Here is a 72,089-nt window from a genome sequence, read left to right on the forward strand (position 1 = left end):
TTTAATTTTAATTGTCAAAAACCACACTATGATCCTGAAGACAAAAAAACAATGCAACAATACAAGTACCAAGTTTGTTGCACAAATATCGCACCGTGCATTTTCTGCTGATACATAATAATTTACAAGTCCCAGGTACAATCTAACCTTTCACATGAAGATCTACATGTATGCTATTCCACTGAAAGCTCCCCCAAGGCATTACAACTGCACTTTAGTTTACAGACCTTGTAAAAATGCAAAGGAGAAGTCAGTACTGTCAATTCATGTATTAGAAATTATTTCAACACAAATATAAGTATTACTAGAAGTGTTAATAAAGAATCCTCAAAGTTTATACCCACTTTCGCTTTACCAAAGTCTGGTAAAGAAAGTGCTTCATATAGCAAGTCTCAAAAACAGAAATATGCAAAACTCAACGAGGCAAAACTGATCTAGAATCAAACATTTCATGTGTTAGGCTTTTGACAAACCTTCATTGGTATACAAGCAGATGTACAAAACAAAGAGCTTGATATAGAGAGAGATATCAAATTGAAAGAAAAGACAGAACAGAAACTACTGAAGAAGCATATTGCACTGATTTGAATACAAATGTTGACCAGTGCATACCCTCAAAATGCTTTTCATTGTTTTCAGTATTTCATGTAAGCTTTCAGCATTCCTGAAAAGTGAACAGTATTAAGTTATAATTCATCTTTATTCATCTTCTAACCAAACAGGAAATGCAAGAAATGATCCATACTGCAAACATGATGCAAAATATTTCATTTTTACAATATTTGAATTTTTTTAATTAATAATCAGTGTTATGAAGGTTACAGCAAAATTGTTCCCTGTTAGCAATACATGTATCATAGATGAGGATTAGTGACTTATTCATTGCAGAGCAGGCACTATTCAACTTCTGTAGTTATTTCACAAAGTGCTGGCATTGGGAATCAAACGGATGACCCAGATTTCCAAATCAAACTCAGCCATGATGCTGTTTGCATGCATTACAGACGAAAGACAAAGAAACCCTACATATGTGTTGTTGCTAAGCATTTTCCACACAATCCTTCAATAGCTAAGGTGGGCTGCTTCTGCTTTATTTTTTTGTACTTATTAAATACAAAACTTTCCACACTTTTACTTTGCACAAAATTGGATTTTGCACTTGCATATTTCCTATTTATTTCTGTACAAAATGAGGAATACATAGGGTGCACATGTCTGCAAATTCAAGTATTTCTAAAAATGTTAAAAGTGAATTCTCAACTTTGGCTTCACTAGGTCTGGCAAAAAAAGGACTTCACATAAGTCTCAATATTATATGTTCATTTTTGTCTCCATTAACTTTGCATTGTCAGAATCATGCAGCATCTTATGATGGATGCAGATGGCAGCACTTTTGATTTAACGTATTTGTTCATGGATGAACCAAACCAACTGTTTGTGCCATTTGAAAGTAGAGATGCTAATATTGACAATGTGGATGAATTCAAAGTCACAAAAGAAAATTTCAATGAAGAAAGCGGCTGAACATGAAATCAGAAATGTCCAGCAATTTCTGTTTGACAATAAATACAAGACACACTGCAATGAAAGTATCATTCCGGATCAATTAAACTCATATTTAGCTGATATATTTATGATTCGCAAAACGTATGGTTTCGAGGATGAGCCATGCTCTTTAGATTTTGTAAGAATCTACAGCATAGAAAGGCACCTTAAGGCAAAGGCGTAACCTACCTCTCTTAGAGACTACCCATTTCAGAAGTCAACTAAAGCACAAAATTCTAAAAAATGCAACTGAAGCTGGTTTTGGAAGGAAAGCATGAGCGTGATGATGAAGCAACTATTTTCAGCTGGTAAAATCGGCTCTTGTATGCCAGCGGCTTTGCAATTTTCCTCGTTCTACTTTTTGGGGAAATGTTTAGATTTAGAGACTGATCCAAGCACAGAAAATTAAAGTTTTGAAATTAATTTTCACAAATTTCACCAGTAGCCAACATCTTCAATATGCTGAGACCGATAGCAAAACCTTTGAAAGTACTGGAAGGGATGACTACAGATTAATAATACCTCAAATTTTTTTCCACTGGAACAGTACTGGAGTGAGATTCAGTTCAGCTTTACCTGCAATATTTGAAACGAACACCCTTGGAAATGATGGATTGTGACGTCCCGCTTTATTTTAACACCAATTCCAATGCAGAAACAAACAGAAGCTTCCCAGATATGGTAATTGTATTTCTAAATATTCAATTATTGTTCATATTTCAAATAAATTATAGAACATTGCAAAATATAAGAAAAGAAAGAATTTTAATAAAGTAAAAGGAAAAATTATTTTAAAGAAATCCTGAACATTAATTGCAGATTGGAGAAAAAAAATTCTATAAAATACGCTTTACTGGACAAAATATCAAAAATTACAGGTATTATCCCAGTCCAATGGGGATTGATAAATAGGATCCAAATGTAAAAATCCAGGTGAGAATCACCAACCACTCAGTAAGGAAGACTACCGAAAGCTGGGGTCCCTCCAACAAAGATCATGCATGTGACTGAGCATACAATAATATCTATAACTAGTAATAATGAGAATAAATCTACTTGCATTTCTGTATCTTAACCTTATCGAAATGGACTTTGTAGCTATTTCTGCTAATACGAATTTCGTAGTTTCCAAATAATTATCACCGTTCAGAAATGTACTGTTAATATATTTGCCTATAACCTGGACTACATTTAAGACCAAAATCGTATTCCAAAGGAGAATTTACTGCACTCCAAAATGAAAAGAATTTGTTGTTTACTAAAAAAACAATGTTTAATCCAACATCTTCGAGAATTTAAATATAAAACACTTTCATATTTTTCCAGCTTAAGATTCCAAACGATAGTGGCAGGACAGAAACAGTTTTGCAGCTTTCTGTCAATGCCAGTTCTCAAGCCACAATTGCTACCAATGTGCTTCCTCACATCGTCTCTGCCACCATGCCCAATGCTAAAATTTATGGCACACTCTGTGCAAAAAGCATGATGTATATCGGTATTTGATGGCTGAATGCACAGAAAATGTTTGGTATATTCCAAAGTAAACGTCACTTTTTGTGCAATAAATTTCTTTTTCCTTGGTGGTGAAAACATTTTAAAGATGCGACACCGAATAGTAATTCAAATCAGTGTTGGCAGCACATGCATGAACAGAAATTCCAGTTATGTCCCGGTTTCTTTAAAAAGCATTTGTAAAACTACTCTTGTATATATAGATTAAAATACACTAAAATACTTGCCATTGGGCCAATCGGTTCTAGTTCTAATAATATCGCGATTAGCAGAGCTTAACCATTTCGGCAATGGCCGATATCACGACTAGCACTTAATGGGAAAATTTAAAATAATTGACAATTGGGGAATTCGTGATTTTTGGGCATGCATCGTGAATCTGTGAATCATACAGAAAGTCGTTAATGTTACGCGAAAATCGCGAGGGTTGGCAGCTATGCTGTAGGCAGTGAGTATACTAGATACTATTGTAGGAAATTTCCTTTAAGATAAATGGTTTTACTATTTACTCAGATAAAGCATATCATACATCTTTTCCCTGATGGAGAACTCCCTGATAGATACCCTGACCCAGTACTCACATGATACACACCTGCAAGAGCCCCCCCAAGAAAAAGGTGGAAAACTATCCAATGTAACAAATGTGTTAAGTTGCAAATTATTTTGGAAAATAAATTGATGCTTAGTATATCAAAGAGAAACTACTAAAATGAGAGAGAGAGAGAGTTCATGAAGCGTGTGCATTTTAGAGTATGAAAATTGTATTCACTATTGCATACAATATACATTGACTATGTGGCTTTATATGTTTGGAGGAGTGTCAGTGGGTGGAAGACAGGAAGGAAATAAAGTTAATAGATTTATATGCATTCTGCTGTGTGTATACAGGTATGTCTATATGCGCACCATTATAACGTGTTCCTTTTTAAGAGGCCTGCAAGGTAGATTAGTTCAGGACATCGTCACCTTTTTTAAAATAAGATTATTACCATTATTCATATTATTACAATAAAGAATACAATCAGAACTTTAGCACTTTATTTGAATCCAATGAAAGCAAAGCCCATGTTTTTTCAGTTCAGAACAAAATGATGAACTACTTCTGGCTGTTGCTGATGCAAGTCAAGAGAATGATGACAGTCTGCAGAAAGATGTCAATCCACTGGAAAATTATAACCTTGGTGCACGTTATTTATTTGTTTGTTTCATTTCTTAAACACACGAAAAGTGAATGCAGAACACAACTTCTCCAAAATACCCTCCATCATCATTTTATCTGGCAAAATCATCTGTATGTGCAGGTCCTGTCTTGCGTATGTGACAAAATCACAAAATTTGCACCAGTGACTAACAACTGGCCTTGCACTTGAAACCAGTGGGAATGATTCCTTTTCAGTACAATTACTCTTCTATTCTTAAGAACTAGTGTGTTCTTCTCATAGACTCTAAGGCATCAGCAATAGACCAGTCCATTATATAAAATGGACACTTCACTTCCAGAACTCCTGACTGCCAACCTTCACATATTTTTCCATCTGGTGATGCACTAAAATTGTTGAAGAATTTCAGCACCAATGAAGGCACCAGCTCGTCTTGTTTTTCTGAATAGGAAACATTCATTCACTATTGCTGATCTCCAACTGAAAAAAAACAGGTTATATTCAACAAGAAAACTTGCAAACAATACTTCAGAATTGGTAGTTTGCAGGACTTGAATGGGTGGCTTCAAGTAGAGCTGAAACCTGCTGTGGGTGCTCTTAATGTTCCCAATTTCTATATGCTTTTTGCTAGCAGTGTGCTTCTGTACATTGTACTGCCACATGCCCACATATATATTATACAGTACATGTATTACAGGTAAATTGTAAGCAAAGATACATACAAGCTCCTGTCAACATTCCCAATTCGCGACCACTAATGTGCGAAAAGCTAAGGTCCTTTGATACTTCATGGCTGAATGCAAGGCCAATTTTTGGTGAACTCCAATCTATATTTTTTGTGGAATACATATCTTTCCCTTGAAGGTGAAATCTTGTGCAGCTTAATTATGAAACAGTATTAATCCAAAAGATGAAATGTCGAACGATTAATGATTATGAAATCGTGGAACGAATAATGATTAGTGGTGTCGGCGCATGTGCAGCAAAATATGAACTTGTGCAAATATATGCGAATCTCTCAATTGCTCAAAAATTCCCACCTTCGAAAAAGCTGTCTTCATTTAGTGTTGGTTTAAAAAATTACAGTTGTTTTGAGTATGTACATGTGCTATTAGAAAAATTGGTTGGGCCACGGTTTTGTTCAAGTACATTTGCAAAACTTTCATTCTAAATATAGATTATATACTTGACAATGCTTGCTACAAGGCAAACTCAGATAACTGGATGAAGTTTTACTAACATCGCGATTAGCAAATACAGGACCTTTATTGGCATCAGTGACCAATGCTTCTATTTTGACTAGCACTTTACAACATTTATTTTATTCCTGATTTAAGCCCACCGAGAATTCGTGCAATTCATGATTTTTTTGCATGCAGCATGAATCCATTAAATCATGATCTCGAGTCATGAAATTCACGATGGTTGGCAGGCCTACAACAACCTATGTGAATTATTCTATTGCAATCACAGCATGGAATGACAACACGGTCATGGTTATTTACAACAATATTGATGATGTAATTGCGAGAAAGGTGAGCGGAGAAAAGATCAATCACATAGCCAAAGGCTGTCCATTTATATAATATGCATATGAACGGAGTAGATATTCAGGACCAGTTGAGAACGCAATATGCTGCTGGATGACCAAGCAAAAAATACACCCTCTACATTATTTGGTTCATCACTGATTGATGTCGAGTTAATGCTTACCTGATCCACAAACAGGTATCAAACAGGCAGGTACGCAGTGTCTGATACACTCATGTTAACTTTATCCTGGAACTTGGAAGAGATCTGACTGGCAGCTTTTCTGGAAGAAAGCAATTAACTGTGGGAAAATGGTGGTTCTAGAGAGACTTGTACTGTTAAATCAGCATGATGCATTTACATGCTAACCTGGGCTTAAAAAAGATGTAAACCCCATTTGCTGAGAAATGTTCATCGTGAAAAGGTTCATGGTTGCTGTGTGTAATATCCACATGTGCTATGCCTGCTACCTTTCAGTACATCATCAGGAATGACCAGATTGTTTCTAACAGACTATAAAATTAGTTTTCTGTTTCCATTTAAAGCAGAAAAATTAGGTTCAACTTTGACCCATCTTTCACTTGTTTAGCGATTTAACTGTTCACTACCTGCAAAGCATTTCAAGTTCAACATAATTTCCTGCCATCTGTTTTAATGCATAACATGATACAGTCCTACCCACTTATAACGACATCATTTATGTCGACAAGCCGTCTATTTTGACAAAAAAGCAAAGTCCTGGTCCCTTGGTCTACTATTATTACCAAAATTGTCATGCTTATGTCAACATCGAGGTAAAAATAAACGTACATGTCAACAGAAGTCCTTGGTCCCAGCCTGAACAAATCCTTTGTTTTCTAATCATTTATGTCAACAAGCTACCAGTTCCGACCCATAGTTTGTTCAACAATAAGTTGATCTCGCCGACAGGCTTTAATTTTGCCCACCTAATCGTTTATGTTGGCAAGCGGCCAGTTCCAACCTGTACTTTATTCAACAATTAGTTGATCTTGCCTCCAGGCTTTAATGTCGCGGTCGGATAAAAAAAAACATGCTTTTGTTTGGTCCTATAAAGTTGGCCTCTCACAGCAACTTAAATAAAAGCAATAAAATCAAGATTCTTGCATTTTCCAAAGTGATAGGTGATTAAAACAAGTTTATTGTGCTTGACAGTTTCCTTTTTAAATTTATTTAGCATGTGTCAATGTATACAATATTATGCCTTCATTAATCATATCAGCCACATCTCTCTTGTTCCTTTTATGTACTTTTCACGATGACTTCTGTAACTAAATACATGTACTGTTTAAACCAACTTGTTGACAGGTTTTCATTTCCCTGTGAGTAGCCCCATCCCCTTGGACGCCTCAATAAGATGGGAACAGGCTGACCAAAATCTAGGCCAATTTAAGTACACGTACTTGAAGCATGCAACCATGTGTTAATGCTGACACTGAATATCATAGTGAATGTTTTTCATATCAGGATGTGACCGATGCAATCTTTTATTGTGGATTACACAAAGGTAACCAAAATGTAATTTGTCAATATACAAGTGTATTTCAAACTGGTTTTGTCTTCATGTACTCAAAATATCCATTATTTGTTTTCTCAAAGTGTAAATTCCACTCACTGACGACAAGTCACCCCTTACTGACAAATTTAACTTATCTTTTTTCAGACACCCCCACACCCAAACACTTATGTTGACATCTGCCTATGGCAACCATATTTCCTCAGGCCCGAGTCTGTCGACAAACGGTTGGACTGTATATGGACTTTGTAAACAGAAGAAAGAGTGAATAGTCTGCATTATATTCCAGTTACTTTAGTTAAAAAATCCTAAAGTGGGCAAATAGTATGCAGCATTACACAATGGCATAAAAAGTTGTCATTAGGATGCACGCCAACAAGTGGTAGAGAATTAAGGATGCTTTACAATATTTTTTTCAACTCACATTTATGGCTTGTTCATCCCAAGGGACTTGGGGGAGTGGGGAGAATAATATTATAATGGAGTTACCCATATCTAATAAAGATTTATTTATTAATAGCATCATTCAAAACATGAAAATATAAGCACAGGTCTAGATCCAAAGCTCGTTTAATCACTAGATAAAATCAAACTGCCAAAATTATTGACTCATCATAAACTTTCCGAATGTTAAAACTATGGATTAGCAACATTTTTACTCAATCAAATGTTTGGCTTTGTCATTCCAGCGTTTGTAATTTTGAACTTGATTTGGTGTTATTCATAGCATTATTTCTACGGAAAACATGACCTAATCACATTGCCCTTATTCTCAATGTAAACTAACATTACGTCAATGTAACTAAACGTTTTACACTATTCTATGCAAATGTCTATAAAAGCTATGCCAATGTTGGTGGTGGTGGTGGCTAAGTTAATTCTTCTCTTCAATTCATGTAGGTATGAACAAAATAAATTAATATTGGCCAGGTCACTCAGATAATGAAGAAATTTACTTGTGCTTTTGCGAAAAATCCCAAGAAAAAAAAAGTTGAAAACTATTTACAATAAAAATTTCTGAAGCAACATGAAAATCTAGTATAACCAGATTACATTTGCATAGACTGAGAAATTTTCTTTCAATTATGCTAACAAACTTTCTGGACAGATCAATGTATGGCAAGAAAAACACATGGACAGGACCGAATGAACAAGCAGTGATAAGAGTAAAAATAACTAGATTCGCATTTGGAAAACAACTGAAAGGTAACAAAAGTAAAATATTACATTAACCAAATGAAAATTTAATCAGGTGATCCAGATACATAAAATAAATGCATGCCAAATTTAAGATGCATTTTTGAGTTTTGAATAAAATTGCTTACAAGGTTTATAAGAGATTGTCACAAGATCACAAGTTTTAATTTTTCTAAAGAAAATTATATATTAGAAAAATTAAAAAGGGGCTGATGCTCTACTGACTGAAAAAACTTTTCAGAAATTTAAAACAAGACAATTTTCAATTTAGCTGAAGTCAGCCATATTTGATGCAAGATCAGCACAATTTTCACTCAAGACAAACTAAATTTGAAAACTTCATCCATGAGAATTTGCGACAAGAATTATAAAATGATTGTGACAAACAGAGGATCTCTGCTTGGGAACCATTTTCGTTTTGGAACATGCAGACAAGTCAGTTTGCTGAAAACCCCATGTTGACATGTAAGTCATGGTGTCCATATTGCATCATCAAGAAGGTCACAGCCATATCGGAGGTCAAAAAGCACCTATTTCATTCAGGACCAACCAGATATGGTTTGTGACCAATATAAAAAGACCTGTATAATGCCAGGAAGGTTTGTGTCCAAGATTTTAGTTTCTGCTCAGCATTCTTTTCAGATGAAGCTGCATACAAGTTTTTCTGCTTACTAATGGCAACACGACTGGATGGCTGAACTGCATCATAAATCTGAAAGACATTCAAGATGTGGCATTTTCTGTCCAATTTTATCAAAGTTTATTAACTTGTGACTTAGAGAAAATGCTTTTCTGCTTTTTTTAGTAACATTATCCATATTTCTGATGCACCATTATATACATGCAGCCCAACTATAAAACTCACTGCATACTTTTGGAAACAACTGAAACCTTAACCACCACCTTTCTTGGCTTTTGTGTTCAATGCCTTCATGGTAGTTATCTCCCTTGCTCCAGTTGTGGAATCTGTTGAGTGTATCACCACAAGCCCTTATCAGTTCTCCGTCCAGTGCTATTTCACAGACAAGGCGGAGTAGTGATAAGGAAACGTGGAAAATCCTTCCAGCTTTCAGACAAGGCGATAATTATTAAAAAAAAAAAAAAAAAAAAAGAAATCCAAGTTTTGCAACATGCAAGAAGGTATTAAAGAGTAAGAGTATAATAATTTCTCCACAACAGATTATTCTGGTATGTGTCCTTGCTCCAATGACCCACTTTACATCTGTGATGCAACAAAATTCCGTCCACGGCACCAACTGAATGCATAAAAAGGTAAATCAAGATGCATTATTACAATTAATGTTGGATTTAACTAAGTGATTTGAGTACAATAGTTGCCACTGAAACAAAATAATTTCATCTGCTGACAAACATCTTGCCGATTTTGAACTGAACACTATTTACAATGATAAGGTGACATCTTCAAGAAATTGTTTTCTAAAGAAAACGTGCAATTATTTCCATGGTAGCATACTGTGTGTAAACAATGTCAACTCAAATATCCAAATAAAATACAGATATGAATGGCTACTTAAGAAAAAAATTCAAATCCCAAATGAAATTTTTTTAAAGCTTTAGCACCAGGATGTGCAGTTACATACTTCACAAAAACTGTTCAAATGTTAACTTTCTTTTTTTTGTTCCATCTTTCCAAACAATTTTAAACTGAAAATCCATCCCTCACAAAGCAGTGAACTTCCAAAAGAAAGCATGGTTTAAGAAACACTTGTGCTACCAGGCAGGTGTGGTTATATAAGTTTCAGCAACTGCTCAATTCCTGCACCAATTGGGATACATTCCCGTATTACTTTCTTGGAGTCTTCCATCTTTTTGTCCAAATACATTGCAATTGTGAACAATGTTATGTCGCATTCTCCATATTGCTGTATAACTCGTGTAAACACTCCAGCAATCCTTTATTTCATTTGGTTCACCCATCTGCTGACAACAGATTCATTCTTTGCCATCTGAAATGGAGAAAATGGAAGCTTAATAAAGTTCCAGACTTGCATACAAATTTCACAATGCAATTACTTCCATAAAGTATAACCATGTTTCATCATATGGTTCAAATTTCATTTATTAACAAAGATGAATAAACAGTTATTAGCTTAACACAGCACAGCTGCTCATCATTAATAAAAAGGAAACGTAATGCATCCTCAATGATACCTCCAGGTTTTGGTCAAAAGCAAATGTATGTACCATTAGCAAAATGGATTATATTTCAAATTTACAACATCATACGATTTTAAAATGTGTGCCAACATAAATATCTTGCAAAAATGGAAGTGAATGCAGATTTTATTTCCTGAACCATTCATTTCATTTAATACAAGCACATTAATTCAGAAATGTATACAATGTGAAAAATGCACAACTGGCTTCTGTACACATGTCCACTCTACCAAAAATGATTTTGAACAAATACTATCATTAATATATTTTATCTAGATTGTGTTTATGTGTGCTGCTCAATAACATCAAAATGTATATGCCGTTACCTTTTAAATTTATGTTCCACACAAAGAGTACTGTGCTCAGTTTTATCAGCCTATAAATTTAATAATCATCAACTTAAAATGATCACTCTGCCATTTGAGATTTTCTCATTCAAAGATGCTCAGTTTAGGTTTATCTGTATATTAGTGAAGTATTTTGCAAATTATCATCCAATGAATAACACATACCATGTGAAAATATTTGATAACGCCACTGGGAATAAAAAATAGTGGGTTTCATGCAAATTTCTAAATGTTTGTGTCAAAACATCAAGTGAACATGCAAAAACCCAAAGATCATATAAGCAAACCCCAATTAATATTTAGTGTCAGTATTTAGAAAAAAAAACTTAAAAGTGTGGAATACACCAACACTCCTTTTCTTAAAGAAACATGGTCCAATTCAAACCAATAGAAAGAAGACTAGATGTGAAAAGACAAATAAAAGAAATGATCGACTGTTCTAATACTGTTTGGTCAAACCACATACCCTCCTGCAAATAGGGCACAACACCACCACTACTGTTACATGTGATCATTTACTAGCGCTCCCCACTTCACCTGCTGCAGATAAAAATAATGAAAAGGCTATACTGCAGTTAATTTTGTGCTTTTACAATTAATTCAAGGCAAACCATGTGCTCCAAAAATCTTACCCATTTGGGTTTATGAACAAATGTGTTGGGGATTAAATTTAATAAAAACTGCTGTAGAAATTTTCAGCTGGTAAAATCCTTCTAGAAATTAAAAAAGTTAAGTGTATAATTAGTGTACATGCTCTGTTGAAATACACCTTTTAATAGACAATTCGTTTAATTTAGAAACTGCAATAAAATATTGATACGATCATAAGGAAAACAAAATGGTCAGATTAGTTGGCCGTCCATCCCAGTTTTTATTTTGACTGCAGACATAGCACTTTTTCCCCTCCACGTAAATTTGTTTAATTTAATTTATTTGTGCATCAAATGAAGCCAGTTTTGCCAGTACTTTAACTTTGTGCTATATAATTGTTTTGATAACAAACCTAATTTTAAAACCAGTACAATAGAAAAAACACATTTGCAAACTAATGCTCATAACATACGATTCAGAACATGTGCTTACGCGTAAAGAGAAACAAAATGCAAATTTATCACTATGCATGAACTTGAAATTTCACCAAATTTGGAAAATATTTAGAATTGCCGTTAATTACAACCATTTTGAATGACAACTATTTGATTGCAACTCTGATTAAGATTAAAAAAATATAGAGCATTAAGCAGCTTGATCTTGACGTCATGGTAACAATGAAACCAGTGTAGATTCAAGACCAGATGCACAACATACGATGATTCTGCATATTTCATGTAACACGTACCAAAGCACAAGATGATGCTACATGTCCAAGCTATTCAGAAATTTCACCCTTTAATTAAATGCCTCGTAATCTCTACATGCTAGATTAGTCACTGTCTTTTTGTAGACTTTAATTCACATTGGTATAACAACCTTATAAATCTCTTGCAAGATTCCAACAGTACCAAAGCAAACGAGTCAATACAGGATGTTGGTCTCTTTGGAGACCTAACACTACACTGAAACGTACTTTTAACAAGAAAATTACTTCTACTTAGATTAACTGGAAATTCATACTATTTATATAAACTGACAGTTTCAATCACAGCCGATACTTTTAATATTATTATTACTTGCATATTTGGATAATGGGTGGTAGGTTCTCTGTTGAGACTAATGGAGGGTTTCATTGCTGCATGCTCAACATTTGATCCCTTTTCTCATGAACTGCAGGTATCAATGAAAATCCACTAGATTATTTCTGCATAAATGTTTGCTCAGTTTATTCCGGACCTGTAAACAAGGAGTGGTCCAATCCTAAACACTTCTGTGCCCGAGGAAGCCAGCTCTGTTGTTAATTCATTACCTGTATTATAAGAGGGAAATTTGCCTCTCCATGTGGCCTGTAATTACTTATTCATTTTTGTACCTGTTTCTATTTATAGCACAGCAACCCAGTGACAATAGTTGTACATAAAAGTAACCATGTACAAATTAACACACCTGTTACCTGATCATATCCACCTAATGTACAAGGTGAAAAATTCAGTCTAGTAAATAAATCCACATCATTCCAGTGGACATTGTTTGCATGTCTGAATTTCTGTAAATATTTAGTCTCCAACAGCAGTGAACAGGACACTTGCATAGTGTTTCTCCAAGTATGATACAGGGGCCTTCAATTTCCTCAAACCAGTTTTTAAAAAGAATAACCTGACGCAGTATCATACTTGAATGCCAGCTTTACTGATTTATACACAATGGGTGCAAGTGAAGGGCAATACTACAGGCATACTACTTGCCTACTCAGTTGGATATAAAAATCTGAATAATGCACTTGCCAGGAAACATTTGAGGTACAGCAAGAAGCGTATTGACTTATGTCTTTTAAACACTCACGTAATTAAATTTCCAAAAGTAAACAAATTATTGAAGCTTTTGTTTTCTATATAAAGTGGTCATCACACAATGGAGATGATTTACTTAGGCATGTGCATTATTTCTGTATTTATTATGTATAATGTTCACTTATACAAGGGAGGGTGAATAAATCCAACTTTGATTTGCTGATTCAGCAAAGACGAAATGGTGAAAATGTTGATTTCAACATTTTAGGAAAAGACAACCAGGTAACCATCAATCCTAATTATCGGTTACCCAGGGACCAGATCAAAGGGAAAGTTCGTGCATGCCCACTTCAAGAAAAGCATAAGCCTAATTTTTACTAATACGAGTTGCACAAAAGCAGTCTGACAAAAAGTAATCTATATTACTTACCATAATTATAGAAAACCATGAAATTTGTTTTTTGCTACTTGCATGATCTGTCGTTAATAAAAATTCTTGTCACAAATTGGCTAAATCTATGGATTGGTACGAGAATACAAAGACAAAACAAAAAAAATAAATTTATACGCAACATTCGTTTTAATTAGTCTGCATCACATGTTTAACTTTAGCTGAAAGGCATAAAGTCCACAAATTCTCATTGCTGCATTACATTACATCAAACTCCTCTTTCAAACTTTGTAAAGCACAATGGATTTATACTTTATCTTGATTCTTCAGTTTAACAAAAAATCACACTCCTATAATGCATTTTATTTGTATAACATCCACAAGTCACATCGATAAAGCCCATTTCACTTTATATTTGGCGCCATGTTTTTCAATATAGACTGGTTGGCTACTTAAGTGTGTATCATAGTAAATTGAATATGTGACAGTTTAAAATTCAAGAAACCTGTTTTCTTGTTAATGTGTCTTGTACAGCTATGACAATAAATAGAAAATATGGAAACTGTTTGACATGCACAGCCAAATGTTCGCACACATCGAAAATATAAAATCAGAAGATGGAGGTCTATGATGGATAAATATTGCTTGAGACAAGCATACAAATTTACTGGTCGTTCTGTGACTTGCAAGTTTTCTAATGTCGCCAGATATAATCTTTGATCTGAATTTTGAAACAAGTTATTTTTTTTCATTAAGTAAATGGGTACCCTATTGCTAATTTCCTCACCCAGAAAATTATGAACTGACCAGTACCACCAGAGTACCCATTATGAACTGACCGGTACCAGAGTACCTATTAACACCTTTCCTACGTACATGGAGTTTACTTGCTCAACAAGGTCATTTTGAAGCCAGTGCTAGACTGTTGGCTAAATGCTGTAATGTAATGATTTTATTTAGGTGGGAAAAGTTCCCTGCATTGCCAAGTAACAATGGGGTGGGTTAGAAAAGACTAAGTAGGAAATGAATATTGTTCTATGCCAAGAACCCTCTAAATTTGCCACCTGATGTGGCATATACAAAATTAGCTTGAGCAATTTGGTGAATTGTTCTTTTATGGTTACCATGTACAATTTTCCACAGCTCAGAGATACCATCTCTGATATATCTTATCCAAGACAAGATTTTTCAGCAACACAGCCTCTGTCCAAATCCCGTTCTTTGCCGACTGTGCCAGATTTCTTACCCGTTCCATAATGCTGTATTAGAGTTTAAAGCTATCTACACCATAATGTCCACTTTAAGACAAAAGATAATTGGAACAAATTAATTTACTTTTCAATTTCATTTCTGATTCTCATTACTTTATATTAACCCTTAGGACAACAAAAAAATTCCAGTTTGCCGACTGGCCATTTCTAATTGTCGACCCTAGCAACTTTTCATCCCATTGTACCCCCCCCCCCAACAACATAATCACATTAAATATGTTATTTTTCACAAAAAACTTGCCTATCATAACTTTAAAAACACTATCTTTTCCTTGACCACATAGAGCAAGATCGCTTTGTGGCACAGGATCCAACATCTTATGGTATAAAACTATACTCACCCACAAGTCAAAATAAAGTGAGAAATGAAATGAAAATCAGACTTAAATTGTATGCATTTTAATTAGATTCTGTATTCTGCCTTTTCTACATTTAATTCTGTACATTAGACTCATTCAACATCACTCCAAAATCACCTGCAATCTCCATTCGCACAGTGACAGCTCCAATAAACTGCCATACTTCCCAACTTAAAAAACTGTCCTATCAACAGGTTTTGTCCAACAAAAATGTTGTACAAGATCAAACACATTGCAAATCAGCCAGGCAGTATGTATTTTAAACACAGATTTGTAAAACTTCATTGATGCAAGGTTCAAGCTACAAAAGAATGATTGTTCCAGTCAAATTTACTTTGACAACCATCTTTGTCAAGCCGATGAACCCAGACATTAGAGACGAAACAATACACGCATCTCCTATCAATGGTTCACTATGCATCCTGTGATATAATACATTATCGATACACAAATGAACTTGGTCTTTCCATCTTCAAAAGGTAGGTGGTGCCATTTCATGTATATTGACATTCTTGGTTTATTTCCAGTATGCAGACTACAAATATATATAGCTACCATATATTTATATGCAAGTCTCACTGATGACAAGATAACAATACTTTCAGACAGACTACCTACTGGTTGCGATTTTTATCCAACATTCTTGTCCATTTCATGGTGGCTCCATGAAACTCCCCTTGTTTTGTACAACATCAATGATTTGAAAACTATTACCAATTTCTGGTCTCCATTACACTTGGAAGACATTACAATGTTATCTTCAAAACAGAAGAAACAATGCAATTTCCTCATGCAATTAAAATCTCATCTAGAACAAATCCAGGCATAAAAATAAGGTTGAATACCAACAGTATATCACATTTCATTTCCTGCAGATGCAAAAGACTGCTGCAGCCACAGGTACTTGTATTTTTGTTAGTGAAGGAAAACTATCGACTACACCCAGTCCTATTCTACAGTTTTCTTTCAACTTGCACAAGGTGACAAACTTGAGCAGTTTGACATCTACCCCATTGCTCATTTATGCTAATTTCATTTATTCCATCAGCACCTTCATTCACTGCTTAAATATCTCTGCATAAAGATGAAAAATTCCAAATTTGTTTCCCATGTACAATTTAAGGAGATGATGACAGGAATTTGTCTAAAGGAAGCCCTATCTCAAAGAAGAAAGGAGGGGAGTCCCGGAGAAAGAAATAGTCACAGGTCAATAATTATGTAAACCTCCACATCTGTCTCTCTCTCTCTCTCCAAGCTTGACTTTCTTATAGCTCTACTGAAATCAATATCTCTAGCTGCATCAGGTTTAATATAGTAATGATTTCTGAGCATCCTTTTCACTAATATTGTTCTGTGCTTCTTTCTGAAGGGGCATACTCATAGCGAGCTTTGTCAGCTTAAATATGTTGGGAAACAGATCTTTGTGACTTATGTTCAATTTTCCAGAGATCACAGATTATCTTTTGGATACATATGCCCCGAAATAGGATTTTTCACTAACAAACTTTCTTTGTTAAATCAGTAGTTTATTGACTACTATGCCAAATTTCTTATCTGTTCCATAATGCTGTATTAGGGAATTTAGTCCATCAATGCTTGTGCAGACAGAGGCATTAAAATAAATATCTCGACTTAATTGCATTTTTTTAACCCTTATTTTATTCAATTTATCTCAACCCTGATATGGATGGATGTATATGGTTTTAAAGCACATGATCCACAGGGCGAATTTGATTAACTGAAAAAAAGAAAATTGCATTTTAATTAGGCATAGTATTCTGCCCTTTGTACTTTTTATTTCGAAATACCACTGAAAGGGTCATGCCATCCAATTTTTGTCCATGTATTTAACACTATTTCGGGCTCAAAATCACTCACTGGTGTCTCCGTTAACACTTTCCCAGCTCCAATAAACTGATATTTTGTAACTTTAACAATTACTCATTATCATCAGCAAGTATTTGCCAAATGAACTTTTCTAGGTAGCCCATACTTTAAAACATGTATCTGCAAGACTTTCTTCATGAATGTTTCAAACACCATAATTATTATACTTGGGCACGATGTTCAAATCAAATTTAGTCATGCTTAGAGAACCCAGATATGGAACATTTGCTACCCGAAAAAAAGATGTTACAAGAATGTTTAAATAAAAATTGTAAACTTCGCCAAGCACATTTTCATATGCAAGACTTTCAATGAATTTGCAGTTCTCATGCTTTACTGTACTCCAAGTGCATACAATTCTTGCAAATTTTGCACGATTCGAGAAATGAACACTGACAGCATCTCCGCTTAAGTACCTGACACATCTAATGACTTTCTCATGAAGTCTCAGTTGCTCTGCCAATACTTCCAGTTTGTCACGCAGAGAATAATCGATTGATTTCTGATTGGTGGTTATTATTTAACATGTAGCAGAACAAATGAGAATAGAATATAACATTTTTTTTTAAAAACCCACCTGAAACATAACTTTCAAATCGAGCAAGAATCCGGATACAATTCAAAGTATCGTATGAAAGTAGTTATTAAATGATGAGTAAAGTACTTCATTATACGCGTTTGGAATGTAAAATATATGCTGAACATACTTCTGGGTTAAGATAATTAGCATGGGGGGGGGGGATTATGAACCATTCTCACTTTAACCTGTATGCAGCGAGTTGATATTACAATTTATCTGCAATAGATTGCTTCATGTCAAATTGAGCTTTGGCAATGTAATTAACGTATTGCATGAAGAGTAAGCAAGAAGCAACACAACTTAGATTTTTCATGTACAATAGAACTTCTTTACAAGGCACATGGCAAACGTACATTGTGATGGGTGCTGCCATATTGGTCTTCTTCCAGTCACTTTGGCGTCTTGACAAATGGTCAAATTACAGAGTCCTTCATTTTAGCGCAATTTAAACATAACGTATAGTACCTGCCATCAGCCAGTGGCATCACTCGGGTTGGTGTCACCCAGTGCAGTAGCTCATGGTGTCACCCCCATGGTCCTCCTTCTGCAACAGACCATACAGAATCCTTAGTAATGTCATTTTGGTGTCACCCGGTGCAGTCCGCACTCCCGCATCACTCTAGCGAAGTTTACTGATGTGCCTGCTTGTCATGTATTTAACTATGATCGGTTATCCGCTTATGAAATCTGACTAGACCGAGCAGTGTGTGTTCTGTAAAATTTGCAATTTTTCATTTTGGTGTCACCCCTCTGAGATGGTGTCACCCAGTGCGGTCTGCACCCCCCCCCCACGCGACGACACTGCCATCAGCTACCTACCATAAATAAACCTTACCTGTATGCATGAATGGGCTACATATTTTACAAGTACGGGAACTATTGTAGCCATCATACGCATTTCCACTAGTGTATGAGACAGCATTTACACAAAGCAAGATTTTGTAATAATAAACGAGACAAATGTTAACAATTACAAGCAGGCAAGACATGCATGCAGCTTGATACTATGTTGGATGTTATGACTGTCAATAAATTGTGAATCTTAAATATATAGCACAACAGTACTTGCGACTGCAGAGACATGAATATATCAATTCTCTCGCAGTGGATTCTATCGTTTCAAATAGGAATGTATAGGGAAGGCATTGTTTGTCAAACTATATGTTCCAAATTCCAAGGACCCAATAACACTAGTCCTACCTGTAAGACCTGACGCTGATATTATGTTGTTGGCGCCAGGGTCTTACAGCCTAACTAAAGGCGCTGTGTAGTGTGTTTTGATGTCGGCTATCATCATTATGAAAGTAAAATTTTCAGGAATATTTCACACAACTGACAAATAAAATAATGACGCCTTTCTACAAAGTAAAGTTATAATGTTTTAGTCAGACTTTACTTACGATGATGCCTTTTCTCTAATAAATTCAAATTCTCACAAAAAAATGGACCCGTTTTCAAGTTTCTTTGGCCTACTTTTCAATTGGCTGGAATGCGATGAAAGCCGAAAATGCCAAAATCGGATAAAGTTTAAACATTATTTTTTAACGAAAAGAATAAAAATATATTATGCCTATTGGAACTGTAAGCAACGGTTCGTTTCGTTCAAGAAACATATCCCAAACATCAACCTACTTGAACTCACTTCGGCATACTTCGACTACTGTCGCATTGCAACAAATTCAAATGTATGTCAACGGAACGTGAAAATGCACCAATCTGCTAGTGTCATATTTTCATTGCACCAGGATAAAGACAGCACAGTAAGTACATTAATTACACATAAATTAGTGGAAAAATGTCGATATAGGCTGCCAAATGTGTGAGATGTTCCTGAAACTTTGATTACTCATGCCGATGTCAATGACATCGGAACACACTATACAAGGCCGTTATTTGCATAGTAAGACAGAGCACCTTAACAAAATCAAAATGTGCTATGTCTTACATGTAGGACTACCAATAACACATGTAACTTGCAAGACATCATATACTACAATTTCCAAAATTGGTAAAATCCAGGGATGTACAATACTCATTGCAAATTTGTTTCTTTACGAACGGCGTAAATTGCTGCACAAGCCTTTAGTATTGTTCACGTCTAATCTATTTATTCGTATTTTAAATCGGTTCTCAACCTTAAACAGAATGTATGTAATATACGGAAATAGTGAAGAAAAATAAAAAACGCTAACCATCCTTGGTACAAACATTTGGCGTCATAGGCATGGTAAATCACCCCTTGAAAGAACAGAAATGGGCGATGAATTAGGCGCTTTCCGTTTTTTCTTTCCCCCAAAGTTTTACAATAACTCCAGTCGGCATGTGCTTTGAATGATGCATTCTTGAAACGGACACATTTTAACCACATATGAAGCATATTTACGGCACACATCACCGAACAAGTAGGACATATTATAACCAGGGCATTCAATCAGGAAAAATCAAGGTATAATTAATGCCGTCGTGTCCAAACTGCCAATATTTCAAGCAAATGAAACAACGAAACTAACAATGTTAACAAACTTGGATACACAAAAATTACCTGTCAGCTTGTCAAACTGGGCGGATGGTACAGGAAGTTGATGCCACGTGGAGTTGAGCAGGCGCTACCTTGTGTATCAAGTTTTCACCACATTCCAGAAATGCCACTTCACGCGCACCTGCCGTTTTCACCGTGTTCGTCTGCAAAGGCAGAATAAGACACTGGCCATAATTTACATGCAAAGTTGCCTTTCAAGGAAATAGATTCCCAAATGATGTTAAAATGGTTAGCTAAACATACCTATTATCCGTCACATGTCTTGAAAGCGCCAACTTTATCCTTCTATTACAAGTTCATGACCTTTATATAATTCTTGTATTAGCCAATGAAATGGTAGATATTTATCACGTGCTTGATTATTTCTTCCAGGTGGCAAGCTACTCCCTGAACATCTTCCAATCAAATTATTTTACTTTATCACATGATCAGTTATCTGTTCCTTGCCACATGTATACTGCCACGCATCAATTAACTTTAAATGGGCGTGTCGCTCGGAACAGGTGAAAAATTCCTCAACTCGTATGCGAAGGAAGGTGTATATATGTGATTGAAAAATGAAATAGAGTTCGTTGAAAAGAAACATCTTAACGATTCGATATCTGAATTGGAATCTTAATTAAAAAAACAAACATTATCATCAGCGCACAAATGAGGATCTGAACAGTACTAACATATACGAAATTGCTGAGATGATAATAGCACTAATAACAACAACGGCTCGCCATCCCAAATCCCCACCATTATCGCTGAATTTACCTACCCCCATATACCACACATCCCCATGTTCATATTCAATCCTAGGAGATCCGGGATAATTCAAAATTAGTCTCATGTGATGCATATTTCATATATATATATATATATATATATATATATATATATATATATATATATATATATATATATATATATATATGTGTGTGTGTGTGTGTGTGTGCGCGCGCGCTTTGCACATTTGACCATTGACTCGTTTAAAAGGTGATGCTAGCGACAATCCTCTCCACTAATGCTTTAAAACTTTGGGGCAACACAACTATAAAGTTGAGTGTATTTCCCATCCAGCGGTTTGGAAAATCAGACGAACGGTGGTCCCGAGGTGTGGGTGGGAAAAGCGTTGAGATGATGCGTGTGACGATTTCTTGCCCCGATATTTTGATTTTAAATTGCTTTACATATCGTTCGTTATCAGCAATCGTCGTAGTCGTCACTGACATCAATGCGAGTGATGCTTGTCGGTTGTCTAAATTATTTAGCACCTTTCATACTGCATTATCAAACAATGCGGAAAGCAGCTGCATCCCGGCATGTACATTTCGTTCATTCAGCAGATATGCAGAGCATACTATTAACAGACACACGCACACACACCATCGTAATCCAAGGGTCGCGAGTTCAATACCCGCCACACACGCCCAGGTCAACCCGGGTCGACTGCCTCTGTGTGTCCGTGGGAAAGGCGCCTTGGTGTCTGTTTGCTATTTTCTTTGCATAATAATCTGCTGAAAGCTCGGTTAGAAATCAACAACAAATTTAATCTAGATCGTAGTAGCAGCAGCAATAGATGAAATAGTAGTAGTAGTCTACGTTCCAACAGTTCTGTCAGTAAATGTGGCATCCACCGGTTTAGCGGTAATAGCACCAGTCAACGTTCAACAGTTTTGTCAGTAACTGTTTCCGCTTGCTGAAAACATATTGTTAGATTGTTATTTATTTCGTAAAGATGAAGAACTGGAACACAGAGAATTAAAACACGAGACTGTCCATATATTATGAGCGTTATGGATATAGTATGGCTGCAAGCACTTCATTCCCGCCAACAGGATCTCGCTCTCTCTTTCCCCGAGTGGCCGAGTGGTCTAAAGCGCCCTCCGTTATGGATCACTGCCATCTCACCTGTCTGCGTGGGTTCGAGTCTCGGATTCGGCTAATGTGGGTATGTGAGAAAGCTTGCCAGTAGCTTCTCGTGGGTCGGTGGTTCTTTCCGGGTTTTCCCGGGTTCTTCCTCCACCATTAATACTGACCGCCATGTATAGCCTACTGTGTGCTGAAAAATGGCGTTAAACCCCACAACAACAACTCTTTCTCTCTCTCTCTCTTTTCCCTCCCCCTGAAAAATTTACAAGTGCTCGACTTACTGTACGGAATGTTAATTCTGAATGTGCTGATCCCGTGGAATGACTTGTTCTATATAAAATGTAATCTGTTGTCGATGTGTTTTTCTTTATTTATTTATTTATTTATTTATTATTATTATTATTATTATTATTATTATTATTATTATTATTATTATCGCCATAAACTGATTTTGCCAACCGGCCACCAAACTTGGAATGCTGACTGGTACCACTGCTGGCACCTCACCCCCTCAGCAGGTTACATATGTACACGTGAGCTCCATATAGTTTGTTCCGAAACTGGTAAATGCCTACCTTATCCTACCCTCACCTCACGTACTCCAACGATTGAGTTTTAGATTACGTTTGTCTGCTTCTTCGATGATTTTTGTCAGGTTATGTACGTTGTTTCCTACGACATGGCAAGGGCACCCCACCACATATTCATCCCCACCTCCGTCCCTATCTCCCACACGAACTTTATAAGACGTTTTGGTGTATATTTATATAAATGTTTAAACGTTTACCGATATTCAGGCAGACACTAATTGGCATAGTCCAGCAGGTAGTAATTATCCCCGATTTTCTGGGGGTGGGATGGGGGGACAATTTTGTAAGTTCAACAAAATATATGTATAAAAAAAAATAAAAAAAAAAAACAATAATGGTGTGCATTTAGTCAGTTATGACTGAAAAGTTATGAAAACAAAATAAATTCATCAATTGATAATATTAGAAGTGAATATCTGTTATTAGATAGTGCAGGTTATCAATTTAGTTGTTGTTGCTGTTGTAAGGTTTAACGCCATTTTTCAGCACACGATAGGCTATACATGGCGGTCAGTATTAATGGTGGAGGAAGAACCCGGGAAAACCCCGGAAAGAACCACCGACCCACGAGAAGCTACTGGCAAGCTTTCTCACATACCCACATTGGCTGAAATCGAGACTCGAACCAACGCAGACAGAGGTGAGATGGCAGTGATCCGTAACGGAGAGCGCTTTAGACCACTCGGCCACTCGGTATCTATTTGGCTTGAAACTCATTCATTGATATTTTTGTGAGCACATGCTTAAAAGTACTGAAGAATCTGAAATACGTTCTCGCGAAAATATGCATTTAATTCGGGTAAAGGGGCTCAATATTTTTTATAAAGACGACTATGAATTTATTACACTCAACATATAATTAAACATGAACCCGATGAATTATGATAACGGATGTATTTATTTTAATTTATCTCCAATAAGGAATACCGATGCTGGGAAACAAAGAGTTTTATATATAATTAAATATTTAAAGGACTATTTCTACAGACAATACAACATTTGTATAAACAATGTTACCACATACTGTAATGTACAACGTATTGCCGAAAAAATATATATTTTTTAAGAAAGATAAAAGTAAACCTTTCTCATCGGCATCCTTACGTGTTTTATAGAGTTATCGACTGTCCTGAAGGAAAGGAAGATTCAGATAATAAGTAGATAACAAATCACCACGATATAATCTACCTCGTATATTCAAGCCCAGTCGAGTTCCACGAAATCTCATTACAGAACTTAAGTTGTGCCAAATAAAATCCCCCCCCTCCCAACAGATTGATATTATTAACGGCCCATGTAAACATCAAATGTTATATCGTTTAGCTGCAACTGTAGTTTAGCGCCTTACCAAAATCTCATCATGGCGGCCGAAATGGCTTGGTCTGGGAAGGATTTGAACCCTCATGTAGAGCGCGCTGAACCAGCTATGCTCCAAAAGTGAAAAGGTTACTAAGGTCATGTGCTATAGCATTTAAATTATCATCTATTTCTACTTTATTCAATGCTACATAACACTAAGACATGGTCTGTTTGTAAAATACACTTCTGCATTGGTATTTTCTACATTTTTGTAGTTGTTACTGTTTTTTTTTTTTTTATTGGGGGAGGGGGTATGGTCGGCTCTTCAGTTGCATCGTAAACTTTCCTCCAAGAAAAACTGATCTCTTGAAGTTATAGCACATTACATCCGAATATGACGTAGCTAAGTTGTTAAGGCATTGGATTCGTGACCAGAAGTGCGTGGGCTAGATTCCACCATCGGTTCAGTCCACATGTGCATGGCCATATAGTTCCAAGTCGATGGGAGGAGAAACGTGCTTAGTCCAGAGGCACTATATCATCTGATCTCAGCTGGCCTGGGCAGGACCTCAATCCACGATAAATGGCATGCCAGGGCGGGAGGCACAATGACGAGAACGTTGGTCGTGCGACTGCCTATCCTATTAGTTGCGGCGCGACGGTTCAAAGCGCCCAGGGCAATGGTCTCTAGAGGCGCCTCTTCCGAGGCACATGGAAACAATGTTCTTTAATGGTGCCCATACCTTTCTATACAGAACAATTTTTTGGTCAGTACCCCCCACCCCCGCAATTTTTTTCCAGAATTGCTACTGCTATGCTAAGATGATTGAGGTGAAATACTATGCAACTTTCAGCTTCAAACAAGCTCACTACGGCGTTCCCGTCGCGCTCGCGCCGCCACTGTATCCTAACACAAAGTTATTGGGTGTATTCTTTGGTTCAAAGTTTAAACAAAATATCAGCAAGAATAACTTGTATTTACCTGTCCACTTAAAACAAATACATAAATAAATAATTTTTAAAAAATCCACAACCCATTATCGTCCTTCTGATTTTGACACACAAAGTGATGTGATTTTTATTTTTAACGTAGCTTTAACAATTTTTCAGTCATAATGCTAAGATGTCTGCAATGTGGCAGTTTATAGTGACATCTAGCACTGGGGCATCATGCCGCAGACATGAAGCATGATGTCCCACCCAGTCACATTATCCTGACACCAGGCCGACCTGTCCTAACAATAGCCTCTTAATGCTGAACGCCAAGCGAGGCAGCTGTTAGTACCATTGTTGGTATGACTCGGCCGGGGATCGAACCCACGACCTCCCGCACTAGGCCACTGGAGCAGTGACACACAAAATAATTCAGGTAACAGGATTACAACACCTGGGAGTTTATGACCCATTAACCATTCAACAAATTTCGAAGTATATTAATAACATTAATTTTTATAAAATTATGAAACTGCGTATAATTAGCAAAAATGCGCTAAATTCCTGAGGATAGAAAGGTGTGTCCGAAAGGCAAATAATACGTCGTTGTACAAAGGGAGACTGTGGGTGAGCGTAAATATCGATACAATGGAAATTCGGATCAGACAATCATCTTCTTTCTATCCATCTTTCTTAATTTTCGGCGTATACTTAGCTTCCAAACTAACTTTATTTTAAAATTCATGAGCATAACGATGACGGTGAAGAGACGTTGGAGATTCCAAGAAATTTGCAGATCACACCATCCCACACATCACGAGTATTTAGATACATTTGGGATTTTCTGCATTCCTTTTCTATCTCAATCGCTCTAAATAATGGTTGAAATGTTTTAGCGAATGACAACCGCTTCGAGAAGAAAACTAGCGGTGAAAAATGGCTGCCATTTTGGTGTCTTTGGTGCGCTGCATCGTTTCACAAAAACCTCGCATATCGCAAAATTAGAAGCAGAAACGTATCTCCAACCAATGATGTCTGCGTCGAAGAATATATTTATTATCAACAATGTTTCGGAAAAAGAGAAGAAAAAACCCAAAGCTGTAAGACACCAAATACACTATTTACCAAAAACTTTTTTCGGGGTGGGGGGGGGGGAATGGGTTGGGTTGGTGTTTGGGTTTGTTTTGGTCTCAGTAACTCTTCGAACGCTTCTTATGCATTTTTTAAAACCAGACTCATAACTCCCAAGAGCCCAAACATGAAGCCACTGCAAAAATTTCCGACGTATTCCTCATGCTCGTGATGTTCGATGGTGAGATAACTACCATGTGGACGACAATTCATAGCGAGATCCAAAACTGTATTAAGGAGATGTGGCTAAAAAAAAAGAAACAAAAAGCACTCAACAAACTTATCTATACACTTTCCATAAACCTAGAATAGGTCACGATATAAGTGGTTTAAGAAAGTTTTGCTGGTAGCATTTAGTAAATATTTTTTAACGTACTTAGCCTATCTAACCGTAGCGAACCATTTCTAGTTTATCCTTTTAACGGGAGGTTCGGTTGGGGATGGATATAATGAGGAGTGGCGCATCGGAAACGTATGACATACCAAAACTACAGATCTGTCAAGTAATGCATGTCGGATGATGGGATGAATCAATGGAGAGAAATATCCCCGATTTAAATTTTAAATCGACTTTATCAGCCAGATGAGACTCGTTTCCCAAGCATCGGAGATATGGTTGTACAATGAATCATCAGCCACGTACCATGCATCAACCGATAAATAATTTCATGGAGTACCACCCACCTCTGGGATGGAAGAACAAGAACTAACGTGAAAAATCTACTTCAAGGAACATGCTGGGTTACTAAATATGAACCAGCACGAGATTCCATGCTCACACCAACATGCATCTGCGCAGAAAATGTGGGGACATAGTTCGCTTTTCATTTACACCTGCATTTATATCAAGTCTGAATAGATACTCGGCGTGCAAAGAGATAGCCCAACAAGACCACCGTCTAACTCAACACACATTATCTTACCTATATATACACCCTAAAAATTAAAAATCAAACTCACTGGTACCTACTTATCTGTATAACTGTTCCTGTGTATCTATGTACTTATGCGCGAACACAGACATATCAACAGGCAACTACGTTCAGAACTTGCACATATATATATATATATATATATATATATATATATATATATATATATATATATATATATATATATATATATATATATATATATGCATGTAACCATGACTTCACAAACTTCTTTTCTTACGTCGACACGTAGGTATTTACCTACATGTTGATGCTATACATAGGTATGTAGGTGTTGTGTTGCTGTGTATAGGTTGATGTGGTTCCTTCAACTAAATATTATCGGTAATCAACAGTATTATCAGTCAAGGTTTATGCACAGAGCGCTAGAGTACATCGAACAAACTATCATTCTACGTGTCTGGTCTTAGAACTCATGTTTCTGACGTAGAAACAACATACTGTATGAGCACGGCAATGAACGAACCATGACTTTGAAAGAACAGAAAGCAAATTTTGAAAATTATATTTAATAAATTTTTAATAAACAAAAGAGTGTGCCTGATGTCGCATAATAGCTGATCATTTCACAGCTAACTCTGTAAAGTAAAGAACGACAACTGGATTTGTAAACTACCTCCCAAAACTGTATATCATGTCGACGTTACCAAATGTTACTAAACAAAGTTCTTTCCGAAGATAAATGAAATGATAAATTAACATGCACAGACTTTTGCTCATAACTCAACTCGTGTGAAAGCGTGACGATTTAAACTTGTTCACCAAGTTGCATGGAAATAGCATAAGAAGTACAGTCCCTACATCGAGAGAGGAACTAATATCAGCCAAGAAGATGCAAGATCGCGTTTTAATATACGCTGATGTCAACAATTACAGAACTGTCTAAAACAATGAAGAAGTCAGCTTACCAATTCTGGAGAGAAAAGGAAAAAACCCAACAATCATACCTAATGGTAGTCCCCAGATTTGAAACAAGCTCAGCAAATCAGATAAAAGAATATTTCAAAGCTGTGCGCAGATCAAACTCATAACCAAAGTAATCAAGCATTATACTGGTATAAGACTATGTAACAGTGTTTGATAAAAATCTGCAAAGTATATTTATTTTAAAAATCACACCAGACATAAAGTTGTAAAAGCGTTGACAAGCCAAGCTAATCCGATGATAATTCGACTCATTTGAGTATTATGCGTAGAAAACATTCATACATTAAGCAGGTTTGATCGCAAATCAAATCATAAATATGTTTTCCGGAATTGACAATAAGTGCCATGAAAAATAAAATAAACGACTTCGTCAAGGTACATAAGTAACGCACAGTTGCGCTCGCGTTTAACTGGAGTCTCACCCTCCCAAACAAATTCTTGCAGCATTCTAGTCCATTAACTTCCATTTTCAGTAATTAGACCTGTTCAGAGAGAGAGAGAGAGAGAGAGAGAGAGAGAGAGAGAGAGAGAGAGAGAGACAGAGGTGGATTTGAGAATATAACAATATTTTAAGAATTGTCAGATAGCGCCATTGGGCAGCATGAAAACCCCACGGTTTACGATTTCTTACGAAACAACTTTCAGGTGGACGAAGTATCAAAAGATTTGAAGTCGAGGTGAGGTAGGGCGATGTTGTGATAATCGCGATAAACTTTTTGAAGTCTGCCAAGTTCCCATGTTTGTTTTGTTTTTTCTTTTCTTCCTAGGTAGATATTGTTCCCACAACGCCAACACCTAGACGATTTCCTAAAAATAGGTCTGAAAACTGTATGACCCTGATGTGTACATCGTCCACACGAGTTTATATCCCTACCTAAAGTCATGCAAATATAAAAAATACACGCACGTATGCACGGTAGAGTAGGATCACTCATTACCAAGATTTCCTAGAAGTTTACAGCAATATAGATTGGGATTAATTCAAAAGGTTGTCGTTTATTTAATTACATTAACATAAAAATATATTTACTACATATATACCATAATTCTCAGGTTCTACTTGACTTTAGAACGCGAAAGATTGCATTGCGATTTATCTGAAGCACAGGAAGAATGACGCACAAACGTTGCATGACCTCGGCGCCCCCACATCTTGACCCGAAAAGGGCGGGAGCAACTAAATTCTTGGCTCACCCGGATATACTTTTATTTTATCCGCTGAGAATGATTATCTACCACCAAATGTTGGCAGCGTGAGCACGGCGAATGCAAACTAGTGAAAACAAATGGAATCAAACCTCTTTTCGTGCGATATAGTTTAATCTAGTTGCCTTAAGTCTGAATGGTTTGCTTGTACGTGTTTTCAGTAATATTTATTCGACAAAAATATGAAGGTTATGCATACACTCAATTATTCTGAATTTAAGCACTATATAATCAATCGCTTACTACTTTCTTAGTTTGATGCAAAGAATTCTTGTACATTTAGTAAATTTCATATGGTGCAAAATAAAGATTTCTTGACATCAAGGCATGCATACAATCGGAATGTATTATGGTACATGGAGAAATTTGTGGATATATTTTAAGCGCACATCCACATGCTGGAAGTCATTTAGAGCTCTCTCCTCTCTCTCTCATATTTATATTTTCTACTTCCAGTTTGATTGTCTTGTCCTTCAAAAACTACAATTTCATAATTATAAGAGTGGAATCTGATGTAAAGCCTTATTCATAATTTGGTCAGGCACTTACCCCCATAGGAAATCAATATTCCGTTTAGATGAGCAAAAACCAGTAGTGCAAAGAATCGAAGTGGCAAACAGAACTGATTCCATCCATCCATTCATCAAAGCAACAAGAAGCAACATGGTTGTAATTATATATATATATATATATATATATATATATATATATATATATATATATATATATACACACACACACACATCCGCTAAAATTAAGAATATTTACGACGAGCACTACGAACAAGGGCAACCATACTATGGAGGGAGGAAGGAAGTTGCCCTGCAAGACTGCTATACAAATTAAACAAACCCCCTTGTCCCAATTATATGAAACTACACAAATCTGTTTTTGGGAGCTTGCCTCTCCGTTAACCTTACCGGCATCAATTTGAAGGCTAGTTTCGTTGCTTGCGGCCTTGCCCATTACGACAGAAATAATTCCTGCGCACTCCAGTATCTATGAGGCAGGGCTGAATTTAATTTTTTTATGAATTTGAAGGATCAAAGGTCAAATCTTGGATACGTAGGTAATGTTCTGTACAGACATGGCATTAAAGATACAACTAGCATAACTGCAAAAAACTCACCAAACTGAGTTCTCTTTAGATACGCAAACTGAACACTTGCAACAAGAAAGATACATAAAACAAATTAAATAATAATAATAATAATAATAATTATGGATTGCCACAACATCACACATAATTCTATTAAATTTCTACTATTTCACTGTATTCCTGTGACAACTTCGTCTTTGATATATGTTGTTTTGGGGGTTTTTTTGTGTGTGGGGTTTTGGTGTTGCTTTTCTTCTGTTTGAACGTCACTTTTAAACACATATTTATGGCTATATCATACTGAAGAAAATGTGAGCTATGTTTCATCAAAGAGACTGCATACAAATAAAATTAGGTTTTCAAATGACTACTGATTTTTAAAAACCAACCAACGTTCCAACCAAACAACCAACCAACCAACCAAACAACAAGAACAACCTACCTGGCTATAATTAGTATACAAGGCTAACTGAAAAGGACTCGTCACAAAATTTTACACTAAACAAACTAAAATGACAGAACAATCCACATAATAGCTCGTTGAAACTGTTTCTCAACTTTTTGACAATTGGTCCGTGAAGGTGGATTTTTGTATATTTTTTTTTATTACTCTGTAGGGGTGAGCATATATGTGTGTGGGGGGGGGGGGTGCGAATTTTAAATGCATTCATGCCTTTACCTGCTGGGAAAGCGTTAGGAAGCATTCAAAAACACTCACAATTTGATTTTTGATCACAATTATTTGACCAAAAGGAAAGATAACGAGACTAGGCATTATATTTTGAAACGTTTGCACATGAAAGGCAACGGGACATTGCTGAGCCATTTCCATCAAGTCGTGATATAACCACGGATGTAGTTATTGGAGTGCATATACATCTGATGGGTTTCGTGATTGCATCACTTATGCTGCGACGGAAAAGACCGACAATGTTCTGATTGTGACTTTGTCTTCTTCCGCTGCCATATTGTGCTTTATGTGGAAATGTAGTTCCGAATATCGTTTTCCATGGCAGCAAAGAAGGTACAAGACTTGACAGACTGATATGAGATACTGTAGTTCCTGATTTGGTTGAAACTGTTGGAATTTTAGAGTTCTGGGCTGCAAAGATATTTTAACAAGTCTAGTTGAAGACCACTCAGCCTCCAACGACGGCATCATCTTCGCTCTGCTTCGCATTTTTATATAAAAAAGCGAGACAAAAATCACAGAAACCTGAAACGTTATCATTTATGCTTGCAATTATCAAACAACGTTATTCCCCGGAAACAGCAATGCACTCAATGCATCTGACAGTCGTATCGTGTTCTCTATTCATTATCGGTCTTAGGTTTAGGAACAGATGTCACGCCTAATCCCACGCACGATCAGGTGTATCGTCTAAAATGTTTAGGCCTTTCCTTCTTACATGGGTAAAAAATGTCTTATTCAAGGAAATTCTGCCGCCAGTCAAGGCTAATTCTTTGCGGCTCTATTGGCCACCTGATATTCATACTGGATTCCATTTTACACTTTAATAACAACCTCTCCGAGTCTTTTTATTCAGGCCATAAATAAAGTCTAGAAACTTGTGTCTCTTTAGGTATTTGTGGGTACTGCATTTCAAGTAACTATTTTCCTTTTTAAACACTCAAAGATGCCTTGTCAGCAAAATGCCTGTAGTATAAATTAAGCGTACTTACCACATGTATGGCTGCCACACTGTACCCCGTGGTAACGGAAAGACAATGGTATAAAGTCATATATTCTTGCCAAGGAGACGTATCTTGCACAAGTCAATTTCCTGAGTCTCCGCACCAGATGCCCCAGTACAATTTGTCGCTTCCGCTTTGTCTTAGTGTTTTTCCCTCTGGAAAGAGAGAAATTAAATTTGAAGAACTTGCTCGGATTAACTTCTTATTAGGTGCAGAGCGAAAAAAAGAGTGGCTTAATTATAGCCATAAGAAATGAACGAAGATTACGTCCCCGAGGTCAATTACGAGGCAAGTGATGGATAAATACACACAATATATGGAGGACAAAAAGGAAGAAATTTTCTAACTATTCATTTGATAAAACGTGGAGAGCAAACTATATATCTTATCCATGAGAGAGAGAGAGAGAGAGAGAGAGAGAGAGAGAGAGGGACGGAGGGAGGGAGAGAGAAGGTGTTATTTCCACGAGCTTCTGTTGTTAGTCATTTATTGTTTTAGGTTACGGCGAAGCAAGTGAGTTATTTAGTCCCGGGGTATTTAAATTGAAGATCTTTGCCCAGGATACATTACGGAAGTTGACCCGGCCTAACTCGATGGCAGAATTATAACCCGCACACCTCTTCGGCAGCGAGTTAGTCCGGCATGGGTCCTCTTTCTCTCTCTCTCTCTCTCTCCATCTACATATGCTCACTCTTATCACGCAATTTACGGAGTTTGGCATATGACAGATGAGACGTAACATCGAATAAGTTCAATACGTCCGCTGGTCCGTAGGATGCGATGGCACGTGCAACACTAGCACGCAACAGTGTAATGGGCACAGTGCACTTAACGACGATGAGAATGGTTGAGCAGTTATATAGTTTTGGTTCTTGTTGTAGGGTTTAACGCTATTGTCAGCACACAATAGGCCATACATGGCGGCCAGTATTAATGGTGGAGGAAGAACCCGGGAAAACCCCGGAAGGAACCACCGACCCACGATAAGCTACTGGCAAGCTTTCTCACATACCCATATTTGCCGAATCCAAGACTCGAACCCAGTAATGTAGTAAATACATATTAAACGTGCTTATCAAAATAGATATACCAATTAAACAGTAAATGTCACCACGATCGAACAGATTAAACAAATCAATTTAACAATAGATTTCTCGATGTTCAAACTGTGCAATGATCAAACATCAATCGCAGTGATCGTTGGTTTGCAAATATTGATCAGTCGTCGGATGACGAAACGTCGGATGATCAAACGTCGTAGATGACCAAAATCAAGGTCAAGCGCTCCAAGAAAAATAAAGAAAAGACAAGAGGAATAAAAGATAACAAAATAAATGACGACACGTTATCAGGAAAGAAACATCCGCGGAATCGCCCTTTTTCAAAACATTTCCACAAGCTTCCGTTAGGCAAACATTTATCCTGTCTTAGGAGGAACACAGTCAAAAGTGGCCCATAATTCCGATGAATCAAGGATATACATTCGACATGTTTAATCGAATATATCCTCTTAAATTACTGTTATTAACCACACCACTCAGAAAAATTCCACCAACTTTTGCACTTTGAAGGCAAACGACCAGGACAATAACGAATTACGATAAAACCTCCCTCAGAAGATAATCGATAAAACGAGCTCTCCGATATTGTAAGTCGACATTTCGTCTCCGCCCTCCCTAAGAATCATGTAGATATGGATATGCCAACTATTGATCGCTTTCTACACATCTATTTTATATCCTTGCCTTGTTTGCATTTTACTATCAGAATTCGAGGTCTGGAAGTCACGCAAAGGGATCCTCATGCAAAAAGAAGTCGATATTAGCCTTAGCTTTGGTCGATAATCTGGAATTTAATGATTCGGAGAATGAAATAATTGCCGAGGGCCCCCCTGTGCCTGTGTCATTCATTTTCCGGGAAATAAATTTGGCCAAAGTAGTCGTGGGACGTCTGGAATCTGTATAATAATTGGAGATGAAAGTTCCCATTTCTGTTTTAATTTTTAGTTAACAGAATTTACTGCTTATTTCTATCTCTGTAGTTTTATTTGTTTTTATCAATGTTTGCACGTAGCTATTGTCCATTTTAAAGAGTTTTTTTCATTATTTTGGTTTGGTCTTTTAGCCTCTAATTTCATTGCTGACTTTCTCTCTACGAAACGTGTTCTTAAATCTGACCCCAAGTTGCAAACCATGAACCTTAACTTTGTAATGTGATTGCTTTGGTCCATTTTGTGTTCTCATTCATGCATGATGTTAATTCGTGTTGGAACAACAAAATTGGCATTAGTCTCTCTATATGTTAATGCCATATGCACACATGAAACATGAGTGTATATAATCACATGTGTTGAAGCTTTATGTGGGATGCGCATGCACTTTCATGTCAACAACGATCTTGTTTTTGACTATAACTGACCGTTGCAGAACTATGAGATGTTTTTATTTATTTTAATATCCGACCTTAAATAAAATTTCAAATTTCAAAGTATCAAAGGAGTTAAGTGTAACTGAGAATTTAACTGGAACATAAAACAAATGTACTTGCAATAGAACAATAATCAATTCAGAAACGGGTGCCTAGGGAAATCCAAGAAAAGGGTGTATTCATTCAAAACCCATACAAGCTTTGCTCTTCATTTTAAAAATGTAATGGCCAACTCGTGATTATTCAGTGGACTGTATACAACATTAGAAGCAGTTTAAAATCGTCTTATTGGAATTAATTATTATTAGTTTATATAGTCAACGAAAAGAACGCGTCTTCGATTTCTATAATAGCAGATATTGGGATGAAGCTGGGACAGTTGCACAAAGGTAAAGGATCCCTTTTCTGTTACAGTTATGCACTTAGAAAGTATTTACATTCCTGTACTTGAAGTCAAAACACGCCCAATTAAAGATTGTGACCGTGAGACAAATGTTATTTGACACAACAGTGAATAATTACTCGGAAGAGCTCTTAGTTTTATCGGTAAGTTGCGACTTACTTCGATCTGAGCCAAATATCTGACTAAACATTACCACCTTACTGTCGAAGAGCGCTCATGCAATATTAATTATTGCTGACACATTTGAGAAAAGTCTCATCCGTTCTAGACGCACTAATTGTGTTTGCAGTGCGAAGGCACTTCGGGATGAACTGTTATTCGCCTACTGTGAATCTATAATTTGATCAAGCGTATTTATTCCAAAATTATTATTACTAAAAACATAACCCATTTTAAAGCAACGATTAAGTATGTACTGGTGCATTGTTGCTGGTGGCCTTTTTTTTTTTTTTTTTTAAAAATACTTATTTTCCTCACTGGTAAATGCTAATCTCGTACTTTTAAATACAGTATCAACAAGGCCGGATTAAATGAGGGAGCGAATGGAGTGTGCTCGAGGGCCACCGCTACGCAGTGGAATGCTGGAGGGGGGAGAGCATTCTTTGAAATTGCTCTAGTGCCGCCTACCAAGTTATTCAAGATTTCGATCACGAAAGAAATTATTCTAAAGGGCATGCGTAGAAATAACAAACGCTTTAAAAAACAAGACATAACAATGAGGACAAAATATAATTCAAACCTGCCGCATGTGTCATTCTCAAACAGACGTGGCCAAGGTAGTGTAAACTAACGTTTTGCTTCACTAAACCTCTGCTAAGCAAGTACCCGTTTTTTCCAGCTTGTATCCATGCTTCTTGCTTCCTATATATGTCTGATCTGTAAATGTTAGCTGTAGGTTCCCAGACGTTGCATAAAACGCATATTTTGAAGTCACATACATGTAGTTTGTCGGGACAAACCATTGTGGTCTGATTCAGCGTCACACATGTGATCTTACTGCAGAAAGTCTTTCTTACCATCATCCGGGACCATCGTTACTCACCACACTTCCTCTTCACTACATACATTGGCTGTGGAGCAATGTAGGGCAAAACCGATGTAGGCACATGAAACATGATCTTTAATCTGTCATTGGTCTCAAAAACATCTTCTTATATAAATGAATTAACTGACAGGTCAATATAATTTGTTTTTGAAACCAAATACAACTCTTTTTGTTAGTCTTTAAGCCAAGTCGATACACAACCATGATATAGATATTAAAGTGAGAGTTACAACAGTTAAAAATACGTTATACATGTATTAAAATTGTGTACTAAACGTAGTTAAGAGTTAACTGCCCTCTGTAACTAACTGCACACATGAAGGCGCATCATGTTCCAAACTAGACCTATTAGTCCTTATGATTGATGCCATGACCTTTGTTAGAGTCAAAGGTTAAAACTGGAAGAGTTACAACGGACTAAAACAAGCATAAACAATTCATGCGGCATAAGCTTTACCCATAATGAAATAAACTAACATTGATTATTCGTACAGTTAGCCGAAACGCTTTTTTAAGTGCACTAGTTTATGCAGAAACCAACTCCGATGTACGCACCGGACTAAAAAAAGCATTAAATTTCCGAGTAAATCATTATAACATTCATGGCAGAAATGTGATTAAGGATTACATAGAAAGCATAAACTGACATGCCTGGATGAATAAACATAACGAAAATTCTAATCAACAGCAAATCTAGTATAAATAAATTGTTACGAATCCACAGACGTAAAATGGTAATTCTTCTCAGTTTTGTGTAATTAGTGCCTTGCTAGAACCTCTTTGATTTGATTTAATGAACGTAAGATTTCTAAAATACGCATCGTATTTACTTCAGGTTTATTAGCTGAGCCATCAAATGTCCAATGATATATAAAACTAAGTCAGAGAAACTCTACAAATGCCTCTTTCTTCCTTTCGCACTGACCAAGACGGCTTCCCTGGGGAAACAACAACAATTATCCTTCCTAAGGCAAATATAGCCTGGGTCATCGCAGAAGGGTAATAACAACAGTCATGGTATGGACTGGCGATTTAACAGGCGAAGAAATTTTCTAATTAGCTGCTGTTGTGAACATATCAGATGTTAGCTTGGCACCATTTTCATTTTGGAAAAAGGAGACATAATTAGAAGTCTTTTGGTGAAAAACCCATGTCATACTGATAGTCAATTCCGGGAAGTAGCGAAAACAAGGATTTGACGACAGTAGTTGTGACAGACATATTCGATGTATGACTGTCACCATTTTCATTTGGGATTTGGCGAAAGCACAATGTCATAAAGATCATCCATTCTGGGACAGTAGTGAAAACAAGATCATAAAGACTGTTACTGTGGCAGCCAAATTGGACGCGTGACTGTCACCACTTTAATTTATGCCAAACTAGGCATCATACGAAGCATTTTGGTGAAAACCCCAAGTTGATATAGCCATCCATTTGAGCAGAAGTGGAGATGACACAGTTTTTAAGATATGACTTTCCATTCAGGATGAGTAGATGAAACTAGATTTTAATAATGGCTGCTTTTGTGGCCATATTGATACCATTTTCATTTCAGACCAACTGGGCAGTATGAAAAGTCTTTTTGTGAAAGACCCATATCAATGCAACATTTTTGTATAAGTAGAGATGTGATGACGGCCATGCTGATTGTCATTTGTACAATTAGAACAAAACCAGACATTATCAGAAGTCTTTCTGAAAACCCCATGTTGTTTTGACCGTCCATTTGGATGCAGTAGCGATAACAAGATTTTCGACATGACTGCAGTGATCGACGCTTTTTTTATCCAGGACCAACAAGACATCATAAGAAGTCTTTGAGTGAAAATCCGTATGTGTGTAAAGTCTCGAATTTGAATAGAATTGAACCTTAAAGTTGAATGCAGTGAGCAATACAATTTTTATCACATTTAAGTCAGAAAAGTCTTTGTTAAGGGTCACTTCGACCTTTCATCTCCCCCATCCAATGTCAGTGTTACTGTTAAACTTGAAAGGCTAACATCTATGACTCATTGAGATTTGACCGGGGCATTGCAACTCTTTCCTGAGAAAGTAAAACATTTGAGCAAAAACCCATAACCGCTTGATAGGAACCCATGTCAAATTGTCATGTTCAAAGAGAAATTGATATAAACCGTAGTTTAGAGATTCTAGGCTGTCCAAAATCTGACGGAACAATTGATTATCTTGGGAACAATTTAGGAACCGCTGTGTACGATTGGTCAGAGTAAATTAAGGGGTACACTTTGGAAGTAATGTGTAAATTAAGGGGTACACTTTGGAAGTAATGTGAATTTAAAGTGACGATCTTGGTCGAAATTCTTTAGTCCGAAATCCAGAGACAGGAGAAGTTTGGCTCCAAGGAAGCCTAAAATGAATAATGCTTTCATCGTTTAAAAATAAAAGGGGACCAGGTGGCTGTCTTGTAAGAAAAGACAGGTTTTAGTGCTAGGACGCACACTTTCTGAAAGAGGACAGCATTAAAGTACGCAATTTTAATTTTTCATGTAATTTTCTTTTTTTTTTTTTTGATTGTTTCTTTTAGGCAAATGTGTTTGATATGACTCGGATTCATATTATGTATCGTTTATTCAATTTCAGGGAAATATGTTGTTGCTAGAGTTGTTATACAATTTGCTTCTATAATTTTACAGTTACAAGTTCATTGATAGACTTGATGGATTGCATGCTATCCAAGTTTTGATATGTGTAGGATTTCATAGGGTTATATGAAATAATTTTATTTGTCTGTTAGGACGATACTGATTATCGTGAGTTAACGATAAACGCATATTTATATATGATTTTTTAATGTTTAAATAATCTTTAAGCTAAGGATTGCTGTGAGCTAGAATTTGAATTTTATGCAATAGTAATCTAGCATATGGCAGCGTAGGTAAAGAGACACGGTAATGTTAGATACACCGCTCACGTGTTAATTTATGGTCGGTCGTCGTGAAGCGAGAGTGATGATCTATCGAATTTGGTCACACTTAATGCATTGTTTGGATAGATCATGAGTAACGTAATTGAAGGAACTTTATGTAAGTATAGAAAGTAATAATTTTGGAGATTTAGGGGTAATTGTGTCCTTTAAGGAAACATATTTCCGGGAGAGACAGGAGAGTCTGAAGACGGAAGTCAGAAGTCCGGAAATAGATGACGTGTTCAGAATAAAGGACTAGGAAGTCCAGGAACAAATGAAGCGTTCGGAATAGGAAGACTAGAGAACATGAAGACGTGCTACACGGGTCACGAGATGAAGGTGTTGCAATCAGTCGTGGAAATTGCGCTCTTTTTAAGATTCGTTATTACGCTGAAATAAATCCAAATTCGACACTGCTATTAAATTCGGTTCACATAACTTAGACTGAATTGGAGTTGCCGCTATTAATTGTTATTGATTAAATTTTGTTATTTTTCTTGTCTAAGGGGCTCGTATTGCATTATTTCTTCCCAATATTCTCGCTAAGTTCTCTGTTTATATTCTATCTTTCCACTCACACCGGGCTATAAAATCTAGGAAAGTCGTCCTCTAGATAACGCCAGCCAAATCCAATTAACCACCCTTCTTACTAAGAGGACGACAATACTGTATGACCCTACATTCTGGAGAAGTAGCAACAGCAAGTTTATAAGAAAGGCTGTCCATATTTAACGTCAAATCGGCATCATTTTAATTTGGTACCTACTGAACATCATAAGTATAAGGATTGTAACTGGTAGAGCTATGATACTCAGAATTAAAAAACCTTGCTTAAAATGTTTTAATTATAAAAAAATATACGTGTCCTTGCGCACGTTTGTTATGATTATTCCTTACATACTCTCCGTTTTTGATGCAACAAGGGACCTGATTGGGTCAACTTTTTTCCAATAAAATTGATGCTCGCTATACACCGATTCAGCTAGCTTAATATGACAAGGGTTGATATCGAATGATGTGGACCAACGATCCTGGGCTAGCGAAGATGAGAGAAAACTAGATGTGTACACATATCCAAACTCGCTAAGGTTTTACTTTGGTTAAAGATCTGAACACCGTCCCCACCCACCCCCTTGCCGACCCTTTTGACATTTTTATATGCTATTGTAGATAACTATGCCGGGGGGGGGGGTCAATAAGGAAAGTCTTCGACTGTTTTATCGACGTGTTTTTTTCTTCAGGGTGCTTGATTTTGCCATATTTGATAAGTAGAGTTTGCTGGATACTACATAACCAGGACTGTACTGATGTGCTCTTATATATATATATATATATATATATATATATATATATATATATATATATATATATATATATATATATATATATATATATATATATATACACAAAGTGATCATTGTCAATATATTTCCCGTAGCTGAACTTCTGCCTTATCTAATGTAGAATTAGTATAAAGAACACTTCCCATGGTCATTTATACGATTTACGACTGATAAAAACCAGATATAAAAAGCCCAATACTTGAATTTTTTAAACCTGTTTATACAACGAGGGTGTCGACATCAAATCTGCAACAAAGGGTGAGGTCAGAGGCGTGTAAATTAATATGTAGCAGGGGCGGATCCAGGATGTGTTTTAGAATTTAGAAGGGGTTGTTCCTTTTGGACATAGTGGATATAAGACTTCGTTATTTACATTAAACGTTTGCTATTTTTAATGAAAAAAAGAGAAAAGGGACTTCGATCACCCACACCTTATTCCTCACATACCCTTCTCAATCCATCCACTCCTCTCTAAATCATGTATTGTGTAGGGTACCTTTCTTTATTTGGAATAAAGAAATACGGCATGAGTAGAGGTGTTAAAAATATTCAAACAAATATTTTAATCGCTACTGTGAAAGGTGTGTTATGCTATGTTTAGTTTAAGGACGGGAACAGGGCTTCCTTCAATCACACACCAACCCACCAAAACACCTATAAATCACACACACACCCGCTCTCGAACCCCACTCAATCCTGTCAGGTGTAGCATAAATTTCCTTATTTGGAACAAGGAAATACGGTATGAATAGAAGGAAATCTAAGGTATTCTAACTATTCATACAAAATATGTTATCTTATTGTCGACCATCCTTGTTATACAATTACGTAATAGTACATGTCAACAAATTTAATTAGTTCCCTCCTTATTTTATCTCGTGTCTTTCTCAAAATCATATACAGCCTGGTTAGAAATGCATACGCTGTAGCGACAAACTGAAAGGCATATAGCGGAGGTTTGAGCAATGCGAAAGTGTCGTGTTTTGTCTATATGACAATGCGATCAATTCTAATAAATTGTTGTAGTTGTTGTTATTGTATGGTTTAACGCCATTTTTCAGCACAATATAAGTTATATATGGTGGCGAGTATAAGTGGTGGAGGAAGAACCCGGGAAAACCCCGAAAAGAACCATCGAACCACGAGAAACTACTGGCATGCTTTCTCACATCCCAACACTGGCCGAATTCGAGACACGAACCCACGCAGAGAGAGAGAGGTGAGATGGCAGTGATGCGTAACATTGAGCGCTTTAGACCACTCGACCACTCGAGGCCCCGTTCAAATAAATAAATAAATAAATAAATGTGCATTGCAACTGTAATGAATGCGCACCTAGTCATGGATGCAATTGCAAAATCACTTGTAATTGTCATAATGAAGGTTTATTTTTTGAGAGTCACGTGGTTTCAGTTTTGACCAATCAAACTTTTGAACTGATTTTTAAACACAAATCTTTACCATCTAGTTTTAGACTGGAACTTAAGAGACTTACAGGCTGCAGAAGTACAGCAAAATACATGTAACGTTGCACACGAAACCTTTTCAAAATTATATCTGCCTCAATAATTGACTACAAATCAAATGTATTACTGACTGTATGGCGAATATGAACAGCGAATTAAAATCTCGCGTAATATACTGACACTCGTATACAACATTCATCAATAACACCAACAGAAACAGTCGTTCTGACCGGCTGTATCTGTAAATTGAGTGTACAATTTTTTCCATGACTTTTACTGAAGATGTTATAGTCTTGCTGACTTGCATTGGACCACTTTCAAGCGTGTTCTCTTTCCAAGTATATGCAAGACCTCTAAAGCTTCAAATCGTCCGCTAAGGACCTCGTTTACAAGACTATATTGTTAGATTCGGCCGTTGACCTTGAGTTTATGACACAATCACAAAATATTACTTACATCGAGGCCTATGCCTGGAATTCTCAAATCTTGTCATCTTGTATGAAATTACTTTGCGCACTTTTCAGAACAAATGAAACTGATTCACAATGTCGTAACTACACTTGTTAGAAATATGAATCACACTATCATCCATCAATAGACGGGACACTCCATGATAACATTCAGGTTTTATAAAACAATAACATGTACAGTGCACTCTTTCCGAAATCAAAATGTACCGTAAGGTGTAATGTTACAACAGCTGAAATGTAGTTCTACTTATATACACTTTAAGTCCACGGACTGCACGTTCTACTTGAATTCACTTAAATCAAGGGACTGCACGTTCGACTTGAATATACTTAAGTCAACGGACTGCACGTTCGACTTGAATACACTTAAGTCAAGGGACTGCACGTTCTACTTGAATTCACTTAAATCAACGGACTGCACGTTCTACTTGAATGCACTTAAATCAATGGACTGCACGTTCGACTTGAATATACTTAAGTCAATGGACTGCACGTTCTACTTGAATACACTTAAGTCAATGGACTGCACGTTCTACTTGAATGCACTTAAATCAATGGACTGCACGTTCGACTTGAATATACTTCAGTCAATGGACTGCACGTTCGACTTGAATATACTTAAGTCAATGGACTGCACGTTCTACTTGAATACACTTAAGTCAATGGACTGCACGTTCTACTTGAATACACTTAAATCAATGGACTGCACGTTCTACTTGAATACACTTAAATCAACGGACTGCACGTTCTACTTGAATGCACTTAAATCAATGGACTGCACGTTCTACTTGAATAGACTTAAGTCAATGGACTGCACGTTCTACTTGAATACACTTAAATCAACGGACTGCACGTTCTACTTGAATGCACTTAAATCAATGGACTGCACGTTCTACTTGAATACACTTAAATCAATGGACTGCACGTTCTACTTGAATACACTTAAATCAACGGACTGCACGTTCTACTTGAATGCACTTAAATCAATGGACTGCACGTTCTACTTGAATAGACTTAAGTCAATGGACTGCACGTTCTACTTGAATACACTTAAGTCAATGGACTGCACGTTCTACTTGAATACACTTAAATCAATGGACTGCACGTTCTACTTGAATACACTTAAATCAACGGACTGCACGTTCTACTTGAATGCACTTAAATCAATGGACTGCACGTTCTACTTGAATAGACTTAAGTCAATGGACTGCACGTTCTACTTGAATACACTTAAATCAACGGACTGCACGTTCTACTTGAATACACTAAAGTCAACCGACTACACTGTTGATAGCAAAACATATTATGCAGAAATTAATTATCCTATTGAGGTTGGACGTATTCAGAAAGTTACACTCAAAGGCAAAATATAGGCTGATAACCCAACAGCAACTAAAGAAAGCCCGACCAAATAGGGCTATATAATATAGTGGAAAATTATGCATTGATTCTTAAACAGTGTGGGAGTTTTCTTGCTTGTTTGATGTAGGAGGTAAGATATCCAAGCTGACAAAACGTCAGCCTTAAACCTATCTGAATCGAAAGGCTTTCGTTAATGTTTTTCTAAATCTCCAAGATTAGTACAATTCCAAGCTCATTTCATTTGTATTCGTGCCAGTCGAAGAATACATGATGCTGTAAAGCCAGAAGACTCGCGATGAACATGGTTCCCATGGCAATCATATTTCAGTGATATACATTCCATTGGTGAAATTCACTACCTTCAAAGCATTTGTTGTATTTAGTTTGAAATTTGCATAAAATAAAAGACACCATTGTTTATTTTCGCCAGAGAAGTCAAATGAAAATGCTGTGCATGCAGCTTGTTTTATATGTCACGGATACCGTATTGTCCGGCTTAAATGTTTTATTTTCAAGGGTATCATATTGTCTGGCTTAAATGTTTAATATGTCACAGGCAAACAGTGTCTGGCATAAATGTTTTATATGCCACTGATCCAGGTTGTCTGGCTAAAGTTTTATATGTCACAGATAAACACACTGTCTGGAATAAATGTTTTATATGTCACAGATAAACACACTGTCTGGCATAAATGTTTTATATGCCACGGATCCATATTGTCTGGCTTAAATGTTTAATATGTCACAGACAAACACACTGTCTGGCATAAATGTTTTATACGCCACGGATCCAGGTTGTCTGGCTTAAATGTTTTATTTTCAAGGGTATCATATTGTCTGGCTTAAATGTTTTATATGTCACAGGTAAACACATTGTCTGGCATAAATGTTTTATATGTCACAGATAAACACACCGTCTGGCATAAATGTTTTATATGCCACGGATCCAGGTTGTCTGGCTTAAATGTTTTATATGTCACAGATAAACACATTGTCTGGCATAAATGTTTTATATGCCACGGATCCAGGTTGTCTGGCTTAAATGTTTTATATGTCACAGCTAAACACATTGTCTGGCATAAATGTTTTATATGTCACAGATAAACACACTGTCTGGCATAAATGTTTTATATGTCACAGATAAACACACTGTCTGGCATAAATGTTTTATATGCCACGGATCCATGTTGTCTGGCATAAATGTTTTATATGTCACAGATAAACACACTGTCTGGCATAAATGTTTTATATGCCACTGATCCAGATTGTCTGGCTAAATGTTTTATATGTCACAGATAAACACACTGGCATAAATGTTTTATATGTCACAGATAAACACACTGTCTGGCATAAATGTTTTATATCCCACGGATCCATGTTGTCTGGCTAAATGTTTTATATGTCACAGATAAACACACTGTCTGGCATAAATGTTTTATATGTCACAGATAAACACACTGTCTGGCATACATAGATGTTTTGTATTTCCACATAAATGTAAGTAATTCTGCTAAACACGTTATGTGCGTCAATAAATGGTAGCAACTATGCGGTAACGAGAGAGAGAGAGAGAGAGAGAGAGAGAGAAAGAGACAGAGAAAGAGACGTATAAGGCGAAGTATACATTTTGCATTTAAAGAACAACACAGAAGTCACTCTAAATCTGATTTATTTTAGCAAATTCTTAACTTCATTGAAAATTCAGTTTAAGAAACTCTTTTGAAAGCAAGTTTCTTGATTTGCGAGATATCTGTGACAGACCTCGCGTGTTCATGACAAGTCTGAATATTCAAAACTTCGAAATTAAGCATATACAAAACAACTGAAGCTTTTCCAAATGAACATTTGGAGTTTTTAATTCTTCACAGCCTGGTCACACGTATATGCATTTGCAACAAAAATTATAAACTACTCGGTACTCAAACATGTTAACATAACCATACACACACACACACACACACACACACACACACGGACACACACACAGTGATGTTTACGATTAAAGTATAGCATATCTTTTATGACGATACTCACACTTCCAGCTAGGAAATATCAATTACCAGATCTTATTTTTGTTGAATACAGGTATACTGTCCTTCGTCTTCACTGCTTCAACATTTATAAAGCAGTCACTTTGTTGCCGTTTAAAGTAAGGATTTTTTATAAAAAAATGTTGATAATCGATAAAAATACCATGTCATTGTCCCTGATCTCCTGGACAATAGCTTTGCAAAGCGAGATACTAAGTCACCGTTCTTTCTGGTCGAAACATGCCAGAGTCGACAAGTTCCAAGTGACCATTCACGTGAATCTTTCTCTAACGGGCATTTAACGATAGTTTCTTCCTTTACTACCAGAAAACATCCGATTGATCAAATCAATGTCTCTGCGTAGTAAATTTTCCTGTTTGCTAAAAGCCGTCTGCCTGGATTGACTAAGAAAAAAATTCGGTATGTAGTAGTGGGGACAACGACAAAACTCGTTTTCTACAGCTAAATATCCCATTCGACATTCTTCATTCTCTTGACGTACAGAAGAACATACACCCTAAAACAACGGTAGTATCATTGTTTTACAAGACGTCGTGGAGTCAAATGCTTTTGTCACAAGCAAGAAATTGTTTCAACATTACCAAACACTTATTTTCTTTCTTTGCGATGCTATATAATTTTATTTAATTAAAAAACGACCTGCATAGAAGAATGTTTTAATGCCAACTGAAGTTTGTGGATGTTGTACATGCTAAAGATATCTTCCTTATCTCAAATCCAAACATCGAGTGTGCGTGCGTGCGTGTACACGCGTGTCTAAGTATGCAATTGTCTGCTTTTGGGAGGAAGACATCACTACAAGTTTCTTTGTTCTTGGTTTCAAAAACAAAACAGTATGTATGTATGTATGTATGTATGTATGTACGTGTGTATATCTGTATGTTCTTGTGCTTGTAATTGTTTTTGTTAACGTCATCAGCCATGCAAAAATATCCCATAAATCCCGAAAATGCAAGGCCAGTTTCTCCAAACTGTTGCACCGTTCACTGTCATGTTTGTTCCCTCCCTTCCCCCCCCCCACTCTCTCAGCTAGTAGAGCGAGGGTTCGAACCCCGTCCAGGCGGTCTCGGTGTGTGCTTGGAAAAGTCACTTCGCTCCCATTTCATCGGCATGTTGCAGCCCATAATACGTTTAACGTACCGTTACAATTAACAAAAATGTATCTCTTTACATTTTTTTCTTTTACGTTAGCCAAGGACTCTGCCTTCTAAAATATCTGTAAACAATGCACTAGATTTTGAGCAGTCACAAGGTGATGTATGTTCATCACTCATAGTGTCGCATGCAAGGTGTTTCTTTAATTTCAATCACCATTCATCCGAATGATAAACCCTCAAGGACGGTAAGGATAATTTCCGCCAATATCGGCTTAGAACCATAGGCATTGGTATGGTTAATTCATAATCCAGGGGAGGTGGGGCACATGACAATTGTACTATTAGATCTTCGTTAAGGCTAGGACCTAAATCACTGACAAGCAATTCGCTTAACTGAGGTTTTTCTGGATTGATTAAGAGAGATGCTGCTCACTCATATGTGTGACAAGCACGTATCCGACGAATATCGATTACATTAGCCTCAAAAGAAGACACTAAGAAAATGTAATTTGTCCAAAACACGTGTGAACATTTTACATCACTAAATGGAAAAGTCAGTTCGCTCTTCTCAATGACTGAAATACAAAACAAAAATTTACACAAAAGACAATTTTTTTCACAAATAAATGATGTTCATAAGATGAAATTCCCAATTACAGTTGCAAATGTTATTTATGCTTATAGCTATTGTTACACGATATTCCGTGTTATCTGAAAACTTGTTTTAAATGAGATTATTTAACCAAAGCCTTTCTGCATGATTTCTGAAATGTCGCCAAATAGTGGCTGTATTGACATTACTTGAAACAAACTGTCATAAAAACATACATATTGCTTGTTAGCAAACTCGAAAATACTGGTTATTCAATCAGACGTTTTGTGTCATCACATTTGACTCAAACATGAATAAAGCCATGGGTTCTACCATGTTGAAAGAAAACTTAAGTGAGACAGATAAACCGAGAAAATAAGAGAGAATACTAAAGCCCTACTTCAAAAATCAAGTGTGAAATCCTACATTCGTCAAGCGAAAAACACCGGCACAAAAACATCTATTTAGTAAAGTGACTCAGCCAGAAAAAAAAACGAAGCCAACGTGGACTGATTCAGAAGGATTTGATCCCAAAGCCCACGGAGTGGTAGTCTGGTTGTCGTTGTTGTTGTAGGGTTTAACGACATTTTTCAGCACACGATAGGCTATACATGGCGGCCAGTATTAATGGCGGAGGAAGAACCCGGGAAAACCCCGGAAAGAACCGCTAACCCACGAGAAGCTACTGGCAAGCTTTCCCACATACACACATTGGCTGAATCCGAGACTCGAACCCACGCAGACAGAGGTGACATGGCAGTGATCCGTAACGGAGAGCGCTTTAGACCACTCGGCCACTCGGGGCCCCTGGTAGTCTGGTAGGATAACCACAAAGTTGGAGCAGTCACCCAGAATCGATTAAACAAATCATAGAAACGAACAGAATGTCTGAAGATATGCAGTCATACTTCTGTCAGTAACGACTTAACCAGGTACAAAACTTACAAAAGACTCATCTATAAACTCAAAGTTTACGTACGTTATACAAAAGATATAAAAATGCTAATTAGGGGTTATGCTAGAAACAACATCAATATAGACGAAAACACATTTGGATAAAAAAAAATTCGGACTGCGTCATCGACACGTACACTAATCAGGCACGTTCTTCCGGAATCGATGTAATGTTTTTTAATAATTCATTTATAATTTGCTTGACACGTGTATCACTATCCTCATCGAAGGAAATGTTCGGGTTTTTCGCTGTTGTTATTCTGCAGGTTAAACAAAGAAATATTGTGTTAAGTCTGGCCAAGTAGGCATATGAAACATCTGCCATAAGACTTTGTTATAATTTATATAGACCTGAAAGCTATTAAATTGCAATCTTCGTCTCACTCTTTCCAAATTTCAACCGACCACTCTGGTGGTCTAGTGGTTAGAACGTCCGCCTCGGATGCGTGAGTTCGTGGATTCGATCCCCGGCCAAGTCATACCAAAGACTTATAAAAATGGTACTAACAGCTGCCTCGCTAGGAGCTCAGCATTAAGAGGTTAGTGGTACGACGACCTGGTGCAGGATAATGTGAGTGTGTGAGACATCATGCTACATGTCTGCGGCATGATGCCCCAGTGCTAGACATCACTATAAACTGCCACACTGCAGACATCGTAGCGATATGACTGAAAAATTGTTAAAGCTACGTTAAAATCCAAATCACACACACACACACACACACACACACACACACACACACACACACACATAAATTTCAACCTGACATAATACTTCATACACAGAACAAAATATAGGAGACTAATATGCAAGCATGCTTATTTTGATTCATGTTTAAATGTTTCAATCTTCACGTGTTTCATTCTGTACTGTTTTCGAATATATGGATGGGAAACTATGTGATGTGCGTGCGAAGCCGCGACCTCCCGCATCCGAGGCTAACGCTTTAACCACAAGACCACCGGAGCGGTTGGATGGTAAACTGCAAAGTGTCAGTCCGAATAAAAGTTATGATCTGTACTCTTCTATAAGAATGTTTCCACGAGCATAATACATCAATAACGACGTGAAACCCGGAATGGGGCAAATCTGGAGGACAGCCTTAAGCGCATCAAGGGAAAAGTGTAAATGGGACTCCCTATGAAAAAGTACATACTGTGAATCCACTAGTTTTTGTTTTTGTTGGGTACCAATTTTTGTGGATTCTGTGGTTGCCACAAACCAAACATTGAAACAAAAAGTTCAACCAACACTGATCAAAACACAAGCAAATAAAAGGACCATTTACTATATCCTCAAGCATAACTCCCAACCAAGAGTATTTTCTTGCAAAATCAATTCATGCCCACGAAAATACACGAATTCTGTGAGCGCTTACAACAGGATATGAAAATATTTTTGGAGGCAACTATGATCATCATTTATTGGGGGAAATGGAAATCAATAACGTTCATCCTAAACCGTATGTAACGGAGCCATATATCTACGTGTGTGATTGATTTTTGCTTTTTCTTTTTTCTTCTTCTTTTTCTTAGTAGTACTGGTATTAATATCAGTAGTAGTAATATTAATAGAAACATCAGTAGTAATAGTAGTACTATCAGTAGTATCATTATCTGTAATAATATTAGTAGTAGTATTATCAATAGTATTATTATCAATAGTAGTATTATCAGCAATAGTATTATCAATAGGAGTACTATCAGTAGTATCATTATCTGTAATAATATCAGTAGTAGTATTATCAATAGTATTATTATCAATAGTAGTATTATCAGCAATAGTATTATCAATAGTAGTACTATCAGTAGTATCATTATCTGTAATAATATTAGTAGTAGTATTATCAATAGTATTATTATCAATAGTAGAATTATTAGCAATAGTATTATCAATAGTAGTACTATCAGTAGTATCATTATCTGTAATAATATCAGTAGTAGTATTATCAATAGTAGTATTATCAATAGTAGTATTATTAGCAATAGTATTATCAATAGTAGTACTATCAGTAGTATCATTATCTGTAATAATATCAGTAGTAGTATTATCAATAGTAGTATTATCAATAGTAGTATTATTAGCAATAGTATTATCAATAGTAGTACTATCAGTAGTATCATTATCTGTAATAATATCAGTAGTAGTATTATCAATAGTATTATTATCAATAGTATTATTATCAATAGTAGTATTATTAGCAATAGTATTATCAATAGCAGTACTATCATTAGTATCATTATCTGTAATAATATCAGTAGTAGTATTATCAATAGTAGTATTATCAATAATAGAATTATTAGCAATAGTATTATCAATAGTAGTACTATCAGTAGTATCATTATCTGTAATAATATCAGTAGTAGTATTATCAATAGTAGTATTATCAATAGTAGAATTATTAGCAATAGTATTATCAATAGTAGTACTATCAGTAGTATCATTATCTGTAGTATTATCAATAGTATTATTATCAATAGTATTATTATCAATAGTATTATTATCAATAGTAGTATTATTAGCAATAGTATTATCAATAGTAGTAGTAGTATTATCAGTAGTAGTATTATCACAAGTAGTAGTAGTATCAGTAGTAATAGTAGTATCCATATTAGTAATATTAGTAGTAATATTAGTACTATCACTTGTACTAGTCTCACAGAACAGAGGTAACAATAGTAATAATAGTAGTAGTGTTGGTAGTAGTAATATATATATATATATATATATATATATATATATATATATATATATATATATATATATATATATATATATATATATATAGTCGTAATAGGATTGTCAGTAGTAGTATTATCAGCAGCAGAAGTATTTGTATTAGTGGCATTAGTAGTGTTAGTAGCATTTATTACTAAGTATCCTGCTACTACGTTCCCATGCCACATTTCCATTACTAACTCCTCCACGTACCTAACTTGTCGGGATATAACCAATATTACATACTATGGGACCCGTCTCTTAAATTTGTTAGAAACAATTGGGTTATCCGCATAATGAACATGTAATTACAGAGATCCGCATAAAGAACATGTAATTACAAAGATCCGCATAATGAACATGTAATTACAGAGATCCGAATAATGAACATGTGATTGCACAGATCACCACATATTTGATTAATTTTATACAATTTTATTTTTTCTGACAACACAAAAGATCCTGTAGCATAAAACAGATGTTCAGCTGTGTCTTGTTTCTGTTTTCAATTAGTTAACTATTTTTTTAAAATTTTTCTGTTGTCATTCAAACACATAGACTGACTTGCATATTAGCAGGATGAAGAAACAATCGCCTACTTACAGAGATTGGTATAGACATGCAAGTTTACATACTGTGCCAAGATCACCGGGGTCGATGCTATATCAAACCTGAAGTTCAAATTGTGATATTGTTGAGCGATATAATTTTTGATAAATTTCCTGGGTGACTTCTGACCGAATTACTCGTAGATAATGTATCATAGACTCACAGTCAGATAAGTACAAACACTTCTTAACTTGCTAGGCAGGTTCATCTGTGAGATACCATCTCAGAAAACAATTTTTTAAAAAATGTGTAAGGTTTCAATGTCGTGGGTAGTGGCAAATGTTTATGGAATAATAATGTACCTGTAAGTGTACACTAACATGCAGGTATCGAACACTAGCAAAAACCGAAGGGACCCGAGTGGCCGAGTAGTCTAAAGCGCTCTCCGTTAGTTAAACCCCACAACAACAACAGCAAGTAAAAACGATATTAACCACCTCTTAACTGGAGTTACATTTCATAACGCTGAGATAGTTAATTATTCACAGAAAAATACCGTCACAATCTACAATTAAAGTCATGCTTCGGACAAAAGGGTATTATTAAAGAAATAAGAGTGATATGAGTCGTCGATTCGGAAACTTGTAGCGCAGACTGTGGAGAGAGAGAGAGAGAGAGAGAGAGAGAGAAAGAAAGAGAGAGAGAGATGCATTACAACATTAAATTTATGCCAATGCGATGAATTATCCTACTTTGTTATGGTCTATTTCAAATCTATGAAAATATGTCGTGCTTACAACTGCATCTGACTCGAGACTGTAGATACCTCGACAATTCAATGCCATGAAATATGGTTGATGTTAAATTTCGTTTGCAAGTCCCGGAATATAAAAACTCAAGATGGAGCCATTTTAACACAAACCATTCGTACGTCTATATTAACGAGGCCGTAACGAAACGGGAATGAAAGGACACTGAAGATGAGAAACATCGTTTCATTTGCCTTTGCATGTTGATTAAGTTGTTCTCTCTCTCTCTCTCTCTCTCTCTCTCTCTCAGATTATAGTGTATACTGTTGGACCGAAAATTTGAAAAGATTCATACCGACAAAATCGGGTTGATAAACTGGATCAGTTAGTGTTTTAGTCCACGATATAACTGACACAGTGTCATCAGAAATAACCTTGAACAAGCTACCTGTGAATACATTCTATGCGACAACCTTTTGAGTCTTTACAATCGACTCTCCTTGTTTGACTGAAAACGTGTATATTATTTTCCTGGCCCAGATCGGGACAAATGATTTGAAATGCAAATCTAGTAACGATAGTCTTAGAGGTGCTTAATTGAAATGAAGGAAACATTATCATGCTTAGCGCTCTGTATAACCTTCCTTAAAGCACCTTACATACTACATAGAGTACCCTTAGCTATCACCACCCCTCTAGGAGCCCTTTTCAACATGTTGAATCACCCAGTGCTCTAAGGAAGTTGACAACTTCACAAGAGCAGAAAGGAAATGCTTTGTGGGACAAATCATTACTTCTGAATGAGAGACGAGAGGTTCATCCGCATTCTGAACTCAATGGCGGGCGAGGGTTACTTGCTGTCATGTGATTCTACTACGCGGGACTGAATATAATCTGTGGACAATATTTTGTATGTAATACACATTCCTTTCAGGAGCATATTCACTAAGCACTAAAATCAGGCCCGACCCTAGGGCAAGGCGAACGAGGCAACCGTGTTAGGCCCCGCGCTTTCAGAAAATCAACTCCGCAATGCATTTTTGTTTTGCTTGGGGCCCCGCTCATCGATTGCTTCCTTGGGCCCCGCACATCCTAGGGCCGGGCCTGACTAAAATGTAATGATCGCTTAGGTCTTTAGAAATATATAACCTTCCCAATAAAAGTAAGTACAGAGTCATCTGAGATATATAAAAAAAAGAGTTCAACTAATGTAAAACTTTTTGGAAAAAGTACCAAACAAAAGACAAAAAAAAAATATAAATCCAATATAGGGCCAACACATCTTGTATAAACTGTATTTTAAGACAGTTTTTCTCTAGTGATTGTCATAGAAAATAAATTGGTAATCGAGCTGACATCAAGACACATTTATCTCAGAATGCAGGTAGATACAAGCAACAAGAATGTAATCGATACAGTTGACAAGGATGTGCTTCCCTATCACTGGTCAATGGCAAGGTACACAATCTGGTCGAGATTTGACCTTCAAAAGGTAAGCATAGATCATGTATTTGTCCTATACACAAGTGATCTAATACCACCTAATCTCTCCAGCTCGTTTTGTACCACGGATGATGTATATGATACCCACAAACTAGTTTGTGAGGGGTTTATTCCATATACAAGCCGGTAAAATATGTAAATTAATATAGTGATCTGGAAATGGGTGACCTGCTTCGGTACACTTAATACCAAATGGATTAAGCAGCTAGCAAAATAAGATACCTTTCCCTCGGATTTTATGAGCAAGTCGTGTGTGTGTGTGTGTGTGTGTGTGTGTCTGTGTCTCTCTGTGTGTGTGTGTGTGTGTGTATGCGTGTGTTTTGTATTTGTAACACTTTTTCAGTCATCTCGCTACGATATATGCAGTGTTGCACTTTATAATGATAGCTAGCACTATTGCATCATGTCGCAGACATGTAGTATGATGTCCCATCCTGTCGCATTATTCTGACACCAGGGCGACCAGTCCTAAAACTAACCATGTATGTTGAGCGCCTTGCGAAACGGCTGGTAGTACCATTTTAATAAGTCTTTGGTATGACTCGGCCGGGGTTCAAACCCGCGATTTCCTGCATCCGAGGAGGACGCTCTAACCACTAGGCCACCGGAGCGGTATTTCTGTATGACACAGTACCTTAAAGGAGTGCGAAATTTGAGGTTATGCGAGGCTTGTGGCGCAAAACTAGTGTCAAAAATGATAGACGTCTTTCTGAGCGATCTCGATGTAATTCAAATATATGATGGACATGGTGGTAATTTCTGCAGAAACAAAATGGAAGCCTATATCCGGAAACCGGCTCGAGATATGTTCACGTGTTGTTGCAACGGCAGCTGAAAATCTGAAGTATTATAATGGGGAACATAAGGAAACTATCGCTGACAAAAATTAGCTTGGTTAAGTTTTATTTCTGATATCGTCTTTCTTTTCGAAGGCGATGATGATCTATGATGTGGATCTATCTGACTATAAATTGTATTCATCGAACTGCAAAACGAAATCAAGCATGCGCACATATTGTGGATATTTATCAAATTCTACTGATTCAAATATGACGCTTCACCCACCCACACCCACCTCTCCCTCTCTCTCTGGGTTATGTGATTCAACACACATATAATCCTCTATATATCTAGTTTCTAGCCAACGCATTGTTAAGTCGGATACTAAATCTGCTCTTTACAAGAGACTTTGACCTTTCAACTTTGAGGCAGGAAATATTGCACTGGTTCACCGGTGACTTTAGGATCTCGTCTGAACTTTACGATTCCCAACACATCTTTTAATAAGTTAGGATTTTTTCGTCCAAAATGTAACATATCTTTAGATGCATGGAAAATATAATACGATTCTAGAATTTTTTATACTTCGTGCAACCGCAAGAGTGGGTAATGGTTTAATGTCCTTTTATTTTATATCCTGGTTTATTTCAAGCTCGAATGTACAATGACGACACAGATACAGTGTGTGTTAAAAAAATACAAACACAAAATAACGATTTTTCATTGTTTATTGGTGTCCGGTACCTCTCATGTTGGCAAGTTAAAAAAATCGACAAAATTAGTTTTGCCTGCTTTTCCAATGAGAATGTCTTTATACATCTTGCTGAATCATCATGCAAAGTGAAGTAAATGCAAGGAGGCGGAGTTTGGACTGGTTCACCATATTTTGTACAGTACAGGATCAATATAACATGTATGCAGAAGGCCGAGACAGCCACGGTAGCTTACTTTGTGAAGCGACTGATTCGTAATCCAGGTGTCGCGAGTTCGATACCCGCTCAGGCCAACATTACCTCAGTGTCTTTTGGAAAGACTGGATTTAATGCCTCTGCCTGAGATACCAAATAATGCTATAAATGCCGTTAAAACAAAAACACAAACCCCAAAGCTTAGCTGATTTATCAAGGAAGAATTTCAATAAAAAGAATCATGCCCGTTAAGTGTTAAAAATGACTCTTCAAAGTCTGAGATGCTACAAGTACTAAAATACGACATAACGAGTAGCATACATAGTTAAGCTCCGTAGTGGCGTGGCAATATATATATATATATATATATATATATATATATATATGTGTGTGTGTGTGTGTGTGTGTGTGTGTATCGGCATGTCCTTAAAATAGTATTGTAATCTGTACTTTAAGTAAGCTTCTTTATATTGACATATTATAAATAGTATATACACACGAAAAATAATTATTGTCAAAATATATCGCATTTAATTTACTTAAATACTAAACACACAAAATATATATTACCTATCACGCAAATAAAGAGACGTATTTAAATATGCATTACTTTAAAATGACTTAATATGTTCCACACCTTATAAAGAATTCGTATGCTCCGAGTTTATCAGATGTTCAGCTATGATTAACTTACTACAAGAATACGGTGCAATTGTCAATACCATATATTACTATCACGTAAGTAATATTCGGGACAAATTTTAAATAAGACTCATACATGCTTCATTTACAATGAGGAACAAACGTTGAACCATTAAAAAAAAAGTAAACAACAATTTTAAAACACGTTATGCACACAACGCATTGAGAACACATATCAAGAGCATTTAACATAATTCGATGGAGAATCGAGAACTCGTGCAGCACGCGCTGCTGACCAATTTTAGACCGGTCAAAAATACGTAATGTAATATAATTCTATCATCCGTTTCATATTTATTATCTTTTGCTCGTTCCGCGATGTTCATTTGTGTTACAGTTCCAAGCGATAAATATATCGTTAAATAAACATCTGTTTTATGCATAAAATGACAGAACACTATAAAAATCGATTTTTATGAATGCCTGCTAAATACATGTGAAGTGCAGTCTGGTCCATAACGATAAATAAATTGCTACATCACCGTAATCTCGTGTGGAGGAAAATCTAATACACCCGTAGACGTAGTAACTTTACTATCTTCAAATGGATTTATAAAGAAAAAGGAAGAAAAGAAAAATAAATTAATCACTGTTGCGAAAAATAAGTACATAATCTTCCATAGGGCGTATACACTGGCATCAAACCAGATATCAGTTGTAGTAATCTTCACTGCGGTCCATTGTTCATCAGTCATTTTATTAAAGATCTGCGATATAATATATTCTTAAAATTGACAAACACTTACCTCATACAGATGTACAAACAAAATTGTCTTGATTGCTGGAGAAAAACAGAATTATGGCTTGACGTCTGCTTGACTTCTTCTTCATCCGTGATCTAAACCTGCGTCACGGGGCTGCGGAGTTGCGCGAGCCGCCTTAACATCCTTCTACTCTCCATATATGGTAAATTATGCCTTAGTTGCCTGCAAAATGGGTCGTCATCGAATGAATATAGCAACATAGAAATTTCTTCGTGTCGAAATGGAAACAAGGCGGATAAAACCATGTAAACGGGGAATGTGCATGATAAGACACTGGCTGCATGACGATGTCTCCTAAACTTCATCTTGTGATAAAATCGCATCAATTAGGCGAAGCAGGACAATAAGGGCATTCATTGACTACCGTATCTACGAGGGCGACGTGCTGGGGGTCTTTAGAGGGAAATTTTGTCACGAAACTGAAAGATAACGCAAAATATATTTGTTTATAATAACGGCGATATGAAACTATTAAATGTCCTGAACTGCGGTTTGTGGTACAAGAGAGTTCTAAAAAGGAAATCATCAAATTGATATTCTCTCTCTCTCTCTCTCTCTCTCTCTCTCTCGTGTAAGTACCTCTTTACGCCTGGATACAACTGGTTAATGTTTTGGTCACAAATGTTGCATTTGTTCGTCAAGGCTAACTTCGTAAGAACTGTATCCGAGATGACCAAGGTATTCGTATCCCGAAAACTGTCTCTCCCAAAGAAGCCCGAGCAAGAATAACGATTTTCAACATATTTGATGGTCACACATTATTTTCCACAAAAAATATTTCACCGGTCACCCCCACTCACCCCGAGACTTAATTTAATTGTTCCCTCGCTAATTGTTTCAAGTCTAGTTCTGTAATGATGAGTTCAGGTGTGTGTGTGTGTGTGTGTGTGTGTGTGTGACAGAAAGACGGAAAGTTTGTGACTATCTACAACGCTGGAAAACTGATATAAGTTTGCATTATTTACCAGTCCTCACATGTAATTTGTCAGTATCGACCATGCTCCTAAGGGAAAATCATTTCAGTCTTGTATGTTTCTTTTAATCTTTTTTTATTTTATTTTTTGGCGGAAGGGGGAGGGGGCTGAAAGGTTGACAAATAATTTCTTGCTCTGATTTGTATAACAAAATACAGAAATCTACATATCAGTTTAGTGCCACAACCGAACCCCCTCAAAAACGGTATTTTGTGGTTCAAGACAATAATATATACAGCAGTGGCATCATTAAGGTTGCTGTCACCCATTTTTGGTAACTCATACTGTCACCCCCATGGACCTCCTTCCTGCACAAAAATTCAAAAACTGTAATGACATTATTTTTGGTTTCACTCCGTATGATGGTGTCACCCTATGCGGTGCGCACCCCCGCACCTCCTAGTGACGCCATTAATATCATGGTCGGTAAGAAAATATCCTTCACTCCACCCCCTCCTACAATGTAACTTGATAATTTTGGGCGACACAAATCTCAGAGTATAACTTCTATCTAGAAATCGTTTATAACGCTATACTTAACAGCATGTTACACATTTGCTCTACTTGCCATTTTCACAACACGGTCCTGCATGACGAAACAGTCTAATAAAAGGGTAGCTGTCAAGTAGATTCAATCGGTTTGTTTTGCCGCAAGTTCTATTTATTTCCATTATTATTTCTGATTTTATCTGTGGTCACAATGATAATGTAAATACCACACACTGATAACTGGACAAAAACACAATTACATAAACACAAGGAAAAAAAGCCCCACTCAATTCTCCCTTTGTTTTGTGAGAAAACGGAAGTAAAATCAGAGTTTGGTCCTAGTGGAGATATGAAACCATAGCAGGAAAAAGGGTTTAGAATTGTGTAGGGAAAGCAGTTCGACGCACGAAAAAATAACAGTGGAACAGCAACGACGATATGCCATACATTGCAGTATTGATACGGCTAAATTGATCTTGGGGGTTCTTGAAGGACCTAGTGTACGGTTAAACCGATGTTACGGGTTCTTTAAGGAGGACAGTTTTTTAATCTTGCTAGTTTAATGATTTTGTCAGATGCATGAACTGACAGAATATTTTAAATAATCATTTTAAGATCCACTTTGAGTGCTTCGATATAAATGTTTGCATCTCGAGTTCGAGATGTCCTAGATGGGCAACCTTCTTTAGACCCTCAACTTTGAGTTAGGCACTCATTATTGCTTTCTATCTTCAATACTGCTTTAAACCCCCAACGCTGCTTTATACGACCACACTAACTTTAGACCCTGAAAGCTGTTTTAGACCCTCGACGCTGTTTTTTATCCTCAACTTTGCTTTAGACCCTCAACTTTGCTTTAGGCACTCAATGTTGCTTTCGATCTTCAATATTGCTTTAAACCCCCAACGCTGCTTTATACCACCACACTAACTTTAGACCCTCAAAGCTGTTTTAGACCCTCGATGCTGTTTTATATCCTCAACTTTGCTTTAGACCCTCAAAGAACACTCAGCGCTGCTTTATGCATCCAACATTGCATTAGAAAGTCAGCTTTGCCTTAGACACTCAGAGTTGCTTTAGACACTTAACGTTGGTTTACGCCCTCAGTCTTGCTTTAGACCGCAACGTTGATTTAGACCTCAACGTTGCTTTAGATCCTCAACGTTGCTTTAGACCCTCAATCTTGCTTTACACCAACAATGATATTTTAGTCCCTCGACGTTGCTTTATATCCTCAACCTTGCTTTAGACCCTCAATGTTGCTTTAGACCCTCGATACTCCTTTAGACCAATGGTTCCCAAACCTTTTCGGGCCACCGCCCCCTTGGCTATTCTCAGGGCCCCTTACCTTACCCCGTAAAAAGCATAATTCAGCACTAGCGCCCCCCACACCGGGGGGGTGGGGTACTGCACACTTTGTAAACTACTGCTTTAGACCCTCAATCTTGATTAAACCCTCAACGTTGGTTTAAACCCTCAACGTTGCTTTTGAAGCTGAATTCTGCTTTAGACCATCAACGTTTTCTTAAACCCTCAACGTTGCTTTAGACCCTCACCGTTGCATTAGACCCTCAACGTTGCTTTTGACACTCAACGTTGCTTTTGACCATCAACGTTGATTTTGACACTCAACGTTGCTTTTGACACTCAGCGTTGCTTTAGACACTCTATGTTTCTCCGCTGCTTGTGCTGGTAAAATTATTTCCATAAATATTAATAGTAGGCAAGAAAGTTTCAACTTCCTCTCTAGTTCATGTTTATTTTGTGTCTACATACCTGCTACGTGTTTATTTTGTATTTACATATCTGCTACCCTTGATTAAATTATTATAGTCACTGCTTCTCGTTATTCTCTATTTTCATCCACTACCACTACACTGCTGCTACTGCTGCTGCTACGACTACCACCACTGACCTCGCTGTATTGGCTACCATTTACCATACTACTACTATTTATCACTATCACTAATACAACAGCTACTATTACTAATACTAGTACTGCTACTATTACCACTGCCTCCCCGATTACTGATACCAATTAGCATAAGAGTACTAATGTGGGCCAACTATGATTTTAGTGCCCCCCCCCCCCCAAAAAAAAATCACGTCTTAATTGGCGCCACCGTAAACCCTTGCGCCAAGTTCGCCTCTGTGGTCGGACCAGTTCTGGCTACCACTTCTACAGCATCAGCTACTACTATGATTGCTACTGCTGTTACTTCTACCACTGCCCCCGCCATTACTACTACTATTTATAGCATTAGTACTAGTTGCCACAACGACCAATAAGTCTACTAGTACTTCTCACGTCATTATTAGTATTACTACTATTATTGCTGCAGGTGTTCCAGGTTTTCTTCGATTCTGTTTCTGTCCAAACATTACTGCTCTGCAAAACTGGGAAGATACCAGGATATACACCTATATAAACCTCTTTGCTTGATAGGTACCCAAACGAAGAGTAATCACAAATGCAACCTGGATTTAAATTTACATACAGCAGCTAGTCGATTGCTCTTCAACTAAAATAGTTTGACATGATTTGTCTCCCTTGACATTCGAGTGAAATGTACATGTTATAATCAGTATAGATCACCTATTTAAAGATTATATTCATGCATTCATGCATCACAAATAAATATTGATCCTGCCTTGTAATTTGTAAAAATATTATTCTAGATAAATAATTATATTATAATGAACAGTTTATTTATTTATTTATTTATTTATTTATTTATTTATTTTTAAATAATCCTCCAGAAAATAATGTCCCACATAGGACGTAATGTTAAAACATTTATTGACGGTACGGCCGTGCCAGATACGCGGGGCAGGGGGTTGTCCGTACCGTACCCGTAATACTTGAAATCCATTTGCACCACTAATGTCAACATTCTATATTGATACATACTTTTGTTTAATATATTTTCCCTTTTCTTGATTCCTTGAATTATAATGCATTCTCTCCATCTCTCCACTACCCCCTTCCCAGCAAGACCTATTTAAGGCGAAAATAATTTCATTAAATGGGGTTGATTTTGGATGAATAAGAGAATGAATAATTAAACAAGTATAAAACGCTCTAAACGAGATGTGCTATCTAAATAAATGTTACGAGTCACAACGAGGCAGACGAGATTGATTGGCCAAGCCATACACCCAAAAGTGGGTTTAATTCCTTATGAACACCATATGGTTCATCAGTATTTATTAATAAAACGGGATATCTTCTTAAATTTTATTATTATTATTATGATGATGATGATGTTGACGATGATGATGATGATGATGATGATGATGATGATTTGTTAGGGCGCCCACTTGTTATGTGGTGTTCTTGGTTTGATTATCGTTATCTCGGAGATGATTGACCACGGTGTTAAGATATAAAATTAATGGATGGAATAACAGAGATATTAGCATAGAATAGAACAATACGAGCCCCCATATGTAAAATATAACAATTTAATCAGTTACATAAACAAAACAAAATTTAACATGGCATTTGAAGGATAAAATTTCTCTTATAAACAAAATTTCAAAATTTATAAGAAAAGTAATAGCCGTTCTGTTATACCGATAAAACAAATTTTATCATAGAATCGAGTGAATGATCGAACTCATTGCTCAGCATGCCTCCAGTAACTTGGCTGCTTTCAGTCCTTTAAAATTCAATGTCTTTGACAGATCACAGTCGGTGTATTCCTTTTCCTCTTGTAGCTATCTACCGGCCTTGTTCTGGTCATCAGCTGTAACGTGGCTGTCGGTTCTCCTTTCCCACTGGGTTGGTTTACACATGGAGCTTTTTCCCCTTATATATATATATATATATATATATATATATATATATATATATATATATATATATATATATATATATATATATAGCCTAAATATTTATCAGGCTTTTTTCTTCTTTTGAGATCGAGCACTTATCTACACTCTATAGTCTTATCGTAATTCAGCAGAACTAAGGCTAAGATGGGTTAGTTCGTAGCTGATGCACACAATCCTATTTATCATGAAATTAATGGCTTTCCAAAGCGGATAGCCATATTACTAAATGGACTATGATATAACCTAAAACAGTATGCCGTACTACTCCCTTGTGGGCCATAAATCATTAACTGGATTATGTGTCGGTCAGTATCCACCGATTTCTCGATTGTAATGAATTCACAACTTAAACTGCATGAATTGAATTAGTGAATTAATGGGCTCCACGTCTTATCCTACCTAATTTACTTGATAACTAGCAATTCATTGGCATAACTATTCCAAACATAATAAAATAAATTCCTAGCCTACTTGATTCATATAATTTAAAACCAATAAATCCGCACAATTAACTTTTCTATCTATGGAGATGGATCTCTCTTTCCTTTATCTCCATTGACCCTCAACTTCCTGACACCCGTCCGTTGGACAATTTATAACAGGAGAACACTTCCAACTCCACCTGAGTCAAGATTGTTTCTTCCCGCAGAGAAACCTCGACCGACTTATTTCGCAAGGGAAATTACTTGAAACATTGAATTAATTTCGTATGGGAAACACATCCACCCCTGTCACCGTTTCGCTTAGCCAGTCAGGAATAACTTTATCTAACCGCCAAAAATCTAACACGCCCATCGAAGTTAGAATACTTACCTCTATTCCACCTTTATTAATAACTATTTCTGGAAGAAAACTCACTGGATGGTACTTATTTCTAAAAGGTCTCTACTTTGTCGCTTCCCGCTACTTAACCCTAAGTTAACATGTCTGCCTGACCGTTATCGAAGTGGAGTCTAATTAGAAATCATTAATGACCCCAACCAAGAAGGTTAAACCATCGCTGCCTAACGATTAATCGCTAGCCTAGCCCATACGCCAAAATTAATTGTTAAATGTCACGCTGACCGTGACATGTTTGACTCCTGTATGTGTTGCGATACTATTTTTCTTGAACATACACTGTTACATTATTATTATTATTATTATTATTATTATTATTATTATTATTATTATTATTATTATCCAGTATTAATGGTGGAGGTAGAAACCGGGAAAACCCCGGAAAGAACCACCGACACACGAGAAGCTACCGGCAAGCTTTCTGACATATCCACATAGGCCGTAGTAGTATAGTAGTAGTGGTAGTAGTAGTAGTATTTATTATTATTATTATTATTGTTATTATTATTATTATTATTATTATTCCACTACCATAGAATATTAATCATTATTTGCATGTATAACTAACTTTAGGACTGGTAACATAATTGCATCTATTCATCAACCAATAATACTTCACTTGGATCTAGCAGACCCCATTATCATCACAAATGATAGTAAGGAAATTATTACCCCAAGAGTGTGATATACATGCAATGAAACAGAAAGAAGTATATTTATCCAAAATGTCCGGTCTGGACTATCAGAAAGATCAAATACTATACTTACATTGATAGAGCAAATCAACTCGATTCTGTTCTGAATTCGTTCATGGAGAGCATCTATGAATCAGTACAGACAATGAAAGTAGATCGAAATGATGACAATAAAAGAAATTATCGATTTTCTGCCAAGAAACAAGCATGGTATGACGATGACTGTAAAGCAACAAAATATTGCGCACTTGATGTACATAGGAACCTCAGAAATAATAATATGGCAGATAACTTGGCTTTACATAAACACTATAGAAATATGTACATAACACAAAGCACAAACGCAACATATACAGAGAAAAGGAAAAGGCGAGTCTTGAAAAAGCACGTTCAGATAATGACTCGAAACGCATCTGGGACTTTTAAAATGTCCAAGCACCCCACGCGTGGATTAATCAACGGATGATACCACTACTTTCCTGAGTTACTTAATATGCAATATGAGATGGACCAACATTTCAGATTAAACGAAACAACTAATATTAGCCAGGAAAACCTGGATAGTAAAATAAATAAATAAAAAATACAGCATACAATAAAACGAATAAAGTCGGGAAACCCATTCACAACAGGAGGATATACATATGTCTGAAAATTATAGAGGAATTTGACTTTTACCAGTCCTTTGCAAAATATTTGCCTCCATTTTAAATGAGAGAATATATAGCTGGATCAAAGAAAATTATATTTTAGATGAAGAGCAATCTGGTTTTAGAAGTGGATATTCCACTGTAGATAATATATTTACCCTAAACACATTGATATGTACATATCCGAGGAATCAACGAAGTAAGTTTCATGCCTTTTTTTTACAGATTATGAAAATGTATTTGTCCGTACTGACCGAAGTTTACTTTATCATAAATTAGTAGATGAAAGTATTACTAGTAAGATGCTTACGATACTAAAAGCTGTATATGCAAATGTCAAATATCAAAGCTTGTCTGAAAGCGCCAAATGACTTGACAGAAATATTTAACGCCCGACCGGAGTAAGGGAAGGTTATGTTTTATCACCAATTCTATTTTCTTTATTCCTTAGCGATTTAAAGAAATACATTTCTGACCAACATAACGGTGTAAAACTAGAATCTGGCAATTTATTTGTACTGTTGTGCTCAGATGACTTGGTTGCTTTGCCTAAACTGCTACCCAACTTCAAAGAATTCTAAATGAACTAAATTATTACTGCAACATCTGGAAATTAAAGATAAACACGGAAAAAATTAAAACTGTAGTCTTTCGAAAAGGGGGATATTTGAGAAAATATGAAAGATGGTAATTTGGTAATTGCTTGATAGTGACGGTATCTTATTAATAGTATCATGTGCTGTGTATTCTCTTCTAATTATTTATGGTATATATGTCAAAAAACGCTAACAGCACAAGCAGCAAAGTCACTTTATAGTTTGAAGACTACTAGACTTAATCGGTTTGGCAAGCTATCTACATAAACTCTGTTTCAAATATTTGATACCAAAATAGCACCAGTTTTTAATCATGGGTAGGAAGTCCAGGGTTTCTACAAATCAGTTCATACTGACGCTCTACACATGTCATCTTGCAAATATAATTTTGATATTACAGAACACACATCAACGCTTTTACCTACAACGAATTGGGTAGAATGCCAATGAAATTAGTAAGATACATAATACGTCTTAAGTATTGGTTCAAACTGTTAAAAATGACTGATGACAGACTTTCAAAGTAAAGCTATAACTTACAATTGGCATGGGGAGAACAGTGTGACTGTTCGGTGAATAAAGTCAAGAATCTACTATTCTCAAGCCGAAAAGGTGAGAAGTTTGTGTTATCCGGGGGTGAGCTATGATAAACTCTTTTTCGTTATATTTAAACAATGTTGTAAAGATAATTTGAAAAAGAACTAACTGGAGATTGAGAATTCAATGGATAGATTACAAAAACGATATGAGTTGTCAATACTATACAGACCATTTAGTGTTAGCTTGTTACGCATGTGTAGAAATGAAAGCTTTCCCATAATGGCAAATATAGGTAGGTAGAAAATTATCCACTATGTTGATATAGAAGATGTGTTTCACTTTGCTGTCATATATCCCATGTATGATAATTTGATAAAGGCTAATGTACCTTCATTCATTCACTGTAATGCAAATCACACGAAGTTTTATAACTTTATCTGTTTATCTTGTAAATGTTTTAAAAGTGAGAGATTCATTGTAATAATCCTAGAATCGTTATGTTTTGCAGTTGTACCATATTTTTAGATACATGCATGTAATTGGGGCCAACGGCCTATGCTATAAATACAAATTATTATTATTATTATTATTATTATTATTATTATTATTATTTAATGATACAAAGTATGAATATTAAATAATGTACGAAAAATTAAATTTAAGAACATTTTCAAAATGAGACCAAAATTAATAACAATTTTGTTGAAACAGTCTGAAGCCACCGGCCAGTAGAATATATTACAACGACATGTGTTACAGTAAAATGTCAACTCCTGATACATAGAACCCGCGACTTGTAAAATTTGGAGTCTTACACCCTACAACATGAGCTACCGAGGCTTCGGTAGAAATGAGGAAAGGGATCGTATATAAAACGCTCTCAGATATCGTAAAGAGGAAATGATGCATTTTTTTCCATCTGATTAAAGTCTAGCCGGTGCTTTCCAATATCAGCTCGCACTAAGTTGTCGAATGACAGATAACCAATATGAAAGGGATTTGTTTGAAAATATTTGTGCTATACAAACTTTATGGAAGCATTGTAAACATGTATTACTAACCGTATAAATAAGGGAGTTTACAATGGATCATTTTATTAGTTTTAACTCATATGTTTGGTTTCTCTTTTACCTTCAAAACAAATCACCATCGACTGTTATAACCGTCATCATTTCTATTATATATATATATATATATATATATGCATGTACAGTATTCATTATAGTAGATGATGGCTGAATATATATGCTGAAGAAAACATAATTATACACTTTATCGGTGCCAATAAAATAATTAATTAGGGCATTGACTCTCTCTCTCTCTCTCTCTCTCTCTCTTGAGGTACTAAATACCCTCTAAAATATTCTAGCAGATTTCGTTTTGTCTCTCATGTGCGACAACTCATTATTGCCCCTAATATACATTAGGATAAATAACTCACTTCAAAATGATATGTCACGTCATTGTTTCAGATCTCACGAGAGTCGTAATAAGGAAATATGTTCTTATTCGACACCGAATAACATGCGTCCAACGTCGAATTAGTCCATCTGACATATATACATTAGTGCTTTATAGTCTTTATTTTGGAATGTTTTCATTTTAGCGGTTCCCATGGAAACGGCGCAGACGAATTTTATTGCTTTCCACTAATGAACATTAATATAACAGCATGGGTGACCTTTACATCGATGACAATGGAACAAAGGAAAACTGTGTGTAGAGTGGCAAAACAAATTAAGAAATAATCACTTTTTACACATCAACCTTCTATTTTCCTTTTGCTCTTTTTGGAATTGTAAAACGAGTTAGAGAAAATAGTGCCTCCTTTATATTAAGTCCATTAGTACAATTGGTGTACAAGTATAATGCCATTAGTACAAATGGTATACAAATACAAGTCAATGATTCGTCAGTATATCGGATGTAAATTTGAAAATTATATCTTGACTTTTATACATTATACTGTTGTGTAAAACTCCTTGCACCTTCATCTCACAGTTCGTGTGCTTGTTGTGCTTGTTGTATATATCGAATCAAACCCGTTTGTTCGTCTGTAAAGAAGGTCGAACTACGTGTTTTAGGGACCTACAATAAACCCTTCCCTTATAGTGATATTGAGGAACATGGGTTGCGATATAGCAACATCATTATTCAAGACAAGTACAAGGCTATAAAAATAACATAAACATGGGAGGCCATAATGAGAGAGAGAGAGAGAGATTTGAAATTAACTGATGCAGATATTAGACACATGTCATTGTTAAAGCTATGTTAAAAATACACACACACACACACACACACACACACACACACACACAACATTGTAAACATATTAAGAAGTGCACATAATACACAAAACGTACAAAAAACTATCTTCAATCCATCCATCCATGTTGAACCGAATTTTCATCAAAAGACGGCGGTGATATACAGGCCCTGCCCTAGGGCAAGGAGAACGAGGCAACCCCCTTGGACCTCGCGCTTTTCGGGCAATGCAATTCGTTTGCTTGGGGCCCCGCTCGTCGCGTTTGCTGCATTGACCCTCGCATGCTCCCTTGGGCCCCGCACATCCTAGGACCGGGCCTGGTGATATATCTTCAATGGGGCTGGATGGAACAGGGGCAGTTTTGTGTGAGCTGGCTCTCTCTTAGAATTGGAGGGCTAAGAGTTGGTTGATTGAATCGCGATAGTGCTTGCCCGCTTTCTGACACATTTGTCCACGGAAGACTGCACCGAGAGGCGTTGTTTCTGTAAAACTTGGGGTAGTATGCATTGGCTTGCTTCATCAGCCTGGCAACCGAAGCACTTTGTTCACGATTGGAGTTGTTTTCGTTTTTAGAATCCCAAACAGAAGCATTTATCTTGAACACTTAATGAAGCGTAAATGGTTGAGAGAGCTCTTACATCGTAGCGTTAAGCGTCGATGCTGCTACCACAATGACAAAGATGAGACTTCGCGTTGCTTTCATAATCCTGCTCAGGAGCCCAAAATGCGCGCATGTGTATATGCGTGAATGACGCGCGTATCGAGGTTTAATTTTCTGGTTGGTGTTAAAATTAATTCTCATAAACGCCAGACTAGGGTAAATCGAATACATGTAATTGGAGGTTCACTGTATATGGTCAACAAACAGAAAGAGGACAATACAAAATGAAATCTTTCTTTCAAATCCTACCCAGGAACAGTTAGATCTTTTCAAAAAAGATGAATTGATTCAACTTGCCAGAGAGAGAGAGAGAGAGAGAGAGAGAGAGAGAGAGAGATGCAAATGCAGTTGCAAGAAAAACAAATGCAGTTACAAGCGGTAAAAAGAAAGAAAGACATGCAATTACAAAAAGAACAAATGCAAAAGGAATACAGAGAGAAAGAGAGAGAGAGAGAGATGCAAATGCAAAGAGAGGAGAAAGAGAGGGAATATCAATTTAGAATGAAAGAAATGTAACTGGCAAATGAAAAGCATATTCACACTTCAAATACAAATTTAAGTTTTCATCTTGCAAAGAATATTAAGTTAGTGTCCCCTTTCAGAGAAAAAGAAACAGACAAATATTTTACTCGTTCTGAAAAAGTTGCTAAAATTTTGAAATGGCCCAGAGAGCATTGGACTCAATTATTACAATGTGTACTCATTGGTAAGGCTAGTGCTATTTACAATTTACTGTCAGTTCACCAAAGTAGTAACTATGATCTGGTTAAGAAATGCATCTTAGAGGGTCATGAGTTAGTCCCTGAAGCTTATCGGCGAAAATTCTGAAACTATAGTAAAGACGCTGGACAAACTCATATCAAATTTGCTAGAGAAAAAGAGTTGTTATTTGATAGATGGTGCTTAGCCAAGAAAGTTGAACGAGATTATGAAAGTCTCAAACAACTTGTATTACTTGAAGATTTCAAAACATGTGTCCATAGTGGCATTAAGTCTTACCTTAACTAGCATCAGATTGAAACCTTGGAAAATGCCGCTTGAGCTGTTGATGAGTATTCTTTAACTCATAAAAATCCTTTTGCAATTAAGACTTCTACTCAACAGTCTTCTGGCAGAAAAGTATTTCGGTCTAATACAAGTTCTTCTAAACCTCAAACTGGCACAACTTTTAAAAATCAAGCTTCTAGTAAGCTTGATTCAAGACCCTTGTCTCTTCATACGTGTACCTTTTGCAAGAAAAAAAAAAGACACGTTATCTCTGATTGCTACAAACTGAAAAATAGGCATCAAAATCAAAACAGATCTATTCCAAATGCTCTTATTTCTAAGAGATGAAAGTTACAGTCATGTGTTGAAAGCAATACATTTGTTGGGTCTAGTAAACCCGAGTATGATTGTGTTATGGAGAATTATGAACCATTCATGTTGAAGGGTTCCATAGCAATCTTGGATGATTCAGCAAATCCCATCCCTATTAAAATTCTCAGGGACACAGGAGCTTCTCAGAGTCTTTTATTGTCATGTAGTTTGCCTTTTTCTGAGAAGTCTTCTACTAATTAGAGTGTTCTTATTCAGAGAGTTGAGTGCGGCTTTGTTAATGTTCCTTTCCATTTTGCAAATTTGTTATCAGACTTGGTCTCAAGACCAGTGACAGTTGGCAGAGTGTATCTTTTACCTGTTGAGGGCAATCATTTATTATTGGCAACGACCTAGCTGGAGAGAAGGTTGTGGTTAATCCACTTGTAACTAACAAGCCTCGCTTGGATCGCAAAGAATTTTGTTTGTTAGTTTTGTTTTTATAATTTTATCAAAGCATTTATAGTTTTAACAAAGTATTTATATTTATAGATATAAGTACATCTAGTTGTAACAAAGTAAGTATATATAATATAACAAAGTATTTATATTTTTTTTGTCTAGCATAGTATATTTATCTAGCATTGTATATTTATCTAGCATTGTATGTTTAGCATTGTATATTTATCTAGCATTGTATATTTATCTAGCATAGTAGATTTATCTAGCATAGTATATTTATCTAGCATTGTATATTTATCTAGCATTGTATATTTATCTAGCATTGTATATTTCTCATAGTATATTTATCTAGCATAGTAGATTTATCTACTATATCATATTTATAACAAAGTATTTAAAATTGTAACAAATGAAGTGTCTTTAGTTTTAAGAATAAGATTCTATAGTTGTAACAGTTATAGCAATTGTTCCCAACCTATGGGCAGCAAACATCCTGGCATTATCGTGCGAAATTTGTTAGTTGATGAAAATGTCCTCATACTCGAAAAGGTTGGGAACCAATGTTAAATAGTTTTACCAACAGTTAGTTCTATAGTTTTACCAACAGTACGTTCTATAGTTTTACCAACAGTAAGTTCTATAGTTTTACCAACAGTAAGTTCCATAGTTTTACCAACAGTTAGTTCTATAGTTTTACCAACAGTACGTTCTATAGTTTTACCAACAGTAAGTTCTATAGTTTTACCAACAGTAAGTTCCATAGTTTTACCAACAGTAAGTTCTATATTTTTACCAACAGTAAGTTCCACAGTTTTACCAACAGTAAGTTCTATAGTTTTACCAACAGCAAGTTCCATAGTTTTACCAACAGTAAGTTCTATAGTTTTACCAACAGTAAGTTCTATAGTTTTAACAACAGTAAGTTCTATAGCCTAAATTAAAACATAATTAAGATTGCTCCTAAATTAAAAAAGAATAAATAATAAACATTTTGTTTGATGCGCATTTAGATTATGTCGAATAAACGAATATTAACAGCATCACTTGCACAAGAAGATATAACTGGTCACTTTATAAAGATTTTGTGCAAATTTTGCGCCAGTATTCTACGTTATTCTACAAATTATATAAACAAATATATAACGACATGTCTATCCTCACCATAATATCAAGGAAACATAATTGAAATTAATGCAGTTAAGTTATTGGTATGTCAGGTGTGCAGAAAGTATGTCTAGCAGACAACCTCAAGGAAACAGAATTGAAATGAGTACACTTATTTATACGTCAGGTATGCGGAGAGTATGTGTAGTAGACAACCTGATGGAAACATAATTGAAGTGACTAGTTATTTGTAGATCAGGTATGAAGACTGCACGCATTATCTATCTATCTATCTTTTTGTCTGTCTGTCTGTCTATCTATCTATCTATCTGTATATCTGTCTGTCTTTCTGTCTGTCTGTCCGTCTATCAATATGTCTGTCTGTCTACCTACCTACCTACCGACCGACCTACCTATATATATATATATATATATATATATATATATATATATATATATATACCTATCTATCTATCTGTCTGTCTGTCTGTCTTCTGTCTGTCTACCTACCTACCTATCTACCTATATCTATCTATATTTCTATCTATCTGTCTGTCTGTCTGTCTTCTGTCTGTCTACCTACCTACCTATCTATGTATCTATCTCTCTGCCTATCTATCTATCTATCCATCTATCCATCCATCCATCTATCTATCTATACATCGATCTACCCATCAATCTATCTATCTGTCTGTCTGTCTACCTACCTACCTACTCACCTATCTATCTATCTATTGATCTATCGATATACCATCTATC

The 72,089-nt window shown here is 36.3% G+C and overlaps 1 long non-coding RNA gene across 5 annotated transcripts; it reads right to left on the minus strand.

Moving 5' to 3' along the window:
* Positions 1-7,773: 7,773 nt before the first annotated feature.
* On the minus strand, positions 7,774-57,034 carry LOC149792880 (uncharacterized). 5 transcript variants are annotated; one of them, XR_016422654.1, is made up of 5 exons: positions 56,900-57,034; positions 32,093-32,259; positions 20,418-20,557; positions 18,341-18,419; positions 7,774-10,445 (listed from the first exon to the last, which is right to left on the minus strand). It is a non-coding gene; the product is annotated as an uncharacterized LOC149792880 (long non-coding RNA). The 5 variants fall into 5 exon arrangements; XR_016422653.1 differs by lacking the exon at positions 18,341-18,419; XR_016422655.1 differs by lacking the exons at positions 18,341-18,419; positions 20,418-20,557.
* Between the last annotated feature and the right edge of the window lie 15,055 nt (positions 57,035-72,089).

Source organism: Sinohyriopsis cumingii, chromosome 8, assembly GCF_028554795.1.
Source record: "Sinohyriopsis cumingii isolate HCF-2022 chromosome 8, ASM2855479v2, whole genome shotgun sequence".
Classification (NCBI taxonomy): domain Eukaryota; kingdom Metazoa; phylum Mollusca; class Bivalvia; order Unionida; family Unionidae; genus Sinohyriopsis; species Sinohyriopsis cumingii.